Source organism: Brienomyrus brachyistius, chromosome 16 (genome assembly GCF_023856365.1).
Source record: "Brienomyrus brachyistius isolate T26 chromosome 16, BBRACH_0.4, whole genome shotgun sequence".
Lineage (NCBI taxonomy): Eukaryota > Metazoa > Chordata > Actinopteri > Osteoglossiformes > Mormyridae > Brienomyrus > Brienomyrus brachyistius.
The window spans coordinates 28,328,024-28,400,112 of record NC_064548.1 but is presented as its reverse complement, the minus strand read 5'-3'; the positions used below and the strand labels follow the sequence as shown (position 1 = coordinate 28,400,112).

The following is a 72,089-nucleotide window of genomic DNA, read 5'->3' as shown; positions in this document are numbered from 1 at the left end:
AGCAGGCATCATCAGCAGTCAGTCTGTCATGGTGAAGAGAGAGCTGAGCCAAAAGGCGAAGCTCTCGATTTACCAGACGATCTACGTTCCTACCCTCACCTATGGTCATGAGCTATGGGTAGTGACCGAAAGAACGAGATCGCGGGTGCAAGCGGCCGAAATGAGTTTCCTCCGCAGGGTGGCTGGGCTCTCCCTTAGAGATAGGGTGAGGAGTTCAGTCATTCGGGAGGGACTCAGAGTAGAGCCGCTGCTCCTCCGCATCGAGAGGAGCCAGATGAGGTGGCTCGGGCATCTGATTCGGATGCCTCCGGGACGCCTCCATGGGGAGGTGTTTCGGGCATGTCCCACTGGGAGGAGACCCCGGGGAAGACCCAGGACACGCTGGAGAGACTATGTCTCCCGGCTGGCCTGGGAACGCCTCGGGATCCCCCCAGAGGAGCTGGATGAAGTGGCCGGGGAGAGGGAAGTCTGGGCTTCCCTGCTGAGACTGCTGCCCCCGTGACCCGACCCTGGATAAGCGGAGGATAATGGATGGATGGATGGATATCAATCTGAAAACACATCGTAGAGGTGTTCATGTCATTGCTGTTTGTGAAAGACAAAAAGACATAAGATTATCACAAATTCTCCAATGAACAAGACAGCGAAATGCAGGGATGTCTTATAGCACACTGTAGGTTACCCATCCAGGGAGTACCTAGACATTATAAAGAGACACGTGAAGATCACGTAAGGACCAGGTACAAACACAGGTAAGGGCACACATGACAATTGCGTCCAAAGAAGTGACAAACGTCAAGGCTATATAGCACACCCTGAAGCTGTTCCTGCCAGTCCGCCAAACTCACATCGGAGGTGGCAACGTCATTGAGCGAGAAAGGCACCATCCGCTCTATTCAAGACGCACTGGACCCGCACATTACGCCCCGAAGCTATTCCTGCCAGTCCGCCAAACTCACGTCGGAGGTGGCAACGTCAATGAGCGAGGAAGGCATCCTCCGCTCTATTCAAGACGCACTGGACCCGCACAGCACACCCTGACGCTGTTCCTGCCAGTCCGCCAAACTCACATCGGAGGTGGCAACGTCATTGAGCAAGGAAGGCACCATCCGCTCTATTCAAGACGCACTGGACCCGCACATTACGCCCCGAAGCTATTCCTGCCAGTCCGCCAAACTCACGTCGGAGGTGGCAACGTCATTGAGCGAGGAAGGCATCCTCCGCTCTATTCAAGACGCACTGGACCCGCACATTACGCCCCGAAGCTATTCCTGCCAGTCCGCCAAACTCATGTCGGAGGTGGCAACGTCATTGAGCGAGGAAGGCATCCTCCGCTCTATTCAAGACACACTGAACCCACACAGCACACCCTGAAGCTGTTCCTGCCAGCCAGCCAAACTCACATCGGAGGTTGGCGCTGTCATTGAGCGAGGAAGGCACCATCTGCTCTATTCAAGACGCACTGTAACCGAACAGCACACCCTGAAGCTATACCTGCCAGTCCGCCAAACTCATGTCGGAAGTGGCGACGTCATTCAGCGAGGAAGGCGAGTTCTGCAGACTCTGTCGGCTCAGCTGGAGTGGCTGTTTGGCGTGCTGGTCAGCTGAGAACAGGAGTGAGACCGAATAGTATGTCTGCCTGAGGCAGCGGATGTGACATTCCAAGGCTGTGAGAGAGAGCTGCTTAGCCGGGAGGAGGTGTGTCGCAGTTTAGAAACCAGGAGCGCTGCAAGCTGCAAAAGGTGGATGCCGCAGTGCAGGACCACGATGAGGTGTGCTCGCAGCTCACGAAGGACCCCTTCAAGCAGTGGGAGGAGGAGGCCCACTTGGTACGCCTGCGAGAGGCTACCCATGTCACGGTGAAGGAGCAACTGTGTAGGGCTACCTGACCCTCTAAGCAAGAGGCCCCGTGGCAGGACCAGTCTGCTGCACAACATCAGAACCCCAATAAGCAGGGTAGAAAGAAGGGCCGGGGTCAGGAGGAAGGTGAACCACCAGCCGTCCCCAGCTGCTCCGTGTGCTGGCTGTCCCCAGAGAAGGGGGCTTGGATGTGGGAGTCAGTTGGGATTGGTATTCCCTGGCTAGGAGGAAGCCAACTGGAAGGGCTACCAGATCCATCTAAGCCATGTAAAAAGAAGGGTCGGCTGCTGGGCATATCTGACATGCCAGAGCCCAGCAACAGCTAAGCCCTGCCAGTGGGCTCGAGCATTGGGAACTGACAGCCCTCCATCAATGGAGATCATGCACTAGCAACTGTTATTAGATCCCTGGGACTAGCTTCAGAAGTGAGGTGAGGACTGGGAGCAGTGGGCACTGGGACAGTCAACCTTTGGGGGTTGGGGGGGGCAGTGTAGCGCCGACGGGATTTGTATATCCCAGCATGCTCTCAGACAACTATATATAGCCCCTTGTGGTGTTGTTATAATAGTACTATTTCCAAACTGTGGGGTTGGTTCGGTGCTCTTTGGGTGCCTTTTATGATCTGTTAAGGACTCCAATAGAAAAGCCTGTTTTCCCAGCAAACAAGTCTCCTCCCTCCTCCTGCTGCTCTCAGGATGCCTAGGTCTGCCAGGTGCTACAATAGTACTATATTATTATAATAAATATAATAATTTATATATATATATATATATATATATATATATATATATATATATATATATATATTGCTAAATGTAGGATATAGATAATTTGAAATACTAATCATACTAAAGTATTAAACAATTATTAAGCCAAAATTAGGTAATATTTCGTGTTTTCCCTAGCCTGAACACAGGACAATAAATCCTCGTTGCTGTCCCGAGTTCTGTGCAATATTTGTGATGGACTTTCCACATCCGTAGATATCTGTATACCAGCAGAATAACCCCCCTACCCAAAGGCTCTGTTACCGGGAGAGGCCGATTTAGAACGCGGGTTCGGGTGCGCGCTTCACGTGTCGCTAACACCCTGTTGGGGGAGGGTGTAATGGGGTGAGGGGTAGAGGGCTATTACCCAGGCTTAGGTGCTGGTATCCTGTTGGAGACCCAGTTGTCGGAGGCATGCACGTTTTTTTCGAGGAAGCCTTCTTCATTGTCTTCCAGAGGTGCCGTGTAGCCTATTGTCCCTTTTGTACGTCGCTATGCCTTAAAGGAGGCGGCATCTGCGCCTTTGTCTATAGACTCTGCGTTTGCTTTGTGTGACGCGCTATATTGATGAATTGTACTGTTTCTAAACCGCTTCGACCGGGCTGCAGCGGGAAGGTAGGCTGGACTGACCAAACCGATCCATGTGTTCACGCATTCACACGCGAGTAACGTAGCCCGTATTGGCAACTCAGAAATCCTGACTGTTTATTGTCAACGAGGAAACTGTTTATTCATAGTAATACCTGAATTACCTGTTAAATGATTTAATGTTCTCGTCTTGCGTACTTTACACTAATACGAAAAGATCGTGAAAAAAAACATTTCAAAACAGTTATTAAAGAGTTATTAGCAAGACAGTTGTTCAGTGCGGCAGTTCTAAAATTATAACTGATAGTACAAGATGGCATTGGAATAACGTGTTTCATCTGAAAGTAATGGCTTGATGTTGCAATTGCACCTCTGTGTACGTGCAAACAGTGAGCGCTCCTTATTTTTTTTCTTTTTTAACCAAATGGTATATAGTATAATGGTCTGGCAGTTTTTTCCATATACTGGTAAAACAGGACACGCACCAAAGCCTGTAACTCATTACCAAAGGCCAAATTGGAAACGTCTTTAAAATTCCCTTCAACTTGTTGCGGTCAGGGCTTTTACGTGCAGAACTAAGATACATGCTGATGTATATTTAGGATGGACACAGCACAAGTGACCACACCCTGGTAATACAATTTCTCTACATATAATAGCTCTAATCTGGAATTAACCAAGAAGAAAGGATGGACAAAATGTACTTATTGTAAATGTTCACACAAAAGCTTTTACCGGTTAGACACCTGATACTATAACAAAGAAGTACAAACAAGAGGAATTTTCGCTTGTAAAATGATAACATTTATCGAGCTTTGAAAGCTGCAGATGAAAAGTGGTTTCGGGGGGCAGAAAAAGACAGACGCTACACAGGCAGCTTCATGCCTTTCATATAACTTTTTTGTGATCCATTTTATTTTAAAGCACTTTTAATCAAATTCACTGGATTTTTAAAAAAATATTATTTTCACCATGATATGATTTCAAACAGTCCAGTCGCTCCCTGTATTTGAACTGTAGTAGAAAGACTTTTATGTACTGATGCCTTCAGAATGTTGTTCTTGTCAGGGTGTCCTGACATCATAACAGATGTACCTATCAGAATAGCAGGCCGTCAGAGCACATGCCTAGAACAGAATTACATAATGTTGTCCTCTGGCCCATAAATGTAACACAATTATGCTTTCCTGTTATTACGTGTAGTTATAGCTATAACTATGTGCAAGTAACATTTACACTGTTTCTCCATTATGAGTTAGTACACAAATTAAAGCCACCCTTGCAAAAATATTCTCGCTTTCTGCCATATACATTCTTTTATCTTCTTACATTGTCCGTTTTTGTTCATTGTTTGTAATATTCAGAATAAAGACAACTTCAGACAAATTTCAGACAACTACTGGAAGAATGAATACCTCAGGGGGATCAAGCTCCATTACGCGCCATAGATATGCTGCTGTGATGCTATTCATTTCCTAATCAGATTGTTACCACCGATAAAAACCACAGGAATTTTGTTCTGATAGCAGGTGTTTCACTTTCAGAATGTTTTATTACCGTTAAAAACTAGAGGTATGTTGTTCCAATGGTGTACGTTTATCTTGTCAGAACCACTGTCAAAAAACATAGATATTCAATTCTGTTTGCGTACATTTCCGTATTAAGGCACATTACCTCTTAAAAATACAGTTTACTCTGACATTGTACATTTCCTTATCAGAGTACTTCAACCTCTTTAAAGTACGTAGGTATGTTATTTTGATAAAGTATGACAGACCAATAGATATATATAGCAATAAATTTGCACTACCTGTACACTATTGTGATGAAGTATACCTAAATGTCAAGAATGTCAAGAAGAAATGTCTTCTGTGTGTGTGGGATTTTGGATGTTCTCCCCATCTCTGCGTGCTGCTTCAGGTGTATTGATTTCAGTATATTCTCAGCAGTCTATGTGTACTGTGGCAGACCAACACCCCATCCAGTGACTTCACCTTTCCGTGGTCTCCCAGTAACCCGACACTGGACAAACCTGCGAAATGGATGGATGCGGTTATGACTGAGCCCAGACTGGCTGGAATCCCATTCCAGATGTACCCTGCACTTCTCAGGATTGGTTCCTAATCACCGCAGCTGGATGAGCAGCCATTGAGTGATACGTAAGACAGGCAGCTCATTACCGCAAATCTAAGCAGATTCCCTCATCAGAAGGAACCTCCAAAGCATGTCTGAGATCTGCGCTGTAGAAATGCCTCATCTACAGGTAGAGCAGTGGGGCCTGTTCCTGTCCTGATAGCTGCAACCCTCCAGTCCTATTCCTTCACTGCCTTGCCAGTTGGTGCCCCCCCCCACCAGGCTGTCTGATGGTGCGCCACACTGGGGGCGCCAGACATATGGAGACCTGCGCAAGTTTCAAGTTGCTCTACAGACAAAAGGGCTTTTCCCCCTTGCAAAATTCACTGGCCACAGCCCCCCCCCCCCCCCCCCCCCCCGAGACGGGAGGGAGCATGAAAAGAAGCTGGTGGGGGGGGGGGGGGAGAGACAGTGTGGAGCCTGAGTGGGTGGCGAGCCACACAGTATTTGTCATTCTGAAAGCATGCCATGAAAAGAAGGGAGTGTGTGACATAGGTTTATATTGCATTGTGGGGACCAAACAGGTCTGGTAAACACCCTTCCGATGAGAATCCTGTTGTCTTAGGGGGCAAAGCCCCACCCACAGTGCTAAGTAACGTCATTGTTTGCAGATGAGGGACTGGTATGGTGCACTAGGATGTATGGTGTTCGGATCTGGTGTAGGCCTTGTTTTTATTGTCACTACTGATTGTGCAGCTAAAAGCTGCTCACTACTCTGCCATAGTTACAAAGCTGCGTATGGGCACAGGATAGAGGATCAGTTAGCTAACATTGTACAGTCACACAAAGACTCTGCAAATATGAGCTTCTTACTTTTCTCAGGTAAACTTATTCAAGGTTTAAATTGCAAACTTTAGAAGGACTATATGTCATTTTGATATCAGACCCAAGCTTATTGATACAATCTGGCACCTGTGTCTCACAGCCCAAGAGAGATGTGGCTGTTTTGATTAAGCGTCCTTCTGTAAGGTTGCCCTGTGCCGGCAAGTTCCTCCTGATTTGCATACTTGACACGATCCTTTGCCTTCTTCATACAGTTCATGTATCCTCATGCTGTAACAACAGACATGCATGTCCGTGAATGGAATGGAATTGTATGATTTACAAATAGCGACAAATAGTTTCCTATTCTATTCCTATTCATAACATTGAATATACCACCCAAGGTGATATTTACTGCAAAAGTTTTTGCCTTTCTGTGTTTTGTGTCCTATTATTATTATTATTATTATTATTATTATTATCTTATGTTCTGTGTATACGATTTTTATCTGAGGGTAGCTTGTCAGGAGAGCTAGCTTACTGTTCCCCCAAGCAGTAACTGGAGGTCAGGTTGTGTATTTGTCAGTCTGGCTCTCTGCTTCACTGCTTAATGTTTTACTGGGAGAGCAAAATAGTTCTTCTTGGTTTAAAATGGAGTCTGCACTACAGAGGTGGCAGTGGCTGATTTGAGGAGGGTATTCGCTGCCAACCACAATTGACAGAAAGTTTCAGTGAATCGACAGATAGCTGTGCCTCTAATGGAAGTTATAAAAGACTTTGCAAACTAGGAATTGATACCAGATTCCGGACATTGAGTTATATGGAATTCAGCTGACAGCACTGTGGTGGGTCTTCTTGCTGAATAACAAACCTATTTCATGGTGTTAAGATCTGTGTTACGGGAAATGGTAGATGTACTACACTACTGTATGATAATCACAGTTATGAATATAAACAGTGTATTTCTTGAAGAATGGCTTGAATGTTGTGGTTTAAGCAGTTTCATCCAAAAAATAAAATCCTTTTGAGGTTTGGCTTGTTGGGAAATGAATGGTCCGGAAATCTGTCTGGAAGCCAGTGTACAAAAATGTATGTCAAGTATGACTACTGTTCTCCTCTTAAAGTACGTCTGGCCAGCTCGCTTTCAGACATGCTGAAAATATACTTCAGTGACCTGGTGCACATACTTGTCTGGCGTATTTTCGCCTAAAAGCACCCTTGTGTCATCATCGGTTGAAGATGGTAAGGATCTCATAGGATCTCATAGCCCCCTGAAATTTGAGAGGACAATGCAAAGTGGGAGGTTTCTTTGTGGTTTGTCATTGTTCAGGTCCACCTAATCCTCATTTTATTACATTCTTTGGCTTTTCCATTCATGTTATTGTGTGAGGAACCTGCTCCATCCCAGTCAGGAACCTGCTCCTTCCCAGTCAAATTCACTTCAGGTTACTCAATTAAGTTACATTAAATCGAATGAAAACAAAATGTTAGCATTAAACATAGTGACTTTCAGAGTCTTTGTAAATTTGAACAGACAGAGATAATGTTCCCTGTTATGTGAAGGATAATTGATATTTCCCGAAGAAATATTTAATCTTAATTCTTGTATATTCAGATGCTTAAACAAATTTTTTAAAGTAAAAATGTCTCATTAGATAAAATGTATTCTAGATATGTTTTTGTAATAATAATGAGAAAAATTATTCTTACTTTGTAATACCACTTTAGTTTTGTTCCAGTTGCAGTTGTTTGATTAGTCCAGTTTTCTATCTTCCAAGTTCTTACTCTGGTCAGAATTGCAAATTTGTTTGGTTTAATGATTCTTAACTGGAACAGTTACACTCACTTGGGTACAGATGGATTACGGTGATCACAGACCAAAGCCAGTAGTCTTCTATAAGTAGTTTTATTTGACTTGACTTTACTGTTATATCCCAGTTAATCAAGTGTAAATCACTGGTAGTTTGCATCTAATTTACATCATAACTCATAAAGTCACCTTCTCCTTAAACATATGCTATTATTAGAGTGTCAGTGTAAGTCCCCAGTGGAGATGGTGGACAGACACTGGTGTGGGTGTTTGGGATGAGGGTTTGGAATGAGGGGTATGGGGGGAGCAGCTGGTAGAGCGGCACACAAACAGAAAGCAGATGTGTAACACCCTGTGCATTTGGGAATACATAAGGAAACAGGAAATATCTGGGCATGTGGTCTGGGGCAAGACAGGAATGAGAGGTGAGCAGAGGCCTGTTCTGCGAGACAGGTGACTGGGATGGAAGGTGAGCAGAGGCCTGTTCTGTGAGACAGGTGACTGGGATGGAAGGTGAGCAGAGGCCTGTTCTGTGAGACAGGTGACTGGGATGGAAGGTGAGCAGAGGCCTGTTCTGTGAGACAGGTGACTGGGATGGAAGGTGAGCAGAGGCCTGTTCTGCGAGACAGGTGACTGGGATGGAAGGTAAGCAGAGGCCTGTTCTGTGAGACAGGTGACTTGGATGGAAGGTGAGCAGAGGCCTGTTCTGCGAGACAGGTGACAGGGATGGAAGGTGAGCAGAGGCCTGTTCTGTGAGACAGGTGACAGGGATAGAAGGTGAGCAGAGGCCTGTTCTGTGAGACAGGTGACAGGGATAGAAGGTGAGCAGAGGCCTGTTCTGTGAGACAGGTGACAGGGATGGAAGGTGAGCAGAGGCCTGTTCTGCGAGACAGGTGACTGGGATGGAAGGTGAGCAGAGGCCTGTTCTGTGAGACAGGTGACTGGGATGGAAGGTGAGCAGAGACCTGTTCTGTGAGACAGGTGACTGGGATGGAAGGTGAGCAGAGGCCTGTTCTGTGAGACAGGTGACTGGGATGGAAGGTGAGCAGAGGCCTGTTCTGCGAGACAGGTGACTGGGATGGAAGGTAAGCAGAGGCCTGTTCTGTGAGACAGGTGACTTGGATGGAAGGTGAGCAGAGGCCTGTTCTGCGAGACAGGTGACAGGGATGGAAGGTGAGCAGAGGCCTGTTCTGTGAGACAGGTGACAGGGATAGAAGGTGAGCAGAGGCCTGTTCTGTGAGACAGGTGACAGGGATGGAAGGTGAGCAGAGGCCTGTTCTGTGAGACAGGTGACAGGGATGGAACGTGAGCAGAGGCCTGTTCTGTCATACAGGTGACTTGGATGGAAGGTGAGCAGAGGCCTGTTCTGCGAGACAGGTGACTGGGATGGAAGGTGAGCAGAGGCCTGTTCTGTGAGACAGGTGACAGGGATGGAAGGTGAGCAGAGGCCTGTTCTGCGAGACAGGTGACTTGGATGGAGGGTGAGCAGAGGCCTGTTCTGCGAGACAGGTGACTTGGATGGAAGGTGAGCAGAGGCCTGTTCTGTGAGACAGGTGACTGGGATGGAAGGTGGGTAGTTGCATCCCCTCATCCTTCTGGGGGCTGAATCCCGCCTCTGCTCTGTGCATGTGCAGTTCACATGTTCCCTGGCGGCTGTTTCCTTCTACAGTCCAAATAAATGTAAGATAACTGGCATCTAAGAATTGCCTGCAGTGTGTGCCCTGTGATGGACTGACATCCCGCCCAGGGTGTACCCCAGGCCTCTGCCCTGTCATCAACTGGCAAACAGTCCAGGACATAAGCCAGCCTTGTGCCCAATGATGAACTGGCAACCCACCCAGAGTGTCTCCCAGCCTGTGCCTAATGATTACCTGGCAACCCATCCAGGGTGTCTCCTAGCCTTTAGCCCTGTGCTGCCTAGAATAGCCCTGTGGTTGTGTGAACTAGAATGAGTTGACCAATGATAAATAAATTCACTTTGGGACATATGCCTAAATAGCTATAAATGATCACTAAACTTTAGCCTGCTAATAAGCAACAGCAACCCAAAATCCTGTGTCCATGCATTGCTTATTCTTCTGTTGAATAAACTCCACTTATTTTTCGAAGTGCCTCTGACAATGGTATACACGTTACCAAATACCAGAACCTGTCCACAAAACCTGAAGAATAGACAACAGAATACAATTTACAGACGCACCTCTACTTACGAACTTTCAACTTACAGACTTTCAGACATACGAACGAAGAGGCCTTTAAGTCCAAATTGTGTTCATTGGGCTCCCGTTTCCTGTCCACAACATATTTTTTTTTCCAATTCAAATTCCTCCTAGTACGACTTCTGGACGCTATTCCCGCCGCACAGCAGTGTGCATACTTCCAGCATCCTAGTTCTTTGTACTTGCGTATACCCTTAAAATGATGTTGAATAGTTCAAGTTCGAGACTTTTATTGTCATTGTTCAGTTGCCTGGACAACGAAATTAACTGACATAATGAATAATAACTTACGAACATTTCAAGCTGCGAATGGCTGTTCAGAACGTATCTCGTTCATAACTAGAGGAGCGTCTTGATCAGTCCATTAGCCGACAGAGGTGGCCAGCCGTGGAGCTGGCCTAGGGCACCATCTTCTGAGGGGGCGCTGACTTAGCCAGCCAATTTCACTTTGTATCAGACAGGGGGCGCCAACCGTGATGCCTGCCTAGGGCACCATCTTCTGAGGGGGCGCTGACTTAGCCAGCCAATTTCACTTTGTATCAGACAGGGGGCGCCAACCGTGATGCCTGCCTAGGGCACCATCTTCTGAGGGGGCGCTGACTTAGCCAGGCGATTTCACTTTATATCAGACAGGGGGCACCGGCGGTGAAGCTGGCCTAGGGCACCATCTTCTGAGGGGGCGCTGACTTAGCCAGCCAATTTCACTTTGTATCAGACAGGGGGCGCCAACCGTGATGCCTGCCTAGGGTACCATCTTCTGAGGGGGCGCTGACTTAGCCAGCCAATTTCACTTTGTATCAGACAGGGGGCGCCAGCCATGATGCCTGTCTAGGGTACCATCTTCTGAGGGGGCGCTGACTTAGCCAGTCGATTTCACTTTGTATCAGACAGGGGGCGCCAACCGTGATGCCTGCCTAGGGCACCATCTTCTGAGGGGGCGCTGACTTAGCCAGTCGATTTCACTTTGTGTCAGACAGGGGGTGCCAACCGTGATGCCTGCCTAGGGCACCATCTTCTGAGGGGGCGCTGACTTAGCCAGTCGATTTCACTTTGTATCAGACAGGGGGCGCCAGCCATGATGCCTGTCTAGGGCGCCATCTTCTGAGGGGGCGCTGACTTAGCCAGGCGATTTCACTTTGTATCAGACAGGGGGCGCCAACCGTGATGCCTGCCTAGGGTACCATCTTCTGAGGGGGCGCTGACTTAGCCAGCCAATTTCACTTTGTATCAGACAGGGGGCGCCAACCGTGATGCCTGCCTAGGGCACCATCTTCTGAGGGGGCGCTGACTTAGCCAGCCAATTTCACTTTGTATCAGACAGGGGGCGCCAACCGTGATGCCTGCCTAGGGCGCCATCTTCTGAGGGGGCGCTGACTTAGCCAGTCGATTTCACTTTGTATCAGACAGGGGGCGCCAACCGTGATGCCTGCCTAGGGTACCATCTTCTGAGGGGGCGCTGACTTAGCCAGTCGATTTCACTTTGTATCAGACAGGGGGTGCCAGCCATGATGCCTGTCTAGGGCGCCATCTTCTGAGGGGACACTGACTTAGCCAGTCGATTTCACTTTGTATCAGACAGGGGGTGCCAGCCATGATGCCTGCCTAGGGCACCATCTTCTGAGGGGGCGCTGACTTAGCCAGTCGATTTCACTTTGTGTCAGACAGGGGGCGCCAACCGTGATGCCTGCCTAGGGCACCATCTTCTGAGGGGGCGCTGACTTAGCCAGTCGATTTCACTTTGTGTCAGACAGGGGGCGCCAACCGTGATGCCTGCCTAGGGCGCCATCTTCTGAGGGGACACTGACTTAGCCAGCTAATTTCGCTTTGCCTTGGATGGGGGGGCGGATGCCTAGGGACCAATGTGCCCTGCTTGCCCAAAGCCACAAGAACTAGTTCCAGATACTTTTATAGTTATTGATGAATGAATTAATCCTTTTTGGTCCTGATATAATGTATTGAATTCAATGTATTAACTGCCATGAAACCATGGTGGATCTGTAATTGGATGCAGCTAAAATGCTGGAACACCCTTTACAAGCAGGCAGACGTTGCATAGAAAATTGATTTGTTTAGGAGGGTTTGATGACTTCTGAAAACTCTCCTGACACATTTTCACTCTGGTCCATGAAGAATCTGCCATGATAGGACTTGTCAGGCCAGTTCCTCAGACTGTGTGTATAAATAGAAGACCCTAATTAGTAATTACCCAATGCTCACATCATTCACTGGTCTTGCCTTTAGGTGCCTTGCCGATTGGTTATGGATACATCTTGCCTGTCTGCTTATCCAGTACTGGTTTGCAGTGGGTCTGGAGTATTTCTCAGAGAAACAAAATTCCTGGAACACCCTGGATGGGATGCCAGTGCCAGGATCAGAGGGCACTAGAACCAGCATATCTGGGGGAAATCTGGGGGTGGTGCCTGGTTCTCCTGGTTAGAATGCTGTGCCTCTGGTCAGACAGTTGCTGCCTGAAATCTGTGGTTGGCAGAATGATGCCACTGTTGGCCCCTAACCCCATCTGCTTCATGGACTGGCCAACATGGCTTTCTGAACTGTGCATTGCCTCGGATAAAATCATGTGCTACATAACTGAATAAATGTAAATGTAAATCTCCGCACATGCAGAGAACCGGGGGATGGGGGCACTGAACCCCACTGAGCTTTGATATTAACTGGCAACAATATTAGTAGTATTAAAATACAAAGCAGTTATTAATAGGTGAAGTATATAGTGCGTTTTAGAATTCCTCCAGTGAACTGATGGCAGGTGGGATAAGAACCTTAAATGTGTGAAAACCCTTAATGTGGGAAGTGAGTCCGGGAAGGTTCCCCTTCATGACCTCCACATAAGAGCGGTTAATGAGAGTCTGAGGCAGAACCACCAGGAGGCATCTCGCTGTGGGAGTAGCTGGCTCAGTGTCCCTCAAAGCTTCTCTTCTTCCTGCTTCGCCATTGGTGGCGAGATCAAGGCTGCAGTCTCTGCATGGCTGTCACCCTGCGGGGGGTGGGGGGTGCTGCCATTTACACGTTTATTAATCAAGTGTCTTCTTTAAACACTGGCTGAAAAAGTCAAATAAAAAAAAATAACAAGTCTCCCTGACTTGAGCCTTACATGTCTCTTTAAAAATACTGCTGTCAAGGTTTTAGTTTCCTATAGTTGTTCTATTCCTGGTCTAAGCAAATTTGCTCTACATTGTTTATTGGCATTAGATGTCTTACAAAGCTGTACACAAGCCATGATACTTCCTGGGATTCTCAGATTCATTGTTTTAATTGCTTTTGTATTTTCCATGTAGACAGGCCAGTGTCTCCTCACTCAAATATCTGCCTCAAAACTTGTTCATGAGTTATGCAGCCAAAATGTATATGGTATGTCATGTATTGATGCTATTTTACTGCCACCACAAACCAAGCTGTACTCAAGCCATACTGCAAACTAGTGGTTCTCCGTGCTGAAATGGCTCTACTAGAAAGTGTGGCCAAACCACCATGCAGATAATGGTGTTCAGTGCATGGATTACCTGAACAAAAAAAGAATATATTCTATAAATTATTCATTATTAGTAGTATCGCACATCCTACTTAGAAAAATACTGTAGAACAGCTGAACAGAATACATTTGTAATGCAACTCAAACAAATGCTATTTCTGCAAGCATTGCACATGACAGCAATTGTTACAGAAATTCTAGCAGAAATTAGCACACAGTTTTAATAAATAAATAATGATAATTGCACATAGCAAATCACGATGTACACCGAGCAAACAGTAAATAAGTGCCTCTTCAGTTTTCCATCGCTGTCACTCTCCGAAATGAAGTGCGCTGGAACCACGCTGTAACTAGTCTCTCTTCGCAGTATGGGTATGGGTCGCTTCCTGTCCATCCATCCATTTTCCAAACCGCTTATCCTACTGGGTCGTGGGGGTCCGGAGCCTATCCTGGAAGCAATGGGCACGAGGCAGGGAACAACCCAGGATGGGGGGCCAGCCCATCGCAGGGCACATTCACACACCATTCACTCTCACATGCACACCTACGGGCAATTTAGTAACTCCAATTAGCCTCAGCATGTTTTTGGACTGTGGGGGGAAACCGGAGTACCCGGAGGAAAGCCCACGATGACATGGGGAGAACATGCAAACTCCACACACATGTGACCCAGGCGGAGACTCGAACCCGGGTCCCAGAGGTGTGAGTTAACAGTGCTAACCACTGCACCACCATGCCGCCCCTAACAACAAAACAAATGCGTAATAAAAATTCTTATCTAATTAGATGGATTTGACTGTGCTCAAAGACTGCACTGCTTAATGTCGCAGAAGTTATACAGACTCCAAGTATGTCATCCCTTACGTCTATGCACAAAAATCTTCTAACGTTTTTGTCAAGGTCTATGTCAATCTGTTCCTGTTTGATCAGCAGAGGTCACTGCTGGCCATCCTGTTTCCTTCCTTTTGTCTCCCAAAGACTCGCACCTGTCCCTCGTCTGAGCCTCGTTACCCCTGTATATAGCTACCTGCTTGTGCCATGTCCCCTGCCTCAGTCTTTGTGTAAGTTAATGTAGGTGCTGCTCTGCTTCCCTACTGGTGTTAGTGCTCCCTCTGCCCAGTAGCCTTGGCCCTTATCCCTGTACTAGGTTTGCCCAAGAGCCCCCTAATTGTTCCTCTCAGCACCTGTTTTTGACTCTATGTGGTCCTTTGTTTCTATTTGTGTATTGTTAGCCTCATAATAAAAACCAAAGACTGCATCTGCAGCGTCGTTCCTTCCCGCCACACAAGGATTTGTTTCAACCAACCAGTTGAGTATATCGAGTCACAGTCACAGAGTCCTCAACTGGTTGGTTGAAACAAAACATTGGTCTGGATTTGTACTTTCTGGCCTTGAACTTTCCATGACTCTCTGTAATAGGTTATTTTTGTCAGCAACTTCCTCAACACTGCTTGTGATCTAGCAGTGAGTATAATCTAATCAGGGTGGGCTGATTTCCACCTTGCCTTTCATCAGTGTTAGTTGTACATGTTTTGCATTAGGTGAATTGGGAAATACATTTAGTCATTTAATTGCTTTTGTATTTTCCATGTAGTGGCATTCAGTAGACAAGCCAATGTCTCCTCACTCAAAAGTCTGCCTCCCAACTGTGTGAAGTGTCTTCCTGCATAATGCAGCTGGTGCAAAACTTTATTATTATTATTATTATTATTATTATTATTCTTGTTTATGAAATAAACAAGCAAGACTTCTGCTGCATAAAAGATGTTTTTATGTTTTATAAGAGAGATGTATAAATGCTACATGCAGAATGAGATACTGTTGGAGAGGAAATGACCACATGGACATGAACCAAGGCAGCCATTTGGAGAAAATGGTATTTCTACTGGCTTTTTTAAACATATCTTTATTGCACACACTTATTGTATAGGTGACATAATCTAAAAATAACAGTGAAATATGCTAGGTATTCATGTTAAGCAAAGATCTGATTTGTATCATCAGTAGACCCCCCCCCACTCTTCAATACAGCTTTGACTGGTGCACAAGTTTACATCAAAGACCACTGTGACCTTCTGAACTTACAAAGTCCCCAGTAGACAGCAATCTTTAATCACAGTTGACCTCTCCTTTGTGAAATAAACAGCATACTGTTTTAGCGTCATTTTCATTAGATTTTTTTTACTTTTTTCCTGTGCCTGTGGATTTGTATGATTGATTGGGTGGTCATGGGTGGCCTTGAATTCCATCTGTAGGCTGTGCTTATTTTCAGGGGGGTGACAAAAGTAAATCGGGGGAAGCTGAAATAAACACTGTCACTGACTAGGTGCCCAGAACTAAGAACAACATTGGCATCCTCTTAAATTACACAATAATTTTGGCTATGGTTTGTTTGTATTCATGCAGATTTGGGAACTACTAAAATTATAATTCTGTCACAGATCATCTGGGAAATCTGTGTTCTGCCATTCAGAACCACTCAGAGCCAATGAAAATGGGAGGGGTGAGGCCTCTGTGGGGCTGATCCAACCAGAACCCCCATTGTGCTGGAGGTCACTGTAGCAGAAGTTATCAAAACCATTACTTAATATGGATATTCATATATTAGATAAGCATGAAATATTTCCCTCATTTCCTATACAAACACTCTAGGTGCTTCAGTTCTGCTTGCAGCTGTGAATGTGAACATGCAGTGGACATAGAATTTGACTTTCACAGTAAAGGATTCAAGATAAAGTTAAAGTTAACGTAAGCTAACGTGTGTCTGTTTGCCCCGAGTGCGATTTTAGTGAATTTCTATGTCACTGTTGATGGTTTCCTAGCAGCCACAGACCTGAAAGTTCACATTTTGGATAATTACGGAGTGCTTGATTAGGAACATCTTACTGTGTGTTCATTTGGCTTCACAACAATGTCTGGTTTTTCTGTCGTGTATCTATAAATTCTGTGATGGTAGAATAGAAAAAAACACACATCTGGGGGGAAAAGACATGAGTTTGTAGTCAGTTGCCAGCTGACAAAACAAGCTGTCTGTCTAATACTGATGAGTTGAAGCTGTCTTTGAAAAAGCACGTGAACTTACTTAAGGGGTGAAAGGTCATCAAAATGGCCAGACTCTAATGTAAGTGATTTTCAAATTTACAAATCTGTGGTCAGTGGCTTCACCCCTGCTTTTATCAGTGAAACTAATCCAAGCAGAACTAGTAAAACAAAGAGTAAACTTTGTCATACAAGTTTTAGAAGTTAATTGAGGTACGACTTCCCAAAACTTTGCAGTGTACTCTTCTGGAAATGTAATAATTTATATTGTATTAAAACATGCTTTACTGTAAATTAGAAAACTGTAAATCACCAAAAGTATGACATGCGAATTAACAACAACCACGCTGCTTTTTTGGTTCCTGTGGGGAAATTCTCTTTACGCTGCCCCAGACTCATCATTGACTTTCTCTTGATCCTTAATCTCACTTTACACGTTGCTTTTAGCAAGTTACTCCCCTGTTTTTTGTTTTCTGTAATGTCAGCATGTCCGGGGGAGGTTGGGCAGCCAACTGACCTGCGACTCCTGGAGGTTTTTTTTCTCCTTACTTTGAGGAGTTTTTGGTTCCTCTCCTCCGCTGTCATCCAATTTCCTTATTTAATTTCTTTCCTTCCACTTTCCCATTTTGTACCACTCTCTCTAATGATGTTGTTCTAATGTATCACAGCACCCATGTGACGCGACTTGGGATGACTGCCGTGAAAGGCACTATATAAAAATTAATTTTATACTTGCTCTCTGTAGGTAACAGCAGGCTGGCTGTGAAGGGCAGCCCTCCACAGCAGCACTCATGGAGCTGGGGATTAAGGGCTTTGCTCAAGGACCCACAGACCTGGTGAGGCCGGGCTCATACTGGCAACCTTCTGATCGTAGACAAAGACACGTAGCCCACTGAGCCACACTGCCCAAAAGTACATAGCCCACTGAGCCACACTGTCCACATGTACATAGCCCACTGAGCCACACTGCCAACATGTACATAGCTCACTGAGCCACACTGTCCACACGTACATAGCCCACTGAGCCACACTGTCCACACGTACATAGCTCACTGAGCCACACTGCCAACATGTACATAGCTCACTGAGCCACACTGTCCACACGTACATAGCCCACTGAGCCACACTGTCCACACGTACATAGCCCACTGAGCCACACTGCCAACATGTACATAGCTCACTGAGCCACACTGCCCACACGTACATAGCCCACTGAGCCACACTGCCAACATGTACATAGCTCACTGAGCCACACTGCCCACACGTACATAGCCCACTGAGCCACACTGTCCACACGTACATAGCCCACTGAGCCACACTGTCCACACGTACATAGCTCACTGAGCCACACTGCCCACACGTACATAGCTCACTGAGCCACACTGCCCACACATACATAGTCCACTGAGCCACACTGCCCACATGTACATAGCTTACTGCGCCACACTGCCCACACGTACATAGCCCACTGAGCCACACTGACCACACGTACATAGTCCGCTGAGCCACACTGCCCACACGTACATAGTCCACTGAGCCACACTGACCACACGTACATAGCCCAATGAGCCACACTGTCCACACGTACATAGCTCACTGAGCCACACTGCCTACACGTACATAGCTCACTGAGCCACACTGCCCACACGTACATAGTCCACTGAGCCATACTGCCCACACGTACATAGCCCAATGAGCCACACTGCCTACACGTACATAGCCCACTGAGCCACACTGACCACACGTACATAGCCCACTGAGCCACACTGACCACACGTACATAGCCCACTGAGCCACACTGCCCACACGTACATAGCCAACTCGTACAGGATGGATTAAGAGCTAGAAGACTCTGCTGATTCTTCTGAAACTTTGTCTATCCATCACCCCTTAACTCTGCATGTGGTGTCTGGGATCGCAACCCCCAAAGAAGATCATGATGATGATGAAGGAAGAGTCTGCATGTTTGCGGAAGGCTCATTTTATTTTGGTGCAGAATCACTGTTGAGTGTATTTCTGGAAACAGTGACTTGATTTCTCTGACCTCCTCACGAATATTTTAAAATCCAATATTCAGTGGAACCCAGATGTATTTATAAGCAGGAACTGAGAAGTAATTGCCCTGAAAAGAAAGTGGACCTTCCATCTATCTCTGAACCCTTATCCTGTCCAGGATCACGGGGGGAGAGGGTAGTGGGGGGGTACACACTGGACATTGTGTGAATCTGTCACAGGACGGACTGGGAGGGATTTAGAGATACCAGTTAACCAAACAGCATCTTTTTGGAATCTGGAATGTCTGCACAACTCAGGGAGAGGATTCACCTCCTACCCCCCCCCCCCCCCCCCCACTGCATAAAATATACCACCACACTGGGTTATGTTACTTATGTTCATTCTATTCTATTCTATTCTATTCTATTCTATTCTATTCTATTCTATTCTATTCTATTCTATTCTATTCTAAATAGTCCAGTATTATTTATATAGCATAAAGTCAGTAAAGTGTCTGAAAAAATCTGAGGCAAACCTTCTTTTATATATTGAATAATTATATATAATATATAACTACTTTTCCTGACATATACTGGTATTTTAAAGAATCTAAGTCTTATTTTTGTCCTGGGTCATTTAATCTTGAAATCCCAGAGGTAGCGTAAGGAACGGCTGGCGCTCCGGCTACCTGGACCGCCCACCTTGCGGCGCAGGGACCGCCCCCGGCTTCTGATTGGCCGGCCTGGTTTCGCGCAGCCCTCGGCGCCTGGTTACAGATCCCATTCGGAAAAGCGGAGCTGGGACTGGTACCAGCTCCTCGCTGCTGGCTCCCACTGGAGGCTGGATAGACAGGGTTACCGGGATCGCCAAACTCCGTCACCAGAAGCAACAGTGTACTCAGGACCCGGACGATTAACTATCTATTCAGCATTAACAAATGAAGTGGCAGCTTAATGAAAGTCATACTTTCTCTAGCTGAATTATTTTATTTTCCGCTCTGCTTACGGATAATGGGATTTTAACCATGCGGCAGGTAAGGAAAGAAGTACTGTCTATTTTTACATAAAGTGGGATGTACGGTGTTCACCTACATGTTCTTTCAGATTATTTTTATGTAACTTTATTAGACTGGCTGAAGTGTATATTTCTACATGCAGTCCGAATCGCAGAGGAAGTAATTCACGATTTTTATTATTTTTGGCACAACTTAAATTTTTTCTTGTCGCCCTTTTTCATTTAAAGACCGGAGTCCTGCCTTTCAATTAGCCCTCCTTCATCTGACAGATCGTATGTCTGGCCTTTGTAGACAATGCGGCGCTTCAATGTAGAAATGGGGCCCCTATTTTTAGATCGATTGGTCTTTGAGAGTTTATACGAATTATTTGATGGCGACAGGAAGGGAAACCTGGCTCAACAAATAAACTCATTTTTGATTTTCGGACTAATCTCCAGTCTACAGGGTCGAAATGAGCTCGAGTCCCTTATTTGTTCAGGATGATCAGTTGGTAAGCAAATGATACGAATTGAGTGGGATGTCTGCTACTGGAAGACTTTTATTTTTATACAAATAAAAGTGGTGTATCAAATAGTAAAAATAGCACGGCGGAGAGGAGTCGTAGCCTCGGGGATGGTGAATATCTGTTTGCTGTTTCCAGGTGGGAATTCTGCAGAAACTTTGCTAGTAATGCGTACTTTACTTAATTAAGATACGCGTATTGTCGCCATGAAATACCTAAAGAAACACTGGAGGAAGACATGATTTTCTGAGATATTATAATAAAAAGAAAAAGTTTTCATCGCAGGGTAAGAAAAATACACCTTTGCCAAATAAATTCACTATTTACTGTGGTTATAAATAATGAAAGAGTGTGTTTTTCAGAAATACGTGTAATGAATATTTACATGTATATGGGCCTATTTATTTCAGCGGTTATTCAAGTTAAACGAGTTTGAGTGGTTTTCCCATTTAAACTGGGAATATCCTTACAAAATACCGGGGGACGGTATTGGAGCCGCGTTCGCGTACAGTCCGCCCCTAGAGGTTGCTCTTGAAATGCTTTTTAAATGTCCGGCATGTGGTCATTCTTCCTTCCAGCCGCACACATTCCCACAGTTCAAATTAAATATAACAGTAAGCGTGGTTTATTATTTCAGGCATAGATTTCGGCTTCCTAAAGAAATCCTCGTGCCCGCAGATCCTTAGTATCTGTGCTCAAGGCTTTTGAGCGCTTTTGTAACAGTGGGGGCTGACGGGCGACTGTTTGCAAACATATTACTGCTGTTTGTGTCAGATGGAGAAGGAAATGCTTCTTTCTTTCTTTCTTTCTTTCTTTCTTTCTTTCTTTCTTTCTTTTGAGTGTTGCCACCTGCTCAGCTGAGCCACGAACGCGGCAAAGATCTGATTACTGACTGGGGGACAAGCAACTTTAAAAAAGTCTTTGTTTCAATGCCTGTTTCCTTTTGAAATCAAAAACACAGATGAAGACAACAAAATTCAGGCAGTTATTGGTGGGAGATGAATCAGCTTATGTGAATGCAAGTGAGCATATCGTGTTACATTCAGTTTTTTTTTCTTTTGTCGCATATAAAACAGAATTACTTTTAGACTTCTGTCCTTTTCAATGACTATTTTTAGTTCTGAATCCTTTTAGTAACAAAAACAAAAAGTGAATTGCAGCAGATGAGGGTCTTGCGTTTTGCACAGCGGATGAAGGGATGACGTTGTAACTGCGTTTGCTCTCTCGCTTCCCTTTCCTCCAAGTCTGCCCTTCGTCTTACAAGTAGCTGATGGTTGCAGTTGCGTGCCTTTGAGATCCAGTAACCCATTCCAGTGTTCATGGACAAAACAGATGCCATTAAACACTAAGCACATCACAAACTCTGTACTTAAAAAACACAAGATTTCTCAAACTGATTTTCCAGTCTCTCCCTGAAGACTTTTGGTGATGGTCATGGTGGAGCCAGTATGGAGCTGGTTTGCATCCTGCATTATTTACCTTTTAAACAGAAGTAACATAAAAATGAGGTATCAGAATATCTGCTCATGCATATTCAGAGTGCGCTGCCTTCACCAGAACCTCTGTGAGTCCAACAAAACGGGAACAGATCTTTCAGTGTAGCAGTCAGGCAGTCTGCTATCCTGTTACACCTGATAAACTATCTCTGGACAGCACTTTATAGCAGGACCATCTGGCTTTCGTGCTGAGCATTCCAAAGCCTCCAGGTAACCCCCCCCCCCCCCCCCCCGCATGTCCTGGAATGCGCTGCTTTCAACTGAGACACTTTACTGACACAATCAGGCCCACAGATTCACAGCCATGCAGCCTCCTTCACCTCGCCTAACCATCTCCAGCTTCCTTGACCTCGCCTACCCATCTCCAGCTTCCTTGACCTAGCCGACCCGTCTCCAGCTTCCTTGACTTCGCCTACCCCTCTGCAGCCTCCTTCACCTCGCCTACCCGTCTGCAGCTTCCTTGACCTCGCCTACCCATCTGCAGCTTCCTTGACCTCGCCGACCCGTCTCCAGCTTCCTTGACTTCACCTGCCCGTCTGCAGCTTCCTTGACCTCACCTACCCGTCTCCAGCTTCCTTGACCTCGCCTACCCGTCTGCAGCCTCCTTCACCTCGCCTACCCGTCTGCAGCTTCCTTGACCTCGCCTACCCGTCTGCAGCTTCCTTGACCTCGCCTACCCGTCTCCAGCTTCCTTGACCTCGCCTACCCGTCTGCAGCTTCCTTGACCTCGCCGACCCTTCTCCAGCTTCCTTGACCTCGCCTACCCGTCTGCAGCCTCCTTCACCTCGCCTACCCTTCTCCAGCTTCCTTGACCTCGCCTACCCGTCTGCAGCCTCCTTCACCTCGCCTACCCTTCTCCAGCTTCCTTGACCTCGCCTACCCTTCTCCAGCTTCCTTGACCTCGCCTACCCGTCTGCAGCTTCCTTGACCTCGCCTACCCGTCTGCAGCTTCCTTGACCTCGCCTACCCGTCTCCAGCTTCCTTGATCTTGCCTACCCGTCTGCAGCCTCCTTCACCTCGCCTACCCATCTCCAGCTTCCTTGACCTCGCCTACCCGTCTGCAGCTTCCTTGACCTCGCCTACCCGTCTCCAGCTTCCTTGATCTTGCCTACCCTTCTCCAGCTTCCTTGACCTCGCCTACCCTTCTCCAGCTTCCTTGACCTCGCCTACCCGTCTGCAGCTTCCTTGACCTCGCCTACCCGTCTCCAGCTTCCTTGACCTCGCCTACCCGTCTCCAGCTTCCTTGATCTTGCCTACCCGTCTGCAGCCTCCTTCACCTCGCCTACCCATCTCCAGCTTCCTTGATCTTGCCTACCCGTCTGCAGCCTCCTTCACCTCGCCTACCCATCTCCAGCTTCCTTGACCTCGCCTACCCGTCTGCAGCTTCCTTGACCTCGCCTACCCGTCTCCAGCTTCCTTGATCTTGCCTACCCGTCTGCAGCCTCCTTCACCTCGCCTACCCGTCTGCAGCTTCCTTGACCTCGCCTACCCGTCTGCAGCTTCCTTGATCTTGCCTACCCGTCTGCAGCCTCCTTCACCTCGCCTACCCGTCTGCAGCTTCCTTGACCTCGCCTACCCGTCTCCAGCTTCCTTGATCTTGCCTACCCGTCTGCAGCCTCCTTCACCTCGCCTACCCTTCTCCAGCTTCCTTGACCTCGCCTACCCGTCTGCAGCCTCCTTCACCTCGCCTACCCTTCTCCAGCTTCCTTGACCTCGCCTACCCTTCTCCAGCTTCCTTGACCTCGCCTACCCGTCTGCAGCTTCCTTGACCTCGCCTACCCGTCTGCAGCTTCCTTGACCTCGCCTACCCGTCTCCAGCTTCCTTGATCTTGCCTACCCGTCTGCAGCCTCCTTCACCTCGCCTACCCATCTCCAGCTTCCTTGACCTCGCCTACCCGTATGCAGCCTCCTTCACCTCGCCTACCCATCTCCAGCTTCCTTGACCTCGCCTACCCGTCTGCAGCTTCCTTGACCTCGCCTACCCGTCTGCAGCCTCCTTCACCTCGCCTACCCATCTCCAGCTTCCTTGACCTCGCCTACCCGTATGCAGCCTCCTTCACCTCGCCTACCCATCTGCAGCCTCCTTCACCTCGCCTACCCGTCTGCAGCTTCCTTGACCTCGCCTACCCATCTGCAGCCTCCTTCACCTCGCGTACCCGTCTGCAGCTTCCTTGACTTCGCCTACCCGTCTGCAGCTTCCTTGACCTCGCCTACCTGTCTGCAGCTTCCTTGACCTCGCCTACCCGTCTCCAGCTTCCTTGACCTCGCCTACCCTTCTCCAGCTTCCTTGACCTCGCCTACCCGTCTCCAGCTTCCTTGACCTCGCCTACCCTTCTGCAGCCTCCTTCACCTCGCCTACCCGTCTGCAGCTTCCTTGACTTCGCCTACCCCTCTGCAGCTTCCTTGACCTCGCCTACCTGTCTGCAGCTTCCTTGACCTCGCCTACCCGTCTGCAGCTTTCTTGAACGCGCCTACCCGTCTCCAGCTTCCTTGACCTCGCCTACCCTTCTGCAGCCTCCTTCACCTCGCCTACCTGTCTGCAGCCTCCTTCACCTCGCCTACCCGTCTGCTCGGTGGCTACAGCCAGAATTGAGCACCATTCATGGCCAGCAATCCACTCAGTTCCCAAATACCAATGACATCCCATGGTTTACAGTTGATGCCCATGCCAGCCTGCTTTTCCACCTCACCTTCCTCCAAGTGGACGTATTCAGTGTCTAAGGGCAACTTAGTTGTTTCTGGGGCCCCAATCAGTTCAGACCCTCCCACCCTCACTAGTGTAGTGAGTTTTTGCAGCCAACAGGGGGCCCCAAAGCTCAGGGGCCCACACAAATGTGTGCTTTTAATGGTAATAAACTGCACAGGGGCTTGTGTTTCACATGAAACATATGTGGTACAGCTATGCTAATTATACAGATCATACTAAAGCTGAGGCCATTTGTCTGAAGCTGGTGATGAGCGCTGCTCTGAGAGGGAGGATAATGAGAAAGTCTCTAAGGAAAGAAGTAGTAAGGCAGGAGAATGTTTCATCAGAAATGCGGGTAAAGAGACTTTTAACCATAATAGCAATGGACAGTAGACTAATGGAAGGAATAAGTGATCAGGGAGCACAATGTGAAGACAAACTCTCAGCGGAATTCAGAAGCGCAATCTGAGAATTTAAACAGCAGACTGAGACATTACTGGATAATGTTTGTATATAATCTAGAGAAACTTGGAAAGAAAACTGGGAGTGAATGTGCGATTGTCAGACTGAGGGAGAGGGAGGAACATAGATTATCTCAGAAAGCATGCCAGGTAAGCAGGGAGTATTGTGCAGTGTAATTGCTATTTAACTGATGTTAGCTGGCTTTGATCTAGATAATAAGAACAATGGAATAGTGTGCAGGTCACAGAGAACAAAGGGGAACAAGGGGAAGTAGAACAGGTCAGACAACTAGCTGGTTCCTCTGAATGCTGGGAATCTTCTTGCTGATGGGGCTCAATTATAGTACGGCTTCCTTGTCTGTAATGTTCAGAGGTCAGGGGTTTGAGGTAACTTGTCTGTGTCATGCTCATGGACATTTGCTCAGATACAGAAGCTGAGATGTCATGGAAGGATGACATGGGGATTGCAAAAGTGTATGGGACCGATTCGTAGGTGATCAGGCACAGAAACACAGGCTGCTGCAGGCCTGTGCAGATAAGCATGGTTTTCAGCTGGGAAACAGGAAATGTTATCCTGAAAGTGATCCTTGCTCTGCGCTCGATAACACAATAAACCCACAGTGCCTCTCTGGCATTTGCCTTTCTAATAAATCCATGACTCAACCAAGCACTTTACCAAGCAATTGAATTTCTTTTTCTTTTGTTGATAGTAAAGTGAGATGTAATGACTTACTTGTGTGTTGATTTATTTCTTTTTTGTTTTTTAAATGTTCGCCCACAGTGGAATTTGCACATTTTCACCTATGTACTGCTTTTCTTATTTGTATTTTGGGGTGTAGTTGAAACAAATTTTTAATAATTAAGGTGAGGATTGGCGTCCATCTACAAGCCTCTAAGGGATCTGTGTGTAGATGAGGAGATTAGCTGCAGATGAGCAGTAAATTGCATTAGGATGGTGTGCTCACTAAAATTGTGCATGTTGGGCGGAATTGACCATGAAAGGATTCTGATTGGTCACAGGTGCAATAAATCAGGATTACTTATAAATGAGTTAGGCACCTGCCCTACGACAGTGGAAAGATCTAGCGTAGCTTTTAATGGAGCAGATATGGATCTCTTTCATCCACGGAGATTCCTATGCAATGTATTGCACCATTGTCAAATGGGGAAATGCTATAGACTTTAAAGATGTGATCCAGGGTAAACATTGGGCAATACTATTAAGGGGGAAATTTTCTCTCTCAAGAAATACTTTATAAATGGGCCAAGAAAAGCAAGTATGTGGTAAAATCAAAATAAAATTAATCGATAGACAGCTATCTATAGCTAATTTACTGACACACAACCACACGCACATAAATATGAGGCATTTTTGTTATTTTGTATAACTGCAGAAGAAATAAACAAGCATGACTTTTGGTGCTAAAAAGATGCTTTTATGTTTTAAAAGAGAGATGAATCAATTCTTTGTGACCTGTCACTGGCTGGATTTCTTCTGTGTATCCAACAATCGCACCAAATCTTTTAGATCAGCCACTGTAATGCAAGGTGAAGGTTATTTAAGCTCACATAAGATGTTCAGTATTTAGTAGCAGGGCCTTTTTTACTGGTCATATTTCTTATCGAAGGTCATGTTTTGTGTGGAATCCCAATGTATTATACAACAGTAGTATGAACTTTTTTACTTATAAAAAGCTTTTTTACCTTTTAATGCTTCACCGCTTCTAGCAAATGACCTGGGAAGTCAAACAGAAAGTGACCCTTGAGGGGTTTCATGTGAAAGAACATATTGTGCAATTTCATAACATACTATATAAAAAATCTGAATCCCCAACACTTTCAGTTTTTTGGAGAAGAAAAAAAAGATGCATTATTCTTTTAAAGATTTATTTTCAAAATAATTGTCCTTATATAAGAAAAATAAAATTTTGATTTCTGCACAATACGCTTTATGTTGACAGTATAGCCAGTCATATATAAACCTGATTTCAATTAATTTCAGTGTTCACCAAAGAGGAAAAGAAAGAAAATATTATTAATTCCATTTCACATGACTTACATTTATGTCGTGTTATGTGGGTCTTTTTTCTAAAGTGGAACAGCTGTGTTGAGGGCAGCCTGGAAGAACAGAACTGAACTGAACGTGTCCTCCTGCATACCCTCAGAGTAAACAGTATTTCTGTGTTCTTATTATACTCGACATGTCGACACTCCTGACCTATTTTAGGAATCGCTCTCTGAATGATGGCAGCTTGGGTTATGTCAAGCCTCTCTGCGGGCAGTTTACTGTCCATTTTGTAAAGGTCCGGTTTCATCATCAGTGCCTCGGCATATTGCTGTTGCTTTGCTGTCACACGCCATGTGTCCTGTGAAACAGAATTCCCCCTTTTCTGAAGGGAACATTTCCCAAGGAAACGGCGACATCTGCTTAAGGAAAGTTTTGTTTTCATTCCAAGTGAAGTAAAAATCTATTTTAAGCTGTAAATGATACTTCTCAATGCCATTGTCAGAAATGATAATAAAGGTTGTTACTTATAAGTGATATGAACTGAAGTGACTGAAGACTAAGGCACAATACTAAAAATGAGGTAAACATTTTCTTTGCATGAGATCATCACCATATTAGGCGAGCTCTTTTGTAGCCCATAATTGGGGTATTAGGCATTGATGTAATATGGAAGGGGCAAGTAGTTTCAAACTTGCAGCCTGAGTATGAGAGCAGAGGTGCTCTGTGTCTTCAGTGGCCTTTTACTTTCTGTCGGCTGTAAATGCACAGCATGTTGCTTCATTTGGGAGCTGATGCTAGGTCACCGGTAAGAGGATGCTGTGAATTTGTCTGTAGGCCTGCAATGACTTTTTAATGTTCTGTTGGTAGGGGACATGCCATCTTTTCCTAAAATGCTCACTTTAAATTGGTCTGCCAGCCCGGACAGATGGCTCCTGTGATTGTTGTGCACAGTCGTGAATAGCTGTATTAATTCCGAGGAAGATTCGTGCCTTAACCTAGTATTTTCAGTTTATGTGTGATATGTAAGTTAAATTCACAGAAGAAAAACAAATGCTGGAACTATGTGTTCCTTGTTTTTCTGAGTATTATTGAAAGGTTTATGATGAAATTATCAGCAGTGCAGGTGATGTCCCAGTAGTCCCAGATCATGTTGCTAAGAAGTGGCCTTGCTCAGTGTGCCCTATAAGAATCGCCCTGGGGCACCTTCATTAGAGTCATATAGGAATCGCCCAGGGGCACCTTCATTAGAGCAATATAGGAATCGCCCTGGGGCACCTTCATTAGAGCTGTATAGGAATCAACTTTGGGGCACCTTCACTGTAACCCTATAGGAATCGCCCTGGGGCACCTTCACTGGAGCCCTATAGGAATCACCCTGGGGCACCTTCATTAGAGCAATATAGGAATCGCCCTGGGGCACCTTCATTAGAGTCGTATAGGAATCATCTTGGGGCACCTTCATTAGAGCAATATAGGAATCGCCCTGGGGCACCTTCATTAGAGCAATATAGGGATCGCCCTGGGGCACCTTCATTAGAGTCATATAGGAATCACCTTGGGGCACCTTCACTGTAACCCTATAGGAATCGCCCTGGGGCACCTTCATTAGAGCAATATAGGGATCGCCCTGGGGCACCTTCATTAGAGTCATATAGGAATCACCTTGGGGCACCTTCATTAGAGTCATATAGGAATCACCTTGGGGCACCTTCACTGTAACCCTATAGGAATCGCCCTGGGGCACCTTCATTAGAGCAATATAGGGATCGCCCTGGGGCACCTTCATTAGAGTCATATAGGAATCACCTTGGGGCACCTTCATTAGAGTCATATAGGAATCGCCCAGGGGCACCTTCATTAGAGCAATATAGGAATCGCCCTGGGGCACCTTCATTAGAGTTGTATAGGAATCACCTTGGGGCACCTTCATTAGAGTCATATAGGAATCGCCCAGGGGCACCTTCATTAGAGTCATATAGGAATCGCCCTGGGGCACCTTCATTAGAGTCATATAGGAATCGCCCAGGGGCACCTTCATTAGAGCAATATAGGAATCACCCTGGGGCACCTTCACTGTAACCCTATAGGAATCGCCCTGGGGCACCTTCATTAGAGTCATATAGGAATCGCCCTGGGGCACCTTCATTAGAGTCATATAGGAATAGCCCAGGGGCACCTTCATTAGAGTCATATAGGAATCACCTTGGGGCACCTTCACTGTAACCCTATAGGAATCACCTTGGGGCACCTTCATTAGAGTCGTATAGGAATCATCTTGGGGCACCTTCACTGTAACCCTATAGGAATCGCCCTGGGGCACCTTCATTAGAGTCATATAGGAATCGCCCTGGGGTACCTTCATTAGAGTTGTATAGGAATCAACTTTGGGGCACCTTCACTGTAACCCTATAGGAATCGCCCTGGGGCACCTTCATTAGAGTCATATAGGAATCGCCCTGGGGCACCTTCATTAGAGTCATATAGGAATCGCCCAGGGGCACCTTCATTAGAGCAATATAGGAATCACCCTGGGGCACCTTCATTAGAGTCATATAGGAATCACCTTGGGGCACCTTCACTGTAACCCTATAGGAATCACCTTGGGGCACCTTCATTAGAGTCGTATAGGAATCATCTTGGGGCACCTTCATTAGAGTCGTATAGGAATCACCTTGGGGCACCTTCATTAGAGTCATATAGGAATCATCTTGGGGCACCTTCATTAGAGTCGTATAGGAATCACCTTGGGGCACCTTCATTAGAATCGTATAGGAATCACCTTGGGGCACCTTCATTAGAGTCATATAGGAATCGCCCTGGGGCACCTTCATTAGAGTCATATAGGAATCGCCCTGGGGCACCTTCATTAGAGTCATATAGGAATCGCCCTGGGGCACCTTCAACAAACAACAACAAGCAAATTTATTTTTGTATAGCGCATTATCACAACATTACATTGTCTCAAAGCGCTTTACAGCATCTGCACCCAAAGCCCCCAGTGAGCAAGCCAAAGGCGACAGTGGCAAAGAAAAACTCCCAAGAAGGAAGAAACCTTGGGAGGGACCAGACTCAAAGGGGGAGCCCATCCTCCAGGGTCCGGCAGGGAGAGTCAAATAAGTCACTCCTTCACTGGAGCTCTATAGGAATCGCCCTGGGGCACCTTCATTTGAGTCGTATAGGAATCACCTTGGGGCACCTTCAATGGAACCCTATAGGAATCGCCCTGGGGCACCTTCATTAGGGCCCTATAGGAATCATCCCAGAACACCTCTCTTTAGAGTCCTATTGCAGTCGGATAAAATAGCCTCAGGACACCTTCAGTTGGTACTATTACTGCCACGATCATGAAATTTTAGTTGACAATTAAATGCTATGCAAATAATTGCGACTAACGATTTAATTGTCTTTTTCTGTTCATTTTATAACACTATCAGCCTAAACTTAGCCTTATTATTGTTTAATATTACATATACACCTTATGAAGGATATTGAAACATATAAATAAAAATTGTATTTAGCTTTTAAGCTTTTTAAACAAAAATTGTAGAGGTCTGATATGACCTAATAAATATATAATATGAACAATAAATAAGAAGTTAAACGCCTTAAGATACAGTTGGTGGTGTCCTTTCCTGGTCTATACCACCCGCCCGAATTTACCACGTACGATTTACCCCACCAAATCCGCTCATCCGGTCATTTTACTGCTAATAATATTATCTACATTCACAGAAAACTAAGCCGGATAACTTCCTGGGATTAAATGCAATAATGCAGAGTAATTTCTTGTCTTAGCGCGAATGCACATACAATAATATTTGTGCTACTGCAACAAGAAATTGCCAGGGTTATCGCTTTACTGCGAATGGGTTCTTGCGTACCAGTTATCTGCACGTTTATATCACTCCACAACAGTGGAATCAGGAAGAAATGGACAAAATAACATACGTTGCTCTAGTTCTTTTTCCTATTGGCATAAATACTGACTTTGTTGCAGCAAAATAGTGGCTGTCATCAGGGACATATGTAGTCATCCCACCGTAATGAAACGCATAAACACGCACTCAGACACAAGTGTCTGTGCTGTGCAGAATTTGTATTAAACGGCGAACACAAAGAATGTTAAATCGGAATATCTTGCTGATATTTTGCGCTGGTGGAGATTGCGCACGAGCAGCCTGGAAAATGAACGAGAAGAAGAGAAAAGGAACACTAAGAGAATCAGGCTGGATCATGAAAATGTGAAACGAAGCAAGAGGGTCCAGCTGCAGACGCCTGTAGAGTGGAGCTCCACCCGAATACGGCACCTGCACAGGAAACACGTGATCTTTAAGGACGTAAAGTGGAGCTCCACCCGAATACGTCACTGCACATTAAACACGTGATCTTTAAGGACGTAAAGTGGAGCTCCACCCGAATACGTCACCTGCACAGGAAACACGTGATCTTTAAGGACGTAAAGTGGAGCTCCGGTTAGGGTTAGGGTTAAGGTTAGGGTTTATTCGCTGTAACGCAGAGTTGAGATCACGTGTTTCCTGTGGAGTGACTTATTTCCGGTGGATCTCCACTCTACAGGCATCTGCAGCTGGACTCCTCTCAAATTAAGTGGTACAAATCGGGCAGCATCGTAAAATATGCCATAAAGTGTAATGCTGCGCAGATGTGCGAGGTACAAATAGAGCAGGTGGTATTCGTCGGTTTAGAAGAGCAAGGAAATGATGTCATTAAATGAGCACTATTCAAACATTATATGATACAAAATGATGTGGAAAAAGTGATAGAAATATGCTGGTTCTCTCTCATCCAGCTAATTTTATATAGATGAATGGAGACGATTCTAACGTCTATGCAAAAAATAATCGCGATCCGGCGATAATGTAACAATTGTGACAGACCTAGGTATTCTCCAAACCTTGCTGTCTGTTGACGTTCTTATAGATACTTTTATTGAACCCTGTGGGGAAATTGCCTTTACGCATCCCTCAACTTGCTCTTTGTAGAGCAAGCTGTCCGCAAAGGGCAGCCATTATTATCATGAAGGTCTGGAGCCAAAACAGAAATCGCAGCACTCTCTTAGTGTCGAATAGCCATAGTCAATGTTCTTGGTTAATTTTGACATTTTACTGCTTGGTCCCTCCTGGTGATTCTGAGCAAGAGCAAAGGCAAATGAGGAGAAACCAGACATCCAGCAAGAATACAGAACATCCAGGCACCAGTCTGGGGCCTTAACTGTAAGATGGGGGTAATGCAATTAGAATCATGCCTGAAGGAGTATTAAGGAGGAGGTTAATCTCCTCACAGCACAGCATCCAAATAAAGACATAAAATACAATAGAAAACCATACAAGGAAAGACAATATGAACCACACATTTTAAATAAACTAAATATATTGTAGTCCTTTGCCTGGCTTGAAAGAAATGATTTTTTAATTCACCAATTATACCGGTAGCTAAAGATACTGAGTATTAATACTAAGATGTGAGGTTTCATGTCAGCATAAAATATCTCTTTGGGAACCATGTGAAAAATCTGCTGAAAGAGACAAACAGCACGATACATGGACATTTAGTGCTCACTTAAGTGACTATTCTATGAAAAAATGCTGTCCTGCAGAGGAAGATTTATAACATTGTGGTGTCCAAAACATGCTTATGTAACACCATGGTCAACTGTATGATGGAACTGTTTAATCCATCATGGAACGTGATATGTAGAGAGTCCAGCTGAAAGTGCTTATGGTCCTGCTGGTTCTTTGTGTGAAGCTGGGCTGCAGCCTTTTACGATTCCGCTGTCATTTAGAAAAAGGAAAACGACCCTTGGCAGTACATTCTAGTACAGCTCCGCATTCATTACATCATTAATCTCCTCTCATATCTGGCCTTTCCTTCAGATGCTGCTTATGTTTTGACCTTCCAGGAAAAGACTGTGATTCTCAGTTGAGTGCAGCAAAATAGTTCTGGAAAATAGTGAGTAAATGTCCCCGTTTAAATGTGAAAATTCCCCCTGCAGCCCATGATCTCATCTCTCCACCTAATTTTTCACCTTGAGTTGCTTGGTTGCACAAGGTGGTTCCAGCTAAGCTCCCTGGGCCTGAACGTTCTGCATCAGCAGCTTAGCAATCAGGCACTTGCGTGAGAACCATAGCCCAAGGCATGTCCCAGTAGTCCCAGTTCAGGCAGGTGGGTTGCCCTAAAATACCATTGTCTTTTGTCTAAACATTGTATAACACCTGCAGGTCATTCTTGCGCCATTACAGGATGCATATCTCTATAGACATGGGAACTCATAAAAAATTAACTTTATTGTTAAAATGAAAATAAAAATGTCAGATTCTGACAGCTGTTGAGTGAAGAGTATTTGCTTGGTGATGAAATCGCACTAGCTGGGTTTCTTGGGAATTTCTAGACTCTATGGGCACAGTGATAAACACAGATCTCCTCTCTGCTAAACACCTCGCATTCCTGCTGTGGTACACAGTGGAAGCATTTCATTCAGAAGGCCAGACACTTATAAGCTGTAATGTTTACAGAAGCATAAGCTGAATCCTTTTAGTGTGTCTCTTCAGAGCAAGGAGAGAGAGAGACATTATGACAAATGCAAATGTAAATAGACAGGAAAATTAACCCCATAAAGTAAAGAGACTGAAGAGCAGGCAGGCGGAGAGTGGATGGGTAGAAAGTGGACAGGCAGGCGGAGAGTGGACAGGCAGGCGGAGAGTGGGCAGGCAGGTGGAGAGTGGGTGGGTGGAGAGTGGACAGGCAGGCGGAGAGTGGATGGGTGGAAAGTGGACAGGCAGGTGGAGAGTGGGTGGGTGGAGAGTGGACAGGCAGGAGGAGAGTGGACAGGCAGGCGGAGAGTGGATGGGTGGAAAGTGGACAGGCAGATGGAGAGTGGGTGGGTGGAGAGTGGACAGGCAGGAGGAGAGTGGACAGGCAGGTGGAGAGTGGGTGGGTGGAGAGTGGGCAGGGAGGCAAAGAGCAGGCAGGCGAAGAGTGGACAGGGAGGCAGAGAGTGGGTGAGTGGAGATTGGACAGGCGGAAGGAGAGTGAACAGGCAGGTGGAGAGTGGGTGTGTGGAGAGTGGACAGGCAGGTGGAGAGTGGGTGGGTGGAGAGTGGACAGGCAGGAGGAGAGTGGACAGGTAGGTGGAGAGTGGGTGGGTGGAGAGTGGACAGGCAGGAGGAGAGTGGACAGGCAGGTGGAGAGTGGGTGGGTGGAGAGTGGGCAGGCAGGTGGAGAGTGGGTGGGTGGAGAGTGGACAGGCAGGAGGAGAGTGGACAGGCAGGTGGAGAGTGGGTGGGTGGAGAGTGGGCAGGGAGGCAGAGAGCAGCCAGGCGAAGAGTGGACAGGGAGGCGGAGAGTGGGTGAATGGAGATTAGATAGGCGGAAGGAGAGTGGGTGGGTGGACAGTGAGCAGGAAGGCAGAGAGTGGGCAGGTAGGAGGAGAGTGGACAGGCAGTGCTCCAGAGTATCGCGTGTACACTTACCCATGTAATATGTGTAATCCTGACGTGCTCTAATGTTGTGTAACAACCTGTCGTATGTCTAATGTGCAACCTTCCTGCGGAGTGTTATAGTTGTTGCTTGTTGTGTGATTATGTTAAGGGTTAAAGGCTTCTGTTTATAAAACTTGCCCTAGGATTTATTTATTTTTTTTGTTATAAATAAGTAATAAATCGTTTTATCTGGTGTTATCAGCTGATACATTTAGAGAAATTCAGACATAAATTCAGTGTTCTATTCCGTGAATGTTCCTTGTTATGTTGTTTTTATGCACTTTCAGTTGTATAATAGGATAAAAGATTAAGTGACAAAAATTTCTTGTTGAACAACGTTCTTTTTTTTTGGAGAATGGATGATGGGCCTTAATTATGGACAGTAATTAAATGCCTTAATTACATTTTCATGCTAATTAAATGTTCAGCTTCCCAAAATAAAGCAGGAGATTAGTGTCTGCTTATCACTTCAGAAATCAAAGGGATCTTCAGAACGCCAGTTGATACAGAAACTCTGGGAAAGAGAGTAGAAATGTCTGCCGTGAATATTCATAACACTGCAACACTGCAATCCTGATCTGTATCTGTTCTTCCAACTAAATAGCAATTAAAGCGTGGGTTTTTGTCCATGCATCCATTATTATCAGTTTATTTTGTCTTCGTTTATCCTTATCCTCTGAGTTAGCGACTTTTTTTAAGGCTGCGGTTGTATCGTGTTTCAGAGGCAGGCTTGGTTCCGTTCCGTGTTTGGCGGTGCTGTTAACGTCAGTATGTCCAAGGAGTCTTACCTGCGGCAGAATGCGTGGCTGGGTAGAGAGAGGCTGCCAGACAGAGCACATTGCATGTATGTCGCTTTGGCTTTTCACCTAGGTACGCTTTCTTTTGGCAGTACACTTTTGGCAATATACTAAACATCTTCGTGTCTGCTTACAATCGTTAATCGCTCATATTACAAAAGATAAAAAAAGAAAAATAAGATTGCAAAATATAAAAATTTTGTAAAAACGCAGAAGTTTGATTTTGATACTGAAAATTAACCTGCGTAGAATTAAAAAATTAATTCCCTCAGTGATAATTTTCTAAAGATGCGTTTGCTTATTATTTTATTGAGTTATAGTGTGAGTATTATACATGTAACATACAGTGTGCATGAGTGTGTAAATGATGTCATTTCAAGCCCCTGGGGGAGATTCTGCTGCCCCGTAGCAGTCAAACATGTCTCACAAGGCAGAGTAAGTGGAGATGGTATATATTTATGGCTGTATGTCTTCTGTATCACAGTTGGGGTGACAAAGAAATTCTAATAAGATTTTGTACTGTGAAATTTATGCTGCATTTCTGCTATTTTTGTGGCTGCTGTTACACACAGATCTAACCCTAACCCTAACCCTAAAATGACCCCCTGGGAGAGTCAGCTTGCTTTAAAAGGTACAGCCTTCCTTTTGTAGCATGTTGTAGTTGAAGTGCATTTAAAAAAAACACTTGCCTAGGGACAAGGATAATTAATATTCAGTAATCCCAAAGCGCTCCTAACTGATTACGTCTGATAGTCGCACTGAGCTCTGCTGCTGTAAAATAAGCAAACGGTGAAATTGGGCAGTGACTGCAGAATTAGCTTTTCCCTGCTTCATTTGTTACTATCAAGCTTGGTTTACCAGCTGGATTCTCACGTCTGTTCAGGAAATCAGGAAAACAAAAGTGAATTACCCATCCTAAAGTCATCTGCAGTGTTCAGGTGCTAACAAACTCGCAGGTGTGGAGCCGCGTCCCGGACTGGGCAGGCATCACCCAAGCTGCTGCGTCCACTTGTATCTTCCAAGCTTCAAGGGCCCCTCTGCGCTCTGGGTTGAGGCTGAGCTGGTTTGTCTTTTGGCCCAGTGCTGACGCATAGCAGTGTGGAGGGTGTGGCTTGAGCTAAACCAATGGGTGGGGTGTGCAGACGCAGCGTGTGGGCCCAGCGTGTGGGCGCAGCGTGCCAGTGCAGTGTGTGGGCTTGGAGTGTGGGCCCAATGTGCCGGCGTTGTGTGCAGGCCTGGTGTGCTGCTGGAGTGTGCCAGCACAGCGTGTGGGCCTGATGTGCCAGCGCAGTGTGCAGACACAGTGTGTGGCCGCGGTATGTGGGTGTGGCTTGCAAGCACAGTGTGCGGTCCGGTATGTGGGCGTGGCTTGCAAGCACAGTGTGCGGGCCTGGTATGTGGGCGTGGCTTGCAAGCGCAGTGTGTGGGCCTGGTATGTGGATGTGGCTTGGAAGCGCAGTGTGCGGTCCGGTATGTGGATGTGGCTTGCAAGCACAGTGTGCGGGCCTGGTATGTGGGCGTGGCTTGCAAGTGCAGTGTGCGGGCCTGGTATGTGGGCGTGGCTTGCAAGCGCAGTGTGCGGGCCTGGTGTGAGGACTCGATGTACCGGTGAAGCGTACGGGCCCAGAGTGTGGCTGCGATGTCTGGCCACTGTGAAGCATTGACCTGCGGATTTGTCTAGCTGCCTGAACAATCCTCCCATCGCCCCTAACATTGGGAGCTGGCAGAGGTGTGTCAGGCCTCTCTGCTCATCTTCACTTTTTTTTCTGCCTTCTTGTGTTCTGTTTCCACAGAAGGAGACTTTGTGGGCTCGACATTACTGGCCTACCATACAGCACATGCTAGATGTTCATCCACAGTCTATGAAGAGAATAAATGCCATGACTCATGACTCAGCAAGCGCCTTCCCTGAACATGACCAAGCTGTCACTAAGCTGCTACTTCAAAACAATGTCAAACCTTCTAGAAAAAACATACTTTTCTCATAGTTCTTCCCCATTATCATCTTTGTGACTGAGGCTGCATGTCAGAAACCAGCAGTAAATTATATATTTAACACTGAAACTTCAGTATTCATTTTAATCAGTTTGACAACAAGTTGTTTGCAGGAAGTCTGAACATACACTACACTTGTATTTTATTTTCTACTCTGAGACATATAAGCTTATATTTATTTAAATCTGGCCATCTTACTGAACGCCATTCAGGTAAATCAGCCCCCATGACGTACCCACTCTGTGGGATCTCCTGTCTGATTGCGTTGATTGCGTTTGATCTGTGTTCTCAGATAGCTGACCAGCTGCCCTGCATTTCGCTGATGAAGTCGCTGTCTTCCGCCTGAAGATGGAAACGTTGGAGTCAGAGCTGACCTGCCCAATCTGCCTGGAGCTCTTTGAGGACCCTCTGCTGCTGCCCTGCGCTCACAGCCTGTGTTTCAGCTGTGCCCATCGCATCCTGGCCTCCCACTGCACCTCCAGTGAGCCCGTGGAGTCCGTCCACGCCTTCCAGTGCCCCACCTGCCGGTATGTCATCACCCTCAACCAGAAGGGCCTCGAGGGACTGAAACGCAACGTCACCCTGCAGAACATCATCGACCGCTTCCAGAAGGCCTCCGTAAGTGGGCCCAATTCCCCCAGCGAGACGCGACGTGAGCGCACCTTCGAGGACACCACCATGACGTCGCCCGGTGAAACAGTGCAGTGCCAGTTCTGCGAGCAGGACCCACCGCAGGATGCTGTCAAGACCTGCGTCACCTGCGAGGTGTCCTACTGCGAAGAGTGCCTGAAGGCTACGCATCCCAACAAGAAGCCGTTCACCAGCCACCGGCTGATCGAGCCCCTGCCCGACTCGCACCTGCGTGGCCTCCTGTGCCTCGAGCACGGGGATGAGAAGGTGAACATGTACTGTGTCACCGATGAGCAGCTCATCTGCGCCCTGTGCAAGCTGGTGGGGCGGCACCGCGACCACCAGGTGGCAGCACTCAGCGAGCGATACGAGAAGCTGAAGGTACAGTGATTGCAGCGATTACTGTCCCCTGGTCATGTGATTGACTGTAAGGGAAGAATCTGGATGTGCAAAACCGTTAAAATGATGTATGGTACCAGTGAAAAGTCTGGATGCACCTACTGAAAATTATTTGTTTTTCATCAAGATTATGACCATAAGCTATCTTGAGGGTATGTAGTATAATGCTACTGTGACAGATGGCCTGGCCAACACTGTCCCCTGACCTAAACTCTAGAGAGCAGGTTTGGGATGAGCTGGACTAAAGAGTAAGAGCGAGGCAGCCAACGTGTGCCCAGAACTTGGGTAAACTCCTGCAGGACTGTCGGAGAAGCTGGAGGGAATTATGCCAAGAGTCTGCAATGCTGTTATCAAAGCAAAAAGGTCACTTTTAAAATCTGAGAACATTTTTAGATGTTAAACACTTCTCTTAGTCGTTGTAATATTACTCTATTGCCTCAAGGCCTTTTACTATAAGGTGAATAACAGCTAAAATAATCACAAACATTAAGAGCAGGTGCGTCCAGATGTTTGAGAGGTACTGAAATAATAATAATAATAGTATAGTAAGTATTATTACTACTTACAAAGGCTGCATTAATCGGTAGGTAAGATCATAGAGAATATACAGTATAATAAGACTAAAATGTTGTTCTTTGGAAAAGGACTGGAAAGCTAGTCAGATTTAAAAAGCATAAACATGCATAATCATAATATCTACCGCACGGTTCTGCAGAATTTCTTTCTAAAAGTTGCACTTTGCATTTCGCGGGCTGACATTTGGGTCGGCTTATCGAGCACAGTTACGGTGTCAGCGTAGTAAATATGCCGTGAAATACTTTACACTTATGTAAAGTATTAGTATATGGCTCCAATTATCAGCCTTACGTGCCTCGTTGATTAGCAGTTAATGACTCTTGGGGCTGCCGCTTTCATACTAAGCGGCACTAAGCGCACTCCCATAATCGCTTGTAATTAATTGAGCTTTCTATGAGCTTTGAATGTAGTCAGTGAGGGCGATGGGGAAAAAAGGTCAAGAATTTGATTCACTTTAACCACGAACAAAGCCCCGTCAAAGCAAACAACATCCACGACTCTGGGTGTGTGTCGTGACGAGAAGCCCCGTGAAGACCGAAGCGAGCAGAGAATCCCCTACCTTATCCAGGGCTGATCTGACTCAGGAGTGAATCTGCACATTCCGCAGCTTTTACAAGTGCCCTGTCATTCGAGGTGCAGCTGAACGATTAAGCTTTATGTTTTTTAAACCAAGCCTAAATCTCTGAATTGATTTTTTTTTAGAAGATCACAAGTCTAACATGAACAGCCGTGCAGAGTTTAGAGAATTACACATAATCTGCAGGGGAACATCGATGGATATCAGCTGCACAGAACTGTGTCATTAATATTTAACGTAAATGTTATGGTTAAGGTTAGGGTTTATTCGCTGTACATACAGGTAACTGTGTCACTTTAATATTTATTGTAAATCTTACTTATTGGCTTCCGTAGTAAATGCAGTAAAGGTGCATTTCCAATTAGTCCTCTCACTTAATTTACATTTCAATTTCAGATACATGAATACAGAAATGCCCGCTTTTGAATTTTAAGGAAATAATAATTTTTTTTTTTTTTTTTTTTTAATAATAAAAAAAGTTTTTGACGAAAAAATGCTTTTTTTTTTTTTTTAAATCACTAGAGCAATGGTGCTGACCTTAGGGAAAAACTCAGAGACAAGACAAGTTTTTTATTGTTCACTGTGAATATTTCACACGCATTTCAGCAAGGAATATGAACGTAATATCGAAAACATGCTGCTCTTCACTAAAGAACGTCTCCGTCTCCTTATTTGAACTCATGTCTGACTTCTCTCGTTTGGTCTGAAGTCCTCCTGTTCACTAACACTCACAGGGTTTGTTTTCTGATATCGTTTTCCTAATGAAAAAATCTACAGCTTTTACTAGAATAATTGAATCTATATTGAATCTATAATTTAATTGATTCCTAAGTTTCTACTTAACTGGATTTTTTTTCCTTTAAATAGCATCTTAATGTATACCGCAGGAAGGCAAATGTGTCGGTTTAGATACTGAAATATGACCTTCCAGGTCCTGTGTGAGGTCTTACCTACTGACTTACTGGTGTTGTCATAGTTACAGAGAAGAGCTCTGGACGTCTCACCCTCCCAGCTGAAAGGCTTTAGATGGCTTTCTGAGTGATATTAGTAGGATCACAGTGACTGGCTGAAAGACCTTCTCTGCTTATAGTGTGTGAGAAGCAAAGAGGGATGAGTGTGTGAGATATTTGGTCCAGCAACCATGTGGACTCGGGCCAGTACTCCATCCTCAGTGGCCCATCTATGCTTTGGCTGACAGCAGAACATATGGATACTAATGAGAGTGCAAGAGGCTTCGCTCTGCATTCAGCTGGACTCTCACCTTTGGTAATCTTGTGCTTATAAGATGCCCTGTTTTTCAGCCCTGTTTACCTCGGATCAGAGTTTATTAGGCATAATAAGATGTTAGATTCACAAAAATGTTGTCCTGAAGGCTAAGCTCAGTCCTGGAAAAGACTAAATTTACTACACCACTGTCATTCTCGATTTAATACACCATCAGTATGTTTAACAGCTTGTCTATAAAAAAACAAATGTGTTATTTTGTGACACCTGCAGGTCCATGGGACAGAGTGTGTGTGTGTAAGATTTGTCCATTGTCTGCTCTTTCCTTTTTTGTTATCCACACAACAAACATTTTTTAACTTCATCTGCTTAAAAATTGGCAGAGCATGTTGCTTATTATCCATTTTCATGTTTTTTATTCAATTTTATTATCATGTGTCTTAATTATTCTGTTATTGGAATAGAATGGTAACATTGCATTCATCCCCATTGGGAAAACTGCGTTTTCAGCTTCCCCATCCTGCTCTCCACGAGACAGACAGACTCATATACAGGAGAGCACAAGCTTTTGGGGTGACAGCGAAGGCTGAGCCAGTGTGTCGCACCCTGGATCTGGGGCTTAAGGGCCTCGCTTAAGGGCCCAAAACTTGCATCAGTCTACTGGCCATGCCATTCAAACTCGTGACCTTTCCAATCACGACTTCCGAGAGTTGTTACCAGCTCAGCCACATACTTTCCCCAAAATATGCTGCACTTAATGAATTTGCATGTCACTCTTGCAGAGGAGGCCATGCGTATCCTTGCTGTTTTGTTCCAGTTTTAGTATTAGTGCATTTGCCTTAATATGAATATGAATGTAATGACTTCAGTTCACTAAACATTCACTTAGTTTGTTCTAATTTGTAAATCAGACATCTCCTGAGCTGCAATTTATTCTGAAAGACATGTCTGATACTTTGGTTAAACCCATCATTTTACTTATGAAGTGAAACTTTTAGAATTTTATGGAATTTCTGTAAAATTAATGAAATGACATGGAGATACAGGCCACTCTCAGAAGAAGAGTCGGCATGCAAAATGAACAGCCCTTAACATGCTCCATTTCATATTTTTAACTCTGCCCGGGTACAGAGTGTGCCATGAGTTTTTTGTCCTGCCAAGTGGCGGCATGTCATTACCCTATTTGGGTAAGACTATGGAAGCCAGGGGAAATGGTCAGCAGAGGAGATTTTAGGAACCAAAAGTAGCAATTATCCATTTGGATACATTCTTTAGATTAGTCCTCAACTGACTGCCTGAGATTTAACCATAAACTCCAACAAACATCACAATTTTGGAAGCTTGGAAGCTACATTGTAACCCTTCAAAGAACATGAATACTGTACATTTGTTGATAGCATGTGGTTTTATATCAGCTACATTTTTGCCCATGTTTATTTAGTAGGAAGTGTGATTAAAAACTCCACAGGAGTCGATCATCAGCCCTGTGCACATGGGTGGCTGACTGCCCGAATCCCAGCTGGCCCTGGCTGGACTAACTGGCTTTGCTGGGATTTCAAAGGACCAGCTGAGTCAACCCACAATGGTTTTAAGTGAGATCAGTGGATCGTGGGAGGAGCTGCAGGACGTGTGACACTCCGGGGTTTAGTGTGTGCAGCACTTGCGTAAATTCTCAGGTTTTCAGGTTTGCCTTTTTCTTTGCATTTTGTTTGTTTTTTCTTAGGGGGGGGGGGGGGGTACGCTGTTTGCTTGAATATACCCTGCTATCCAGTTCCTCTGCCCTGATCTTCCAAAACTTATTAGGAAACACACAGACAAATATGTATTTCAATTTAAAAATGCCGGAATTACACTGTATAACATTTAATGATAATACATGTAGACTATATGGCTACTAAGTTATGACCCATGAATGTCATGCAGTTACATGACTATCATAAAGCTTGGAAATATGCCATGACATTTTTTATATTTTAAATTATGGAGCCACATCACAGATTTCTGCTGTCTTAAATCTTTTGTTCGCCTGACTTTATGCATTCATATAAATCTCCTGTTCTTGTGTATTACGACAGAAGCAGTTCTGTTTGTTTTACATAAAAATTTCACCTGTATTTGCTTTTTCTCAAGAATCTTTTTGCACGTCGTTTGAAATTTGTATAAGAGAGGAAAGGAGGAGCGGCTGACATCCAGACACAGGCTGCTTCCTTTCCGCGTCATAAATGAACCTCTTCTAACTTTTGGTTGCTCAGCTGCTGTTGTACATCCCCGCAGTAATAATCATTAGAAATGTTTCTGTATAATCTTACCAGCCATCTCTGTTTAATTTCAATGCTCTGCCGCAAACTGTAGCACTTTAAAGGAGATAATTTACTAGTGATATTTACTAATATGCCATTTCATACGAAAACCACTTTGTAACTCTGGAAGATATGGATATTATTAGTGGTTTCTGGAAATTATAAAATTTGAATCTATTTTCAGTCTTTTCCCCCTTTTCATGAATTTAACATTTGCCATATGGGTTAGGAAAGTTGACTTCCTTGAAATGTATTCGCTGATAAAGTGTACATATATTCCATAAGTAATAAAGCTGCAATATCACAGAACGGGACTGTAAACAGAAAGTAAACAGAACGGGACTGATAAAAACCGCTGGAATTGTCAGGATGGACCACAGGGAAAGATGGACGGTCCAAAGAGCGGCTGTCAGACACCAGGCTAAACTGAAATAAAAAGGCAGTATAAGCGAATAGGGACCATGAGGGCCCAAAACAAAGGCAGGTAGGGCATTAAGAATAAATAAGAACTGTCACCCAAGGAAACACCGGGGAAATAGTGACATGGAGCACATGGCCACCCTGGGTACGGCCCGCCGCGAAGACAAGGACTTATAACCAAGGTGATTGTTTTCATTTAACCGCACACCTCGAAGTGAGTTAGGCCTATTGTGCTTTTACCATGGCAACAACAGGGTTCCAACACTACATGCTTGTCACAGTTAATTTTTCAGAAGAAAATAATTTCAATAAACTTTAAGGGTAGAATGTTTGTCAGGCTGCTCACTGGAAGCAAGTCCCTTAAGTTACCATAGAAACAGTCAACAGACTGCTGCTTACATTTTAAAAACCAAGGAAAATGATGCTGATAGGAATGACTGCGCATTAATCAGTGTGAGTAATGAATCGTAGTTTACCGTACCCCTGCCCTACTGAATGCCACACCTGGGGAGTGATGACTGGGCGGCTTTAACTTCGGGGGACGTCCCCTAGTCCTGAGAGCTGGCCTACAGGATGAGGTCTCTAGGCCTCCATAATCAGGTGGGGGCCGAGGATATGCATGGCTGAACCCAGGAGAATTCCTCAAGAACATACATCTCCCTCTCGACGAGACCTTACAGCAGATGCTCGCTAAGCGTGGCTATCAGTTTAGTGGGGGCTGAACTAATTATTTGTCCATGTGATGGCTGGTTCTTCTGTCATACTCATGGCTGGTAACGCCTTGAGTGACAACGCGGTTCCCAGCTTGAGATACTCGGGGGGGCGATTCCGGAATTCCGGAGCCAAAACTTGGGAATCAGGATTCTTACTCTAAGCAGGCCATCAGCTTTACTTGATAGTTTTCTTGTAAAATGCACAGGTTATTTAGCAGGAAAGACGTCCAGGTTTACAGTGTCTGTGACAGTAACAGTGCACACATGTCATGCCAGCTGTCCCTGCTGGGCTGCGTGAGTCATGACATTTCTCTGCATTTGTGTGTGTGCGAGACAGAGAGTTGGAAAGTTTATGACTTCCCTCTCTAAGTATAAAAAAGCACCAGTATCAGCACAATGCCTAGAGAAAAGCAGTAAAACAGTACTCCCATTGCAGTGAGCAGTACTGCAGTGAGCAGTACTGCTACACACTGTAGTAATTTTCTGCAACCGTATCATTATGCTCCAGGGAAATTAAAGGTACCAACCTGGCTTCTCAGGTCGAGAATGCAGCCTACATTTATTATCATATTTTCAATTAAAAAATAATTAATGCATAAAGCTTTTTCTGCATAAAAAAGCCATAATCACGTATCTAGCTGCAAGGATACAATCAGCATTTTAAATTCATTTGTGTAAACAGATGCTCTGTTTTAAAAAATGACATGAGCAGTTTGCTTGATGTTCTTTATGTGCTTGATACTGAGACATACGTCATTATTACTGTATATATACATACAGGCACACACACGCCCTATTTGTATATACAGCAGTAAATGGATAGTTCATTCTTGCCTTTTTTATAGTTTGCTCCAGAATAATAAGACCCACATATACAGCATGTCAATGAACATTTAATAGTGTATATGCTTTTTACTGGTAGAGCAGTTTTTTCTTAATTTTTCACTGCATTAAAAATGCTGCTTGTAGATTCTACTCCTCATCTCAGTTATAACGGGGTCTGAGTTGCTCCTCCAGCTTTGTGTAACTGGCAGCTGCCTGGAGATCTCCGCAGGCTGTAAGGAGAAGGTGTGACAGGCGTGATCAGAGGGCCTGACACACAAAACGAGTGGTAAGACCAAAGCAGAGAGCACCCTCTCTTCAAATCTAGGTGCTTTGAAATATCTAGAATGGATATTGCTCATTGTGAGTCTTCACATGTTAATTGGCAGCCTGTACTGCTGCTGTTATCAATGTGCAGCATTTTATGGTGTGTGTGTGTATGTGTGTGTGTGTGTGTGTGTGTGTGTGGGTGTGTGAGCTCCTGAGTATGTAGATCCACAGTTGCTAGTCTCTCAGTGCCTTAAGGATTTCTTGTCATGTGTCACTCAGCCAGGTGTTTTACACCAACGTCTAAATAAAATTCAGGCTTCTGGGATATGTATCTTAACGTGGAATGCACAGGCACATAAATCACACAAGGCAGAATATATATTTTTCAAGAGCATAAATGCAGAGTAACATTTCCCCCCATTTCTTGCAGAAATCTGTTTGCTTGCGAAAATGGGTGATTCCATTGGTTGATGTTTTGCAGCATGTTGAATGGTTGATTCGCAAAGCCTGCCATAGAGAGGCTTCCCACTGCCTCGCCCCTTAGCAGCCTTTCACTGCCGAAAAGGGATTTTCACCTTGGTCCTGGGCCCAGAGGCCCTTACAAACCCAATTAAGCTCATGCCAGCTGTGCCGGATGCTTCTCTGCCGTGCGCTTTCCTCCGCCTGCTTTCATCCCGTTAGATGCTGATAGTCACCACGGACATACCATGTCACTTTACTGCAATTTGCACTGTCGGAGTGCCACTGATACTAAGACTCATTATTTGTCACAGATATTTATTTATTTATTTGTTTGTTTGTTTGCTCCTACATGCCACTAATGTGCCTAACTGCTTCCATCACTGCCCATTCAAATATCCCATCATTGTTTACTTTTACATTCTGTGTCAGTATTGTCATTATTTTATTTATTTGCTTGTTTGTTTGTTGCACTTGTCCTGTCTATCTCTGTGCGTCATGTATAGCCCTGTGCACTGGGGAGCGTTATTTCTTGTCCCCATATGCAGTATATGGTTGTTGTGACAATAAAGCCGCATTTGACTGCATTGACTTAATTTCTGTATTGAAATGATAAACGTTTAACATGTCAGTGAGTAGGACATCTGCATTTATTGACTTGTAATAACCTAAAATGTTACATGTATGTGTTTCTTTGGAGTGCTCTTGTCCATAAAGGTCCATAAAGTCCTGGAGAAGGGGGGGGCGGGTTCTGACATGGAAGATGATGTCAGTCTACATAGTATTTAATGACTGATGCGTATACATAACTTCCATCAATACAAATATATGTACAAGTTTTATCAATAACATGCATGCTTAAGTAAACTCAAAGCATGTATATTCTAATTAAAGGTTGTGTGTTTTAATATCTTTACACTAGATATATACTGTTAGTACTGGTGAAGGAGTTTAAGTTACTTGTTTTAAAATGTCACATTGTTGGTGCACGTGCTTAACGGTGTACAAAATTAATAGTTCTATTATTGATTGCAACATTTTCATTGCATAAGCAGAAAGCCTTGTAATGGGTTGTTGTTGGTTATTCTGTATACAGTTTAGTTTGAGGTGTTGACTGTCATAAAGCGGAGCGGAGTAGCTAGGATAAGGGAGGAGGCTTCAGTTGGATGGGGAGATCCGTAAATGAGTTGTGACAAGCCGTCAAAGAGGCGGGAGATGTCAGTTTCTTGTTGCCTTTCTTCTCCTTTGAAGTTGACGGGTATGATTGCAGGCTGTAAAATTCTTCATGATTTCTATGCATAAAACTAAAGAGCTTTGAAAAGAGTTTCTCTTACGTCTCTGCTCCCTGTGCAGCAAGCGCTGGACTCCAACCTCAGCAGTTTAATCAAGAGGAACAATGAACTTGAAAATCTCATGGGCAAGTTAATCCAAACATGCCAGAATGTGGAGGTAAGAAGATTGCAGCTTATTATCTCTGCTGTTTGTGCCCGGTGTCTGTAATTGTGAATATGAACCTTAAGTATACCTTTAGGAAGCTTAAATGAAAATGCATCTCATGCAGTTAGGCAAACTGTTTCGTAGTTGTTTACCATTGAGAATACAGGTTAATATTTTCCAGCCGTAGGGAACTGTCATTGAAAGTAAGCAAAAACAGGACACTAATTTGGCCCAGCATTGTAGTGATAATATAACAAAAAGCAGGCTGGCGGTGATGCTCATTCTCGCCTGCGGACTGTTCCTCTGTATGGCTTAGGGTGTGTGTGTGTGTGTGTGTGTGTGTGTGTGTGTGTGTGCGCCTGCGTGTCAGTATTACAGTCCCACACACCAGCAGGCCAATCTCTTCATGTCCCAGCACTGAATAATCTGATCCACCTGATCAGGGAGCTGTGCTCACGCTGTACCCTGCAGAGCTGGAAAGCCTGTCTTCCCACACCACCAAGAAACTGCTGTCACATATCAGTAGGTTTAACTTGCAGTGTTTGCTCAGCTATTGCCCAAGAATCTTCATGCAACATGGAATTCAGATATTATTTGGACATTGATGGCAAGCACTTCTCTTGCTTCTTTGCAGAATAATGTTCATTCATAAAACAGGAAGTAGATATCGACTTGGTTAGCCAACGACATGCTGAAAATTGAATGGGAACAGCCTTTAAATCATGTAGCTCTTACCCACTTCACCGGATTCCACATTTTAGATGAACGGCCAGTAAATCAATTGTTTTCTTCACCAGGTAAATGCTTCAAGGCAGGAGAGCAAGCTGATTGAAGAATGTGATGTTCTGATTGACGTCATTCAGCAGAGACGGCAAATAATTGGGGCAAAAATCAAAGAAGGCAAGGTACTGTAGTATACTGAAGCATGGCTTTCCATTTCATATAAAAATGCTACATATTCTGAAATGAGGTAATTGCACTTTATAAGTAAAACAAATAGATTTAATAGACTGCTACACACTTATTCGGGTGGTGCTTTTCTACTAAATTTTGACTATACAAGTGAGAGATGCCAACTGAGACCGAGCATGGGAGACGACCCCCCGCAGCGAGAGAGAGAGAAGAACCATCGGCTCAGATGTGATCACGTGACGCTCGGCAGACAAAGCATATACGTAATACTCGTATTGCAAGACCTCGCTCGTTTATCAAGTTAAAATTTGTGAAAAAATTTTGCTCGTCTTGCAAATGCTCGTAAACCAAGTTACTCGCAATCTGAGGTTAGACTTGTATTTGTTGCATTTGGAATCTGCTTAGTAGGATTTATGTATTTGTTTTCCTATTTGAGGTTAGAGAATGTTGATTGAATAAAAAGGAAAGAGGAAAACAGGAAGCAGGAAACAGGAAGTTTGTTGGTCTTGTATGACAAGTCATGTGGCCGGTCCAGTAAATAGTGAAAAAGGAAATCTGCCTGCGTCCCTTGACTAAAGACACAGCCCACACACCTTTTTGTTAACCCATTACATATATGTGCTGTGTACTTTCATTGGGGTGTTGGCCTAAATGGTAAAAATCAGATTTCCCCCCAGACAAGCATCACATGCAACAAGAATCTGTATAAACATACATGAATTTACTTATAAGCAACTGTAAGGCACTGGAACAGCAGAAGGAAATACTAGACTTATTTTACGATTGTCAATCTCCAGAAATAGTGAAACAACCTGAATAGAGATTATTCAGCTAGTTGGTATCACTAGCAGATTGAAAATGGTACAGTCTTACTTTTCTGTGTATCATGTCCGCTGAGATTTGTATGCCTTTGTGAATCCATGCTGACATCCCATATATCAGATCTCATATTAAGCTATAAATCATATACTAGTGAAATTTAAATTCCTCTTTGATGTCAGCTATGCTCAGTCTTTTGGTCCTTCACTTCTAATGTCTGGGATCGTTAAAATGCAACTGTGTCAGTGCACTAATGCTCCAGTTCAATTTTGTAACCTCATTTCATCACTTTGACAGTGCTGCTCTCCGTTAGGTCAGACAGAAAATAACGAGATTTGCCTAATGTTGTAATATGCATGAGAAACCTGAATATTTACGCCAGTTTTTTTCCCCTGCTATTTGTGGATCACGCTTAGGGTAGACAGATCAGTCTGACTAGTTGACTTTACCCCAAGGCCAAGTGCCTTTGACGTCCATGTAGGGGAAGTTGAATAAATGTTTATGGACAGATTGTAGCCAATGTATCTCGGTAGGTGAACGGGCATTTGAAGAGCAACTATTCTTGAAAATGACAAGTCTTCTCTGCACCAGGGAAAATAACCCAGGCTACTTTGGATTAGCATAAGGACGCCTGGCTACTGGGAGACCTTACTTTTCAGTTTCAGTTACAGACATGCTAATGCTTTGTTCGCAATGAAGGTAAAACATATTAAGAGCAATGGGAAGACGAGTACTGAACATAGGAACTTCATTACATTTACCACTTATTTTTGTATGTCTTACTTATCCAAAGTTCTTCAATTTCTAATTTTTGATATTCATTACATTGGTAAATTCATTACTACTACTAATAATAAGAACGATGATGATTACTATTATTATTATTTACCGAATGAGTCCATTTGCAGCATAAGCTATCTTATGGAAACCATTTCCAAAGGCGTTTGGATTAACCATCGTTAGTCTCTTTTAAAAGCCTGCAGTACACGACGAGACCTGCTTTCATTCTTCTCTAGGACATTGTCATCTGTTTGTATTCCCTGATGTGATGAAAGTTATCCAAGGACTTTGCATTTTGTATGCGTGCTATGCATCTAATTCCTAAGAACCTTTCCCCCACTGGTACTCTTTAGAAACAGTTCTGTCATTTCTCCGCTGATGGATTCTCTAATTTCACATTATTATGTATGTGATGTGCTGTGTATGACAGCCTATAAATGAGTTTAGATGAGGAGACAGAAAGTGCCTGTATTCTGTCATCGTCCGAGTTAATGTCAAACATGCCATTGTTCTATAGTCACCGTTAGGAATTAGTGGATGGCGTGAGATTTATGAGTTGGCTAGTTTGTCACCCTGCCAGCACCCAGCATCTCCCAGTCACCATCTCCCAGTCACCATCTCCCAGTCACCATCTCCCAGTGACTGCGGCCTGTGGGTGGGGGTTGTTCACAGAGCTCAGGCCTTACAAAAGGAGTTCGAAGCTGTTACAGTGGTTTTGGAGTACTTGGTAACAGAGGATATGATTGGGTGTTATGTCATGGGCTGCACCCAGAACAATAGCTCATTTATAAATGTCTAGTCATTTTATAAGTGGTATTTCTTTCATTTAATCAACAATATGGACTACAATACTCTAAATACATGAACTTGTTAAATATTTGGATATTGATTGTATTTGTGTTACTAGAATTCATGAGAAGTATCTTCAATGCTCATGATTCCTGCCTGTGAATTTAATGATCCTGACTTTTGCACCCCGATTCTGTCAGGTGGCAAGGCTGCGCAAACTGGCGCAGCAGATCGCCGGCTGCAAGCAATGCATCGAGAGATCCTCCTCACTCGTGGCTCAGGCAGACCAGACCCTCAAAGAGACTGACCACGCCCGCTTCCTGCAGACAGCCAGAAACATCTCTGAGAGGTAAATCTTTGGGCTTTCTGACTTCATGAAAAATACACAGATTGAGCATGCAGGTGAACATAGGGGTTAAAATGCAAGCTTAATGTTTTGCATCAATTCAAAGAAAGAAAACGCTCAGTTCTGTACTATTCCATGCAAACTGTTTAATATACTTATACAGTTTAACAAACTGTTAAATATAACTAAATGGTTTTCGAAAGGTTTTAGATGAATCAGCAGATTAAGTAACATGATCTGTAAGAAACAAATATCAACTATACCATTTACCTATCAGGAGTGAGGGGACAGCGTGTGGTGCAGTGGGCTAAGCCTGTGTGCCTGTAATCAGCAGGTCACAGGTTCAAACCCAGCCTCAGCGTGTCTGTGGCTCCTTGAGCAAGGCCCGTAACCCCCAGCTCCCTGGGTGCCATTTGGGTGGCAGCCCTTCGCAGACAGCTTACTCTACATGGAGCAAGCTGAGGGAGGCATAAAGACAATTTCCCCACGGGGGATCAATAAAGTATCAATTATTATTATTAACTGACAGGTATAAATGTATCTGTATTTCAGGGTATCTGTGGCAATGATGTCGTCTCAGGGTCTGATACCAGAAATTAACCTGAATGACACGTTTGATACATTTGCGTTGGACTTTTCCCGGGAGAAGAAGATGCTGGAGTGTCTGGACTACCTTACTGGTAACTAAGTATCACTATCCCTTTGTAAATGAAAGGTCCAGTTCGGAATGTGAGGAGTTGACCCTACATGGTAATGTGAAAATAACTGGAAGTTCATTAGAAGATCACTGTTTGGAACCTATTATCCCAGATGCCCTTGAGGTCTTCTGGTGTGTCAGTCAATTAGCAAAACAAACCTGCAGATTTCTCACTTGGCTCTGCTTTTCTGCTACATGCAGGTGGCTTCTTCTCAAGTATGACCCAAGAAATGATTCGAGACCCAGAAGAACAAATATGTTGTAATGGTTTTAGCTGCACTTGAGATCAACAGACTTTGATATGTTTTCATTCTGGGGCATTTTCTGCAGGGATTTTGTGTTTCTCCCTGTTTTATTTTTACATTTGTGTTGAGGCAGACGGTTCTGCTCAGAGCACAGCCAGCTAACCAGCTTGGGCCTTAATGTGTAGCTATTACAGAAGTGGATCAACCATAATGGCAGCCAATCAGACACAGAACCCCCACATCAGACCTCAAGCCGCCCCGTATCTGACCGAGTGTGAAACAGGAAGTGAAGTTTGCCATTGCAGGATATGATGCATCAGTTTCATCAGCTGTATCCACCTTTCTGATTCCACTAACGACCGAATTAAGGTTTTGTATCATGTTTTCCGTTGCAGCTCCGAATCCTCCTGGAATCCGGGAGGAGCTTTGCACTGCATCATATGACACCATCACAGTCCACTGGACGTCAGACGACGAGTTCAGCGTTGTCTCCTATGAGCTTCAGTACACCATTTTCACAGGACAGGCCAACATCATTAGTAAGTACACAGGCCAGCTTCTAACAAGGCATAAGTTACATACTATTTGCATTTGTTCTGAACATCTACTGACAAATGTTAGCTCAGTAACAAAATTGCTGAATTTTTGTTTACTGGTTATTTTTTCCATTAAAAAACAAATAATCTAGCTTTAAAGTTGGGAATGCTTCCCATTTCATTATTGTGGCACAAGATAAATGAGGTCACACTGCAGACGGCCCTCAACAGAGTGCACTTTTACATGTGATTAGCAGAGATTAATCACACTTTCTTAAGTAGAAGGTAATAATAACAATTGATCCCCGTGGGGAAATTGTCTTTACACCTCCCTCAGCTTGCTCTTTGGAGAGTAAGCTGTCCGCGAAGGGCAGCCACCCGTAGCTGAGGCTGGGTTTAAACCGGTGACCTGCTTATTACAGGCACACAGGCTTAGCCCACTGTGCTACACGCTGCTCCATAGCCTAGGTCAGTGATAGCCATATGTTATCAGTGCCATATGTGCATTACATGTTATTGTTTATCTTTGGTGAATTACCAAGAACAGCACTAATGATAGGTTTTAGGATTGGCTCAGGCAGTGGATTTGTGGACAGTGGAGACCATGTGAGATGATTCTGGCATCATTGTGATTTATTTTATGTGGTAGTAGTGGCCTGTTCATGTGTAGAAGCCTTGAGAAACTCGTGCGCGATACAAAAAACAGACGTAAGGGTACAGGAATGGGAAGAGATAGCAGTATCTAGAGCAGGTGATACACAGCAGTAGCTAGAGCAGGTGATACGCAGCAGTATCTAGAGCAGGTGATACGCAGCAGTATCTAGAGCAGGTGATACGCAGCAGTATCTAGAGCAGGTGATACGCAGCAGTATCTAGAGCAGGTGATACACAGCAGTATCTAGAGCAGGTGATGCAGACCAGTCATCCAGGGTCCTGAGACCTGAAGCTTCAGCCAGGATAACAGGGCTACAGACGAGAACTGGTCACATGACAAACACCAACCCCCCACTTTTTCTAGTTACTGATCTAATTTTTGTTTCCACCTGCCATACAAATGTTACCTCAGCATGTAAGCATGGTAAGTAAGCAGTAGGCAGTAATACACATTCATACTCATATACATATGAGTGATTACATGGATACTTAGATAAAAACAAACTCACAGATGACAACATTGTGTAACATTGTGAAGGAATATCCTTATAATTTATGTGAAAATGAAACATTAATGACCTTATCCCTGCTTTTATACCTCGTCAAGGAGGTCTTTCTGAAACTGCATTATGCTGAATGCTAATTTACAAGGTGTAAATAATAAGAATGAGTAATGTAAATGTCTGTAAGGCTCTCAGATACTGCCTCTGTCAGCCTTTACCTCTGATGGACTGCTTACTTTGACTTTGACTGTACTTAGGTTTTCCTCTGACAGATTTTGATGTTGGTTGGGGAATGATTTGAGAATCAGCTTTTCTTGTGCTTGTCCATGCTTATGCATGTCCATTCATATGCGTGTCCATGATTCTGCATGTCCATTCATATGCGTGTCCATGATTCTGCATGTCCATTCATATGCGTGTCCATGATTCTGCATGTCCATTCATATGCGTGTCCATGATTCTGCATGTCCATTCATATGCGTGTCCAGGATTCTGCATGTCCATTCATATGCGTGTCCAGGATTCTGCATGTCCATTCATATGCGTGTCCATGATTCTGCATGTCCATTCATATGCGTGTCCATGATTCTGCATGTCCATTCATATGCGTGTCCAGGATTCTGCATGTCCATTCATATGCGTGTCCAGGATTCTGCATGTCCATTCATATGCGTGTCCATGATTCTGCATGTCCATTCATATGCGTGTCCAGGATTCTGCATGTCCATTCATATGCGTGTCCAGGATTCTGCATGTCCATTCATATGCGTGTCCATGATTCTGCATGTCCATTCATATGCGTGTCCATGATTCTGCATGTCCATTCATATGTGTGTCCAGGATTCTGCATGTCCATTCATATGCGTGTCCAGGATTCTGCATGTCCATTCATATGCGTGTCCAGGATTCTGCATGTCCATTCATATGTGTGTCCATGATTCTGCATGTCCATTCATATGTGTGTCCATGCTTCTGCATGTCCATTCATATGCGTGTCCATGCTTCAGCTTGTCCATTCATATGCGTGTCCATGCATCTGCTTGTCCATTCATATGCGTGTCCATGCTTCAGCTTGTCCATTCATATGCGTGTCCATGCTTCTGCATGTCCATATTATTGTGTGTCCATGCTTCTGCAAGTCCATGTTATTGTGTGTCCATGCTTATGCTTGTCAATGGTTTTGCGTGTCCATGCTTCTGCAAGTCCATGCTTATCCTTGCTACAGTTGAGCTGAACAGATCCCTCTCCCACTGAGACATAAAGATAGTTTTAATTTTTTAAAGCACCTGCTTGTGCATGTGTACAGTCCTACTAAAGACTATAAAACTGAACATTTAAACCATCATTCCAAAGCATCCTCACTAGTAACAATCTGGTACCTATTAATCACTAGCAAATACAGTACGAAAACTAAAGTGGCTGTATGCAGAACTGATCGAGTTCACTGAAGAATACATGGAGTCACCAGGTCATTCTGGGATTAAATCCCAAAGGATGAAGCAGTGGTCTTTTTTCAAAATTCTGAATTGCTCCAGTAAATACATCCTAATAAGTAAATAAGTATCCTGCCTTGTTAATAAACACTGTTAACACTGGCAAAAGGTAAATTACATAACGGCCCCATTTTGAAGCATCGGCTTGGCACATAAAAAACGTGCCATTTCATGGGATCCACAAAAAGCTGACAGACTAATGCTGGAAATGACGCTGTGCTCTGCTGGGGTTATTGGCATGTTATTCCCAGTCAGTTCTCGCCTTGACCTTTTTCTCAACATCGGAGTTAAATAAATAAAACCTGTTTCCTCTTGTCTGTGTCCGTCCGGCCATGAAGGCCTGTGCAGCTCTGCCGACAGCTGGATGATCGTGCCCAACATCAAGCAGAATCACTACACGGTGCACGGCCTGCAGAGCGGCACCAAGTACATCTTCATCGTCAAAGCCATCAACCAGGCGGGCAGCCGCAGCAGTGAGCCGGGCACCCTGAAGACCAACAGTGAGTCAGAGCGCCCGCTTCTGTCTGGGGGACAGCCACACGCCACACACTGGAACACAGGCCAGAGCTCTCTTTCATGTCAAGCTTCAGTGGCTAATACTACATTCATTGTAATATGAGTATTGAGGCTTGAGCTGTATATATTACATTATATTCACATTAAATTCATATAAAATATTGATCCTCTGGCTTTCTGCGTGATGATGTTTTGCTGCTACTTTCCAGAGGGACTTAGAAATTGTATGTTAAGAAGAAAAGTAAGCACAGAAAAAAGACTGATGTGATGTGTGTAAAAATGACACATGTAACCAGTCTCTCTCCACTTATATACCTCATCACATGTACATGGTCTGTCATAACTTCTGTACCTCATCACATGTAACCAGCCTCTCTCCACTTATATACCTCATCACATGTACCTGGTCTGTCTTCACTTCTGTACCTCATCACATGTAACCAGCCTCTCTCCACTTATATACCTCATCACATGTACCTGGTCTGTCATCACTTCTGTACCTCACCACATGTAACCAGCCTCTCTGCACTTCTACACCTCATCCCATTTACCTGGTCTGTCTTCATTTCTGTACCTCATCACATGTAACCAGCCTCTCTCCACTTATATACCTCGTCACATGTACCTGGTCTGTCTTCACTTCTGTACCTCATCACATGTAACCAGCCTCTCTCCACTTCTACACCTCGTCACATTTACCTGGTCTGTCATCACTTCTGTACCTCATCACATGTAACCAGCCTCTCTCCACTTCTACACCTCATCACATTTACCTGGTCTGTCTTCACTTCTGTACCTCATCACATGTAACCAGCCTCTCTCCACTTATATACCTCATCACATGTACCTGGTCTGTCATCACTTCTGTACCTCATCACATGTAACAATTCTTTCTCCACAGCCTCTCTAAATCTGACTTCTTAAAAGTACAAAGTATACATGATATCTGACTAATGAAAATTGAACCTAAGTGCCCATTTTACTTCTGGTAAGATGAATCTGACTTCTTCTTGTTCTCTGGCACATTTTAGTGCAATTCAGGTAGGAGGTAAAGTCTATGGGATAACAGGGTTTCCAGTGACACTTTGATGAATGATGGTTGCAGTAATATGCATTGTAGGGTGACCCACACACACACCTGTAATTGAACATATCGACCAGCCTGCCTTGTGCGTTACGGCATGTCTGTCTGATGGGCTCTTTTTAGGTCAGCCCTTCAGATTGGACCCTAAATCGGCCCACAGAAAGCTGAGGGTTTCCCACGACAACCTGACAGTGGAGCGTGACGAGACGTCGTCCAAGAAGAGCCACGCGCAAGACCGCTTTTCCAGCCAAGGCAGCTATGGGGTCTCCGGGAACGTGTACATCGACAGCGGACGGCATTACTGGGAGGCCCTGATTGGTGGGAGCACATGGTATGGAAGCTGATTTCTGGGCTGATGATGGCATCTGCCAATCATTTAATGGGATGGTCATGTTTAACCACACCCAAATATCGGCCAATATGCCAATCATTTAATGAGATGCTCATGTTTAACCACACCCAAATATCAGCCAATATGCCAATCATTTAACAGGACGCTCATATGCAACCATACCCAGATATCTGCCAATCTGCATGTCATTTAACCACATATTATTCTTGCAGTTTTTCTCATTTGCTTTGGTACATTTCTCAAATCATCCTTAACATCTGCAAAAGAGTAACTTTCTCAAAATCTTTAGTTTATCCCCCAAAAGTAAATATTTATGTCAATGAACTTCTCAGTGCACCAGAATGATAAGTTTTTGTCATTGTTCATGAACAGGATAGTCAAAATGCTCAGCTGTGTTCTCATTAGAACAGTGCACTCTAAGTATTTTCCAATGTAAACTATGATTATGGTTTTGATGACAATGATTGAAAATGTATAAAGTTTGACTTTTTCTGTATGGCATATATGAATTTCAACAGGACAATGTTACATACAGTGTGACACACAAACACACACATATAAGTATACATATATACAGGTCAGGTCAGGTTAGGGAGCTTGCGCTGATGCAGCGTGTTGCCACACCCACCACACGGCGAAATTCCTCAGGATCCCAGCTGACGACCCCCCAGGCAGACACACGGCCCAGTCCGACCCTCCGGACATCCATCTGTCGCAGCCAGACGTTACGTGGGTGTTACTCCTGTACCATTCACTTGTTTGACACAAAGACAAACCAGCGGTGCCCAAGGATTCTCCGAAGAGACACAGTACCAAAGGAGTCAGTCTTCATCTCAGCTCACTGGATAGCGTCCATGTCTCACAGCCATACAGCAAGACAGGGAGCACCAGGACTCTAAAGACTTGGATTTTCGTACAAAGATATCAGGAGCCCCACACACCCCTTTCGAGAGACCTCATGACCCCCCCTATCTTCTTCCAATCCGTCTGCTGACTTTATAGGAAGAGTTACCAGAGACATGAATGTCACTGCGGAGGTAGGTCAATCTCTCGACAAGGTCGAAATTCTCCCCGCAGACAGACACACTACTGATGGCCGTGCCTAAGAAGTCATTAAATGCCTGGATCTTGGTCTTTATCCCGCAATCCCAGACATTCAGACTCCTCACCCAGTCTCTCGAGAGCCCCAATCAGAGCCTCCATTGACTCCACTAAGATCATAGCATCGTTAGCAAATCCAAGATCAGTAAATCTTTCTTCACTAATGGACGTCCCACAGCTGCTGGACCCCATGACCCTGACCAACACCCAGTCCATACAAGCATTGAAGAGAGTAGGAGCACGAACACACCCCTGGCAAACCCCTGAATCAACTGGGAAGAACGCAGAGTTTCTCCTTCCACTCTGCACAGCACTCACAGTACCAGTGTACAGGCCAGCCATGATGTCCAGCAACTTCAGGGGGATCCTGCGAAGTCTCAGGATGTCCCAAAGGGCAACTCGATCAACTGAGTCAAACGCTTTATGAAAATCGAGAAAGGCTGCAAAGAACCTCTGCTGATATTCATGCTTGCGCTCGATCAGAACCCTCAGTGCAACGATACGGTCGAAGGTAGACTTATTAAGCGTAAAACCAGACTGCTCTGGTCGCTGACAGGCGAGCAAGTGATCACAGATCCTGCTAAGGATGACCCTAGCAAGGACCTCACCTGGCACTGAAATCAGTGTTAGCCCCTTGTAGCTGCCACAATCCAGGCAATCACCCTTCCCTTTCTAGATAGGGAATACAAGTGCAGCAAAGATTGCCCACAATGCCAGGAGGACAGCCTTATCACCAGCCTGGAGAAGTACACCCCCGATACCACATATCCCTCCTTCTGGGTACACTGGCAACACCAACAGAACTATCGGCAACCTTCAGGGTTTTATCACAGAAGGTCTCCCACATCACATTTGAGTAACCAGTTTTCATTTTTATTCATCTAATTTGAGGGTCACATCATCACTTGGGGTCAGTGCTATAATATCCCTCTCTTGCTTTGAGGATTTGATCTTCGGGTGGAATGTGTGGGTGTTTGTGTACCTTTTGCATGGTCTCTGTGTGTTTGTGTGAGGGCTTTCTGTTGGCTTAGGTGGATTGGCATCTACACCAGTTTCTCTTAGTGAACGTCCCCTGTGACAGATACCCAGCTGTTCTGAGACCAGTTTTTGACCTGTTTTATTTTTATTAACCATTATGGTAGAGATGTCTTTTGAATATGAATGCCATGACCAGTGACTGTATGGTTTTGCACAAAGCTTCCCCAATTATTTGTCCCTGAAGGCCAGTTTCCATAAACAACATAAACCCAAGGGCCATTGATTGATCATGCAAGCTAAGAATTTGACATGAGCTGAATTAGGCTGCAGAGGAAAATTTTGTTGCTGATGTCATGTTTGGTCCGAGTAAAATCGTGATTTGGTTCAGATGTGGACTGGAGCTCGTCTGCTGGGTATGGGTGGTTCTGACTGTCCCACGCTCTTGGCAGGTATGCAGTGGGAATCGCCTACAAATCGGCTCCGAAGCACGAGTGGGTCGGCAAGAACTCGTCCTCCTGGGTCCTGTGCCGCTGTAATAATTCCTGGGTGGTGCGGCACAACGGGAAGGAGGTGGTGGTGGAGCCCTCGCCACACCTGCGCCGCGTGGGCGTGCTGCTGGACTACGATGGCGGCTCACTGGCCTTCCACGATGCCGTCAGCTCGCAGCTCCTCTACACCTTTGACATTGCCTTTGCCCAGCCTGTCTGCCCTGTCTTTAACGTCTGGAACAAGTGCCTGACCGTGCTGAGTGGGCTGCCCATCCCCGACCATCTGGAGAACGTGGATCTGGACATTTAGGCGACACTCGGGGACAGGGGGATTCCACGAGCGGTCAGGCCGTCTCGACTCATCCGGTCAGATTTGTATTCCTGTGCTGTATGAATTTTAAACAGAAGCCATGGTTTAAAGTATTTTTACTTTAGCTTATACTGGTAAATAGCTATAAATTATTTATGAGGAAAAAACAGATTAGAAATACTGTACATGTCTTCCTGCTTTGCACATTCTTTACTGTGATATTTATATGTAGTGGACTTTGGGCTGATGAATGGTATACAATATAGAGATGATTATGTTTGTGCAATCCTTTAGATTTTACCTGAAGAGGTAACCAGCACTGTCACTGGGCTCACGTTCCTCCCAGATAGCAAGAGAGGAGATAAAAACGAAATGACTCTGATGTACAAGCCGGGAAGCAAAGTGAAAGGTCGGCTTCCTGTGGCGTGTGGAATGGAGGTCTCCTCTTCTCATCTCCTCTTCTCCTAGTTTGAGGAGGTGCAGTCCTCTCATCTCCTCCTCTCCTGGTCTGAGGCGGTGCGATCCTCTTACCACAGCGCCTCAATCTCCTATGCCAGCTTTTGTGTTGTGTTCACTGGGTGTGCTGTTGCCTTCTCTGTCTAACATACAAAGAAATATACATGCCTTTGCCTCTGGGGTTGTACTTCCTGGATATGTCTCATGGATGCTGAGAGACTTTCTACAAATTGCTACAAATCACAGCTAAAACATGCTCCTATGTAATTTCCCTCCTCTGCTGCACAGACTATGAAAACTTTGTTTTGCTTTTGTACATTTGATTTAAACCTTCCACCCTGTTTTTCCTTGAAACAGTGGCGGGACAAACAGAGACATATGCTAAAGAAATACATGGCTTTCTGACTGATTACTATAGTAAATGCAGCTTTTTAGTGTACAGTTTCACCAATATTTGTGCAGTCTGTCTGTTGTCGTCATTTTAGGAAGCCATGGTGGACAGAACCACAGTACCGAGCCTCTGCTCTGCTTGTGCTACTTTGATTTGTGTAAAACATCAAAGTTATGGAGGCCAAGGGGCTGTTCCTCTAGCCTCCGATGGGACGTACAGTAACTGCAGAAAAACTTATTTTGCATTTGCGGTTCCTTTCCCTGTTTACGTTTGATTTTTTAGGAAAAACTTGAAGTTTGGCTCACCTTATTTTCACCGTCATGTGGGCTAGGAGTTTCAGTAGAAAAATAATTGTATTCACTGGACATACCTTCACTGTGTGAAAATGTGTAGGTTTCCCTGAAAAAGGATTTACTTTGTCCTTTTTTACATTCCACACTAGTGACATGATGACTTTAAATCTTACGAATGCAGCTAAAGAATAAACAACTAATTTGTCCACATGCTTGGATCACATTGCAAGTAGGTTTTGTGAAAATTAAAATAAAATGGTATATAAAACACTGTCTGTGATATCTTTTTTTGTACATTCAGTCTGTACATAATTTCCTGAAATTCACAACAAAGACTCTTTACTATCCTCTAAGGTGCTGGGGTGCCTGGTGATGCACAGGGCAGCCTGTGAGGGCCTGGCCCCCCACTCAGCTGCTCGGTAAATATCTAATGGATACAACGACATTCTTTTTCCACTTTGCTGGCTACTATAAATAGAGCTCTAAAGAATTGCGTCATTGCTATATGTTCAGGAACTGTTTCTAAGATTAGCTTCCAACCTGCCAAATTGTCCTGAGAACTTCCACCAGACAACTTCCTCCCTCATGTTTTCCCACGTTAGTGGTGAGAATGTCTGTTTAATCTTTTACCCACAAGAACTACAAAACAAAAAACAACAAAGAACCAGGACTTCCTCTTCTACGTGTGTGTGTCTGTGTGTGTGTGTGTGTGTGTGTGTGTGTGCTACGTTTGTCCCCCACAATGTAATAAAAACCTCTTTTTTCATGTTGTTGGGACCATTTTTCTGGTCCCCACAATGATCTGTGAATGCAACCAAAAAAACATATTCAAAAATATTCAAACAAAAATGTCTTGTATTTTGTATTGTTACTTGTGGCTAAGAATAGGGCTGGGTTGGGGTTAAGGGTCTCGTGATTACCATGACAGTTTCTCTCATACAAATGAATGGAAGGTCCCCAATTAGATACAGTAGGTATGCCAACATCTGTGTGTGTGTGTGTGTGTGTGTGTGTGTGTGTGTGTGTGTGTGTGTGTGTATGTTTCTTTTCTGCTCTGCTATTACAAACACACAGCGCAGAAAAAACTTTGTGATACTGCTCTTTTAAAAAATCATAAATATCTTTTAAAGATTGAGCAAAACCAAAAAGAAAATTATGGCAAGAGAGGTACCTGCCTACAACCCTACATTTTCCCTTCATTAATTTGCTTGGTAGACATTTTTCACCACAAAATTCAGACAATTACTGATTAATTAAATGCAGTAATGATTAAGTACACCACTTGGCATAAAACTTAGCTACTACTCTATATATACAGTTGCTACTGTTATTTTATGTATATTAGTACTAAAATGTGATTTAAATTGGAATTTCACTTGACTCTCCATGGTGTTATTTTTTAAATAATTATTTATCGTCCAAGGACTCCTTTACCACCACATCAATCGCCCGCGGACGCCCGGACGTCTTCTCACATCCTTCCTCTTATCCCCCAGTATTGTCACTTAAGGACCAAGCAGCTGTCACAGGCAGAGGACAAAGCAGGAACTGTCGGAAACCTTATAACCGAAGCAGCACCTCAAACCAGATTGTAACAACATTGGGCTTCACCTTCATCGCCTTTCCCAGGGCAAAGAGCACGTTGCTGTGGCTTGGCTGCTCCATAAACACCGTGCTGCTTCCGAACGGACGCAAAGTCAGTGATCCCATCAGACGACAAATTGGGCTCCTCAGTTACTTTCTAAAGTAATGAAGACTCAGAAGCAGGAATTAAGTGACATTTTCTATCATCTAAATGTTTTTTCTAAGGATCATTAGCAGTTTTAAATTATGAACATCAACACAAAAAGTAATGTATAATTATAGCGGAGTTTTTGGTCTAAAAGAATTGGAATACTTTCGTGTAAATCATTTTAATGGAATATGAAACGCTATGCAAAGGGGCACTATTTCATTTAGGGGCTTAAATTACTGAGAGCAGGAAATTAGCATGCAAACTAAGAACAAAATCGTGGCAGCTGTTGATATCCCCAAGGAATTTTAGCAATAAAAACATATTAAAGCCTACAGACACAATAGGGCAGTACAGTCCTGCACTTAGCTGCACTTTCATACTCTTATCAGAATACAATTTCGTAACATTTACAGGACTGGCTGCTCAAAGACATGGAATGACACAGAGTCAATTGCAGAGGGAAAAATGGTTTGCTATGTTATGCCAAGTGAGATCTTCTTAAACTGAACATGCTTTTTGCTACTTGAAAAAACTCGGCATTGCTTAGACATGCAGAGAGTACAGGTTACATACGCAATCAACATATATCTGCCCCTTTCAAAATGATTTGCTATACAGAAGAGGCAGAAACCTGGTTTGAAAGCATAATCCACATGAAAACAACTCTCTCAAATGGTACCCATATGTGGATTTGCTAGAAAATGAGCTTTTCTTGCTGCAGAAAACTATTTAAGGGTAGAATTCATATGGGATAAAAAAAAAACTTTTTCCTTAGTGCGATTCTCATTTGCCCTATTGTACACCGCAGCAACTGGTTAGCGGACCTGGTGGCAGAATCGCATGTGTCAGCAGCATGCTCATTATTACATCAGTATGGGAAAGTCCGCATGTGCCAGCAGCATGCTCATTATCACATCAGTATGGGAAAGTCCGCATGTGCCAGCAGCATGCTCATTATCACTTCAGTATGGGAAAGTCCGCATGTGCGAGCAGCATGCTCATTATTACTTCAGTATGGGAAAGTCCGCATGTGCCAGCAGCATGCTCATTATTACTTCAGTATGGGAAAGTCCGCATGCGCCAGCAGCATGCTCATTATCACTTCAGTATGGGAAAGTCCGCATGTGCCAGCAGCATGCTCATTATCACTTCAGTATGGGAAAGTCCGCATGTGCCAGCAGCATGCTCATTATCACTTCAGTATGGGAAAGTCCGCATGTGTCAGCAGCATGCTCATTATTACATCAGTATGGGAAAGTCCGCATGTGCCAGCAGCATGCTCATTATTACTTCAGTATGGGAAAGTCCGCATGTGCCAGCAGCATGCTCATTATTACATCAGTATGGGAAAGTCCGCATGTGCCAGCAGCATGCTCATTATTACTTCAGTATGGGAAAGTCAGCATGTGCCAGCAGCATGCTCATTATTACTTCAGTATGGGAAAGTCCGCATGTGCCAGCAGCATGCTCATTATTACTTCAGTATGGGAAAGTCAGCATGTGCCAGCAGCATGCTCATTATTACTTCAGTATGGGAAAGTCCGCATGTGCCAGCAGCATGCTCATTATTACTTCAGTATGGGAAAGTCCGCATGTGCCAGCAGCATGCTCATTATTACTTCAGTATGGGAAAGTCCGCATGTGCCAGCAGCATGCTCATTATTACTTCAGTATGGGAAAGTCCGCATGTGCCAGCAGCATGCTCATTATTACTTCAGTATGGGAAAGTCAGCATGTGCCAGCAGCATGCTCATTATTACATCAGTATGGGAAAGTCCGCATGTGCCAGCAGCATGCTCATTATTACATCAGTATGGGAAAGTCCGCATGTGCCAGCAGCATGCTCATTATTACTTCAGTATGGGAAAGTCCGCATGTGCCAGCAGCATGCTCATTATTACATCAGTATGGGAAAGTCCGCATGTGCCAGCAGCATGCTCATTATTACTTCAGTATGGGAAAGTCCGCATGTGCCAGCAGCATGCTCATTATTACTTCAGTATGGGAAAGTCCGCATGTGCCAGCAGCATGCTCATTATTACTTCAGTATGGGAAAGTCAGCATGTGCCAGCAGCATGCTCATTATTACATCAGTATGGTAAAGTCCGCATGTGCCAGCAGCATGCTCATTATTACTTCAGTATGGGAAAGTCCGCATGTGCCAGCAGCATGCTCATTATTACTTCAGTATGGGAAAGTCCGCATGTGCCAGCAGCATGCTCATTATTACTTCAGTATGGGAAAGTCCGCATGTGCCAGCAGCATGCTCATTATTACATCAGTATGGGAAAGTCCGCATGTGCCAGCAGCATGCTCATTATTACTTCAGTATGGGAAAGTCCGCATGTGCCAGCAGCATGCTCATTATTACTTCAGTATGGGAAAGTCCGCATGTGCCAGCAGCATGCTCATTATTACTTCAGTATGGGAAAGTCCGCATGTGCCAGCAGCATGCTCATTATTACTTCAGTATGGGAAAGTCCGCATGTGCCAGCAGCATGCTCATTATTACTTCAGTATGGGAAAGTCAGCATGTGCCAGCAGCATGCTCATTATTACATCAGTATGGGAAAGTCAGCATGTACCAGCAGCATGCTCATTATTACTTCAGTATGGGAAAGTCCGCATGTGCCAGCAGCATGCTCATTATTACTTCAGTATGGGAAAGTCCGCATGTGCCAGCAGCATGCTCATTATTACTTCAGTATGGGAAAGTCCGCATGTATCTTCTTCACCTTTTTACTCTGCTTATTTTTCTGCCTTATTTCATTATTCTTATTAAAAATAACTGTGAGGAAAATGGCAATAAAGCTTCTTAGATGTAATTTCTGTTTAATAAGATGCATTCTGTTTTACTTCACAGTGACTGAGGAATTGAAAAATACAATACATTAACTTCCCATCTTTGCTTATCTAACTGCTAGCAGTTTTAAGGACATGATGGGCGACCAGTTTATGAAGAGTACAGAATCATAAAAGAGTAAGTCTGCCCCCTAGTGTCAAAATGCCTCTTTGCGTTTCCAAACGTTTCAGTGCGTCTTTGAAACTGTCCAAGTGTTGTCAACTATAAACAGAATAAACTGAAATGTCTTATGTTCTTGGTTCCATCATTCTAACTGGAAAGAGGCAGGTACTTCATAACTCAAATTTTATAATAAAGTCACTGGAAAAAATAAATTTAAAAACTTTTACAGTGCCGGAGAACCTGACCAATGCTGAAAATGAAGCAACATTGCATAGGCCTGTACAGCATAAAATGCAGATTACCAATAAAATTCAAATTGCAATCAATATTGTTTATCTTGCCTAAAAATCACTTTTTTTTAAATGAATGAAGAAATCCAGAAACAAACAAGCAAAGAGATAGATTACAGGCCTATGTATTACAGAAGAAATGACTGAAAAGGGCATTTAGTTATAAAAGAAATGGAAAACCTGCATTTCCCAGCTGGGATTGAATTTAAAGTTAAACCTTCAGTTCCTCTCACGGTGGAGGAGTGTGTTTTTCGTTGGGCCCTTGAGTAAGACCCTTAACCAGAATCCCTCCAGGGACTGGCTGTGTCACGCCCTGCCCTTCCTAACAGCCTTGCCCCCCAGGTCTTCACCCGGGGTTTATTAGCCTCATCACACGTCCCTGCCCCCCCAGTTAATTACTCCCAGCTGTTGTGTGTTAGGTCCAGTGCTCCCTAGGCCTGTACTGACAAATCTGGTCATTATGGCTTGTCCATGCCGCTGTGCTTGTGCTGCCCTCCTGAATGAACTGCCCTGCGTGGGGTTTCACCTGCGAAAATGCTGCATTGTGGTCTTCCCTTCCCTGAGCATGTGACAGGCAGACCTTGCTTTTTGTATTTAATTCAGATAACAGCATCTACTAAATGAATGTAAATTTGATAATGGAATCCAGGGTACAGTCAACCTCTCCAAAGAGGATTTTCACTTTTATTGCTTTTACGGAATATTATTCTCTATTTGTTGGAGTGTTAGGGATTGACAAAATAGCATATATCTGCAGCACCTTTATACAAATATTTACCAGACTTGTGTTTCCCTTGTCTTGCTGCCAGCTGGAATTGGAATCTATTCAAATATTTTTGTCATCTTAATTGTAAATCTCAACACTTTGAAGAGGAGAGGGTTTGTTTTGTGAGACTCCACCCATACATTCATTTTCCAACCATTTTTCCAATACAGGGTCATGGTAAATGTGGAATCTGAGATAGCATGGGGCATAAGGCAGGGAAGTACCCTGGGAGGGGTATCAGTGCATCCCCGGGCATGCACTCTCTGCGGACAATTTAAATATGCCTGTGCACCCAACTACTTGTCCTTGGCTGGCAGGAAAACATTAAAAAAGCAAACTTCACACATAGGAGATAGGATGCAAATCTCCAACAGAGTGGCTGGTGAGGAGTTTTATCCTTCTAGCCACACTACATTTCCATAGACAAGACCAAAGGTCAGTCTGCTATTGACAAGCTCCATGCTCACTTCAGCACCCCTGTGTGTCTAAGCAGAGCAGGCCCAGACTCATAAGCCACTTAGCCATGCAAAAAGCGAATGTGCCATAATTTAGGGGATTTGTGCATCACATCTGTGACGGTTATGAAAATACTGATGACTGAGCAGCAGCTTTCTGCATAAGATCTGTAATAGAGCAGAGTGTTAAATCTTTCTACTGTCTTTTAATAGCATGACCACAAAAGGCAGCTGGGATCCAAAGCAGACATGACTAAGTTTCATGTGACTGTGGCCCTTGGAGGCTGGTTACAGTCTCAGTCAGAGAGAGTCTGGTGACACCGCTTCCATTTAGCGGGCTGGGAGAATGCCCAGTATCAGTGTCACGCATGAATGAAGCCTCGCTCTGGCGCTGGGATAACTAACACATGACAAAGGCCTTTGCATCAATTGGAAATCTGACCTCATTCACAATCCTTTGTCAACAAGAAACTTGACACACTGCACTCAATATGAGAGGCTTACAAACAAATAAGGTTATTGGCAAGGGACATCGGGACATGATTCCGAGATTAAACCACAGCATATAAACAAAAGTACTCCTGTAACATAATTGTATTACCTAACACAAAATAGATCAAAGTTGCAAATGATTAATTAACTATTGAGAATCATCACTCCTGCAAAATGCAAACCCACAGAGACATACAAAAATCTCATCGGACATCTGCAAACCTCAAGTTTCGTTACCTGAACCAAAAAGAAATCAAGACTACTCAGAATGCAGCCCAGCTCCCTCCACAGCCACACCAAGCGTAACTGGTGCCTCCATCCATCCATTTTTCAAACCACTTATCCTACTGGGTCGTGGGGGATCCAGAGCCTATCCCGGAAGCAATGGGCACAAGGCAGGGAACAACCCAGGATGGGGGGCCAGCCCATCGCAGGGCACACTCACACACCATTCACTCTCACATGCACTCCTACGGGCAATTTAGTAACTCCAATTAGCCTCAGCATGTTTTTGGACTGTGGGGGGAAATCGGAGTACCTGGAGGAAACCCCACGACGACATGGGGAGAACATGCAAATTCCACACACATGAGACCCAGGCGAAGACCTGGGGCCCAGAGGTGTGAGGCAACAGTGCTAACCACTGCACCACCATGCCACCCCCCCCCCAGTGCCTCCAATCCTGAGGAAATGTAAACTTCCACTGGTTCGACAGCAACCATGCCGAAAATTCACCTAAAACTTTGTAGCAGAATAATGTTACTGTTACTTAATGACATAAACCAAGTAGCAGCCTTTCATTCTCATAAAACTTACACACCCGGATTTCCTCAGAACAAAAGCAGTCTACCGAAGTTAAGTGTCCCAGCACCTTTATACCATTACCAATGACCTAATATCAAACAGCCATTACCTAATAAGTCCTACTGACCCACCTAAGAGAAATGCATAGAACAAACAGAGAATATATTGCTATTGGTTAACTTAATAAGTTAATTAACTCATTACATAGTTGTACTACCATTATATGAGTACTTAACATTAGCAAAATGTACAGCTGTGTAAACTGGCAAATTGGTGCAAATCAGTTTACATAAAGAAACTCAGGGCCAGTTGAGTACAAACTGTAGTTTTTTTTTCACCATGTGGATATACAGCTGCACATATTTACTGCAATCACTTAATATTTACGGTGTCTTTGACAGTGCAGAGAACAGCTGTTATGGTCTATGTATGACCTTGTTCACAGAGACTGAGAGCACAACTATCTGCTTCTGCTTGTCTCAGTACAACACTCTCCTTCTTAAAGTATTTTATTTTATCATTGGCATGTTTCAACCTCCCCATAGAAGGTTACTCTCCTTCACATTTAATTGGATACATAGTTTTGACCTGAAACCATGTTTGAAAAGATCTAATTCAACCTGGCTGCCCAGAATTCAAATACAATTTTATTTTAATTTTAAAAACATAATTCCTGTGCTTGAAGGTGGTAATAAGCTCAGACTTCCTGCATTATCCATGTTAATAGGTTTTGCACCCTTGGGGAACCAAGGGGGACGAAGTATTCTAATTTGTCGATTTGCCTCCCCTTCCTGTTACAGGTGGATCCCTGGCCTCCAGGCCCGTTGATGTCATGATGACCTGCATGTGAACCAGGGGGTGCCATTACGGGGGCCCTGTGTCAGATACAAAGGCAGTCTTGGCTGGACTGCTATGTGTCACGGGACGTGGTGCGCGAGCGCGGCGGAGAGCGGCGAAGGAGCGGAAGGAGGAAGCAGGCAGGCAGGATACGGGACGAACGGGGTTTAATCGGTAATACGGGATCTCACGCAAACAAACATCCATGAACATCAATGACGGACACAGGACTCGGGTAAGACACGGACTGAAATACACAGGACTGATTGAAAATAATCAGACACAGCTGGGTACAATCCGGGAAACACACGTGGGTAGGCAGGGGGCGTGGCACACAGGAGGAGCCGACGAGCAGGGCATGACAGAACCCCCCCCCAAAGGCGCGCTTCACCGGGCGCGCCAGGGAGGAGGCGACAGACGGGACACGGGAACCGGGACCTGGAGCAAAAAAAACAGAACCATCAACGAGAGACAGGGAACAGGACCGAGGCACAAAACAGGGCAAGCGACAGGACGTGAGACAGGAGCTGACAAAGGGACGGGAAGGCAGAGAGACAAATCAGGAAGGGAGAAACAGAGGGAACAGGCGGAACAAAAGGAGCGGGAGTGACGGGAGGGAACGACGGGAAACCAGGAACAGAGCGGGGCAGAACAAAGGGACCCGGAACAGAGGACGACGGGACAAAGGCAGGAGGAGGAACAAAGACAGGCGGGACAGAGACAGGAAAGAAGGGAGAGAAGGAGGAGGAAGGAAGGGGAGCCCGTGGGAGCCCCAGCGGGCGACGGGAGGCAGCCGGAGGGGCCGCAGGCGGCCGGGAGGCCGGAGCCGGAGGGGACCGAGAAGGGGCAGAGGAGACAGGGCGAGGGGCCAGGGAGGGAGCAGGAGGGAGCACCAGGGAAGGGGACGAGGGAGCTGGAAGGGGCCAGGGCGAAGGCACGGAGGAGGGGGGAGCCGCAGCAGGCGGCGATGTCCGGGGGAGGGCCGGAGGTAGGGGCCCCGCAGGCGACCGAGGAGCCGCCGTCGGGGAACCCCCAGGCGACCGACCAGGACCCGGAGAGGGGAGCGAGGCAGGGCGACGAGGCACCGGAGAGGGACCCGCAGGCGACAGCCGACCCGGAGGGCCAGGACCCGCAGGCACCAACCGAGCCCCAGCGCAGGCGAGGCAGGGCGAGCCAGGGGGCAGGGCGGGCGGGACCCCAGCCCTGCGTCTGTGTCCCCTCCCTTTACGGGACACAGACATTACCCCAGGTCGGGGTCGAGTTCGCCGGGGCGAGGGAGAAACTGTCACAGGGGGAGAAGGGACAGGAGCGCGGTCAGGAGCTGCAGGTGGCTGCAGTGGGGGCGCCGGCCCGGGAGCTGCAGGTGGCTGCAGTGGGGGCGCCTGGACAGGAACAGGAGTGCGGTCCGGAACAGGAGCGCGGTCCGGAACAGGAGCGCGGTCAGGAACAGGAGCGCGGTCAGGAACAGGAGCTGGCTGCAGTGGGGGCGCCTGCCCGGGAGCTGCAGCAGGCGGCTGCAGAGGGGGCGCCTGCCCGGGAGCTGCAGCAGGCGGCTGCAGAGGGGGCGCCTGCCCGGGAGCTGCAGCAGGCGGCTGCAGAGGGGGCGCCTCTGCAGGAACTGGAGCGCGGTCAGGAACAGGAGGCGGCTGCAGAGGGGGCGCCTGCCCGGGAGCTGCAGCAGGCGGCTGCAGAGGGGGCGCCTCTGCAGGAACTGGAGCGCGGTCAGGAACAGGAGGCGGCTGCAGAGGGGGCGCCGGCCCGGGAGCTGCAGGTTGCTGCAGTGGGGGCGCCGGCCCGGGAGCTGCAGGGTGCTGCAGAGGGGGCGCCGGCCCGGGAGCTGCAGGGTGCTGCAGAGGGGGCGCCGGCCCGGGAGCTGCAGCAGGCGGCGAAGGCGGCTGCGCAGGCGGCGGCGAAGGCGGCTGCGCAGGCGGCGGCGAAGGCGGCGGCGCAGGCGGCGGCAGCGGCGAAGGCGGCAATGGCGGCTGCACGGGAGCGGGGTCCGCCGGCAATGGCGGCTGCACGGGAGCGGGGTCCGCCGGCAATGGCGGCTGCACGGGAGCGGGGTCCGCCGGCAATGGCGGCTGCACGGGAGCGGGGTCCGCAGCCCTCTGGAGCTGGAGGAGCTGCCGAACTCCCTCTGCCATTTTCTCCAGATCCCCCTTGTCGGAGGCGGGAGTAAACGCGGCAAAGTCTTTCTGGAGCCGCGTTATAATGTCCTCAGCCTCCGGACTCACTGGAGTGCCCAGTCCCTCCCAGACCCTCCAGAATAGCCTCTGGAGGGCGAAGAACTGGGAGATGCAGTCGGCCGTCTTCCCTGGTTGAGGCGCGGACGGCGCCTCCGGGGTGGCTGCTGCAGGGGGGATGAGCAGTGGGTCCGGGTATTCGATGGACCCCTCCTTGCTCTTCTGGCGCCTGGTGGCAGCGGGAGGTGGCGCAAAGTCTGCCAAGACAGACGGTGAAAACACCGGCTCCCGCTCCAGGTAAGGGAAGCGGAAGGGCTCTTCCTCCTCGTCCTCACTCGAGGGCCAGAACATCGAGACTGGGCAGGTACCTCGCGGGAGCGGCCCCCGGGCTGGAGACCGGACGGGTACCTCTTCCTCCGGCGCGATCCATATCCTGGAGAGCGAGCAGGCTCCCAGGCGGATCGGCTCCTCCGGGATCCTCCTTCCTCGCCGCTTACTTTTCTTTTTAGGGTCCGTCATTCTGTCACGGGACGTGGTGCGTGAGCGCGGCGGAGAGCGGCGAAGGAGCGGAAGGAGGAAGCAGGCAGGCAGGATACGGGACGAACGGGGTTTAATCGGTAATACGGGATCTCACGCAAACAAACATCCATGAACATCAATGACGGACACAGGACTCGGGTAAGACACGGACTGAAATACACAGGACTGATTGAAAATAATCAGACACAGCTGGGTACAATCCGGGAAACACACGTGGGTAGGCAGGGGGCGTGGCACACAGGAGGAGCCGACGAGCAGGGCATGACACTATGTACAGGTAATTTTGCTTAACTATTGGGACTCAAGTAAGCTGATACTTTGGAGATGAGAGTG

The 72,089-nt window shown here is 45.4% G+C and overlaps 1 protein-coding gene and 1 long non-coding RNA gene across 7 annotated transcripts; one reads left to right on the top strand and one right to left on the bottom strand.

Moving 5' to 3' along the window:
* Positions 1-17,462: 17,462 nt before the first annotated feature.
* Positions 17,463-60,960, top strand: LOC125710077 (E3 ubiquitin-protein ligase Midline-1-like). Of its 6 annotated transcripts, none has more exons than XR_007382911.1 (11): positions 19,459-19,696; positions 36,918-38,130; positions 46,863-46,958; positions 47,744-47,851; positions 50,447-50,595; positions 51,145-51,272; positions 51,930-52,073; positions 55,059-55,220; positions 56,444-56,651; positions 59,201-59,605; positions 59,844-60,960. XR_007382911.1 is itself a non-coding variant. In XM_048979283.1 (11 exons), the coding sequence occupies exons 3-11, from the start codon at positions 37,468-37,470 to the stop codon at positions 59,547-59,549; spliced, it is 2,007 nt and encodes a 668-aa protein (XP_048835240.1). In that variant the 5' UTR covers positions 19,459-19,696; positions 36,918-37,331; positions 37,412-37,467; the 3' UTR covers positions 59,550-60,960. The 6 variants fall into 6 exon arrangements, 5 of the variants coding, with proteins under 5 accessions (XP_048835242.1, XP_048835240.1, XP_048835239.1 ...); XM_048979283.1 differs by having other exon boundaries at positions 36,918-37,331; positions 37,412-38,130; positions 59,201-60,960; XM_048979285.1 differs by lacking the exon at positions 19,459-19,696 and adding an exon at positions 17,463-17,504 and having other exon boundaries at positions 37,412-38,130; positions 59,201-60,960.
* On the bottom strand, positions 22,459-23,733 carry LOC125710079 (uncharacterized). Its single transcript, XR_007382912.1, has 3 exons — positions 23,476-23,733; positions 22,896-23,156; positions 22,459-22,750 (listed from the first exon to the last, which is right to left on the bottom strand). It is a non-coding gene; the product is annotated as an uncharacterized LOC125710079 (long non-coding RNA).
* Positions 60,961-72,089: the final 11,129 nt, after the last annotated feature.

Coding starts and splice junctions, on each gene's coding strand:
- LOC125710077 (XM_048979285.1), top strand. CDS start 37,468: ATGGAAACGTTGGAGTCAGAGCTGACCTGCCCAATCTGCCTGGAGCTC. Junction 51,273..51,929: donor GTGTCTGGACTACCTTACTG/GTAACTAAGTAT, acceptor TTTCCGTTGCAG/CTCCGAATCCTCCTGGAATC. Junction 55,221..56,443: donor GGGCACCCTGAAGACCAACA/GTGAGTCAGAGC, acceptor GGCTCTTTTTAG/GTCAGCCCTTCAGATTGGAC.